The sequence below is a fragment of the Rosa chinensis genome, chromosome 1, assembly GCF_002994745.2.
Source record: "Rosa chinensis cultivar Old Blush chromosome 1, RchiOBHm-V2, whole genome shotgun sequence".
Classification (NCBI taxonomy): domain Eukaryota; kingdom Viridiplantae; phylum Streptophyta; class Magnoliopsida; order Rosales; family Rosaceae; genus Rosa; species Rosa chinensis.
In genome coordinates, this window is record NC_037088.1 from 26,995,059 (window position 1) to 27,056,865 (window position 61,807).

Consider the following 61,807-nt stretch of genomic DNA (forward strand, 5'->3'; position numbering starts at 1 on the left):
CAAATTCAACTTTGATATATTGGGGCTTATATTCACTTCTCAGCCTGCCAGGCTCTTAATTATATTTTTATTTACTGTTTGATATATTTCTTGCAGATTCACGATGGATACCTATCAAAAGTATTGGTACGGTAGAATTTATATCTTGTATTTCGAGTATTTCATATTATAAAGTCTTTCATTTTATTACTAATGTTTCAGAAATTCAGAAAAAATTAATCTAGACAATTTCGTAATATTTCTTGCAGTTAATAGATGGCTGTCTCTCATTTTCATTGGTATGTGCTCCATCCTACCTGTATACTAATATGCCAATATGTATGATAGTTTCCAAAATAAATAAATTAAAGAAAAAGAAAAAATTCTTAAATTTTGCCACAAGAGAAACATATCCAATCATATGATATCTAGAAAAGCATGCGAATTGATCCAACCATAGTCAGGACAAATCTACACAAATATTGAAAGCATTAGAATAATAAAATAGTATCCCATTAACATGTTTGTCATTTTTTTTTTCTTTTTTATTTGAGTAAAAATATTTGCTCTAAACAGTTTGGTAAGAACGTTTTCCTCTCTTGTTTATGAGGAAAACTTGTCCTTGTTTTTTGGAGATAATACATTTATTTCTATTATCTAATATTATTGAATTACCATTGTGTCCTCATATATAAATATTTTGTTTAATTGATTTTTGATTAAGAGGGGGCATTTTAGGTAGTTCAAAAATTTAGCCATTCCCCTATAGAATTGGCTTAGTTAATAAAAATTAGCGTTCCTCTACACATGCTCTGCATGCATCAAAATAAGTGTTTTTTTTTTAATGAAGAAGAATATATAATAGAAGAAAACAGTTATTACAGAGAAAATAGTGAGAAATAACAGTTTATTAATTCAGAGAAAAGATAATAGAGAGAGAAAAATGGGTTATTGGATCTTTTTTTTTTCTTAATAAAAATCTATTTTATGATTGTCATAATTGTCCTTATGATTTAATTAATCCTCAAAGTTTATTAATCTTTTAGGCTCATTTATGTCAAAAATTTTGATTTTAGCTAACAACACCTATTCTCTTAATAATAGTATAGATATACATATTTTCATATGATTTTTTTTGGTGATATACTCCTATATATCACGCAGGACTATTTTTCCCCGCAAGACTTATTATTGGAGCTCCCCTAATAATTGCTTTTTTGATCTATAAATGGCGAAGAAGACATTTGTCAATGTACACCAGCATTGAACATTTTTTGCATAATGACTACAACTTTGGGCCAATAAGGTATTCTTACTCGGACATTAAGAAGATGACTAATAGATTCAAGCAGAAGCTAGGCGAAGGAGGCTATGGTTGTGTATATAAAGGAAAACTACGCAGTGGTCACTTTGGAGCAATTAAGCTGTTGGGAAAGTCTAAAACTAACGGGCAAGAATTCATTAGTGAGGTAGCTACTATTGGGAGGATTCACCATACCAATGTGGTTCAACTTATTGGTTATTGTGTCGAGGGATCAAAAAGAGCTCTAGTATATGATTTCATGCCGAATGGGTCTCTTGATAAATACATTTATTCAAGAGAAGGAAGTATCCGGTTAAGTATTAAGCAGATGTATGCGATTTCTCTGGGTGTGGCTCAAGGTATCGAGTACCTACATCAAGGCTGTGATATGCAAATTCTTCATTTTGATATAAAGCCTCACAATATTCTTCTTGATCATAACTTTATTCCAAAGGTTTCTGATTTTGGTCTTGCAAAGTTATACCCAACGGATGATAGCATCGTATCTTTGACAGCAGCAAGGGGAACAATGGGATACATTGCTCCTGAGTTGTTCTACAAGAACATTGGTGGTGTTTCATTCAAATCTGATGTTTATAGTTTTGGAATGTTGTTGATGGAAATGGCAAGCAAGCGAAAGAATCTAAATGCAATGGTAGAGCACTCGAGCCAAATTTACTTTCCATTATGGGTGTACGATCAATATAGTCATGGAAAGGATCATTTAGAGATGGTTGACGTCACAGAGGAGGAAAAAGCGATAATTAAGAAGATGGTCATCACAGCCTTATGGTGCATACAATTGAAACCAAGCGATCGTCCTTCAATGAAAAAAGTTATAGAAATGCTTGAAGAAGATGTTGAAGGCCTACAGATTCCTCCCAAGCCACTTCTATACCCACAAGAGATGCCCATTGATGATTTGCAACAAATTAATTTGAATCCAACATGCTCCAATGTTGAGCTAACATGCACGTTGTCAGCTAGGTCATAGCTAGTCAAGATTCAACTAATTTGAATGCCTAATTGGATTAATGAACTTTTAAGGTTTATTTTTTATTGTTATTTTTATTTTATGACAATTGTAATTTCATCCCACCTATCAGATGATGCCGATGATAATAAAATCTGTGATCTCTAATGTGTGAGTTATTTCAAATAACTAATAACCTACAGCTCAATGAATTGTAGTAAATTATGTTATAGGTTTTGACGCACACGCTTGGTCAGTTTCATTGGAGACGTATGCCTAGTCCGACGGCACGTCCTAGTGGCGGAGTCATCGGACGGGCTATTATGGAGCAAGTGTTCGGCAGTAGATGGGTGTCTTGTTGGAATGAACGCTGCATGCTAGCTGCGCTATCCAGATCTTGCAGAGTTACTGTCGAGGGAGAGGAACACTAGCTAGTGTGGATCGCCCCAAGAGCTGAGTGCCCCGGACGGGGGAGATGAATTCACCTGGAGGTCACAAGTTGGTTGCGGCTAGTGCGGGATCTGAAGGGTTCAGATCGGATCGACATGCTCTGATCCGGTTTGGGCTATTTGGAGCTACGTATGTCCACGAGTGTCTCTTTGGTCGGATCAGGTCAGCTTCCAAGGACGACGATGCCGGCTTGTGTGATGGGGAGGACGGAGGGCTGGAGAAATGGGCTGAGTTTTCTTGGTGCGGCGGCGATGGTGGGACGGCAGGAGCTCTGTGGGCGAGATGGAGGCGCGGTGGAATATGTAGACTTCATTCTAGGCCTGGGCTTGGTGACTTTTGGGCTTGGGATTGGGCTCTAGTCCAATACTTTGGTTCTTTTATCTTTTATTATTTTGTTTTTTATATGTGTTATTGCACTTTATTTTTAGTACTATATGGCTTTATGCCGACAATAAGTCCCTATCACTATTTGGTAGGGCGACGTGGGCTTGGTCCCGGTATGCACTCTCAGTGTGCCTTGTCTGACCTAATGAGGCGGCGAACTATTTGCTTGATCAAATGAACGCAACCTCCTAGTGGCAGGATAAAATTGAGTGCCGCTGGATTTGTTTCCGTGCATCAACATAGTGAGAAAGCTGTGCTATTTGTAATGATGCTTCTTCGTTATAGAGTTATCTTTCCGGTATGTCACTGCTATGTCAAAGCAAATGGAGTAACCATTCGGGCACTCTTTGCTAATTGGTGCTTGTTCGAATACATAGATTTTGTGGAGAGTCCTGATATTATTTCAGGATGTTCTCTTTATACTTATTGTAATCTGGGGTTAAGGCTCTATGCCCCCCCTGTATTCTGCAATTTTATTAATCAAGGCTTGAGCACAGTAGCACCAGCCCATTTAAAAAAAAAAATGAATTGTAGAAAATTAGAAAATAAGTGATCGTGACGCCTATCATCTTATTAGGAATCAGTTTAGTTTGTTCAGTCTTTGCTCAAAACAATATTAATGATGACCATTTCTGTCACACCCCGATTTTTAAACAACATTAAAAATCAATATAATTCACACAATTATATAGACGTGATGGTCTGGCCATGGATCAATACAAATACTTGAAAAACTTTTTCCTTTTAAACCAAGTATATACTGCTGCCCTGATCCCACTATGTCAATACAGACTCGCTCCTTAGAGTCATACATGACACAAGTTTACAAATTAAATTGTCACAACAAATTAACCATAAATGCTCCTCAGAGCTTACTAAATAGCTAAAGTCTTATCAACAGTAAAGTCACAAAATTGGCTTCCTATCATAAAGCTGCCAACCCAATGTCTTAGCTTTAGCCATGATAATCCTGAATAGTGCACCGGGTTGCCACACAACAAATCCGGTGAGCTTATGAAAACTTATATGAGTAAAACTCAAATACAACAACCAAACAACTCACACTGATGATAAGGAAAACAACTCACACTTTGATTCCTGTCAAAACGAATTAAAGGAAAGCAACTCACACTTTGATTCCTTTCAAAGTGAAATAAAGGAAAACAACTCACTCTTTGATTCATTTCAAAATGAAATAAAGCAAAGCAACTCACTCTTTGAATCTTTTCAAAATGTACTCATGAATTGGAAATAACCTTGCTCTGTTATCCCATGAGATACCTTGGCAGACAGACTAGAGCTCTAACTGAATTGCAACCATAACCGGACCAAAAGCATGGTTACTCAATTTACTGCCTAAAGCCACCCAGCGACCTTACTTTTTCGGGCCTCTCTGTCTCTCGGAATAAAACATTTAAAGAAGTCGCACAAGACTAAAAATGCTACACAAATCTCAATGCTTTTCAGAACAATAGAAATCACCATTACCACGATCGTTTCTTTTTCGAAAAGCCACATCTCAAAACAATAAATGAACACAATCATGCATAATTCTTTCATCACCCAACCAATCCGCAATGATAATATATATATTTCAGGTAAATAAATAAATATATATACACACACACGTTGTTATTCATTCAGGAATGCCACAAATACCAACTATAGTTTGCTATTAAATAAATAACTCCCAAAACACCGTTCGTAAATGAACATTGTGAGATTACTCACCTCAAAATTCCAGCTGCATCTTCACATAATTTGTAACTTATAGAACACACTCTGTCAAGCACCTAAGGAAGGTACAGTCTTAATTCAGTGCATAAATCACAAAGCAATTAAAGTTCGAATCCCTCATTTAAACTAAAACCCATAAGTAATGCCAATCGAGGAGAAATGTCATTTGAGAACACCTAAAGTCTCCGAAACACTCTTAGAATCAATATGTCAACACGACAAGCCAATCCATTGGTCGGATCCTCGTGGATCGAAACTGATGAAAATCCTAACATGCTCATACTATCTCCAAATGCTACAAACCATATATCAAAACGCTCCTATCGACGAGTAGATGTATTTGGTGAAAGAACTTGCCCCAAACATGGTCGGACACGCCGCAAGTGGCTACAAGTGCACCGCACTCGCTGCTGTGCCAACCTCCAAACCAGCTCAATCCAACTATCCAACTAGGAGACCTCAACATAAGGATCAACTTTAATACTTGGAGTTTTGGCCGATTTGGCCTAGATAGGACGAAATCAAGCTAGAAAGCTGGAATCCACTGTTCACTATGAGTTGAAGCTTCTCTGGTAAAAAAAGATCAAAACCACCACCAAGGGTCAAAAGAGGAGGCTTCAACGAGTAAACAAGATTGTTTTGAAGCCTAGCCGTCGCTGGAGATCAGAGAACCGATCCAGCTCGTTAACATCAAACTTCACAGCCACGATCCGCCGTGATCAGTGCAAATCACCATAAGAGACCACCATAGGGAGGCCCGAGATGATGAGACGAAGCGATCTGGGTTGGCGCCGTCGTTGGAAATCATTGAAAAACGCGGGTTGAAAACTCGGGTCCAGGTCAGGTCGGCCGGAAGCTGAGAAAGTTTGGATTTCTAGAATTTTCCCAAAAAGGAAATTTTCGGATTTTGTGAAATATTTCCGAAAATTCTCTATTTATACTAAAATTTTCGAAAATAGAAATAACCTCCGCTGATCATAACTTTCTCGTACGCACTCCGATTCACGCGTTTCGCATGTCCATGAACACGTGTCAACACGCTCTACGATTTTATGAAGAAAGTTTTCGGGGAAACTCTACGTATAAAAAGTCAACCTTCATACCCACTAAAGCTATGTGTTTCGAATAATTATTCGTCCGAAAATAATTCCAAAACACGAATAACATAGAGCAAAGCAAAACAACAATAATTTATACAACTGGTCCATTATTAAATTCAAGAATTAAATAACGAAAAGCCAGGTCATCACAATTGCACTAGTAAATTCATAAAAAAAAAAAAAAAATTTAAAAAGTAACAAGACCTGCCTTGGATTTCACCCTGAAATCCAAAGTGGTCCTACGAGGCCTACCACTACTACAATAAGTTAATCAGACGACAGACATTTGGAGTTGTGTGATGACCAACCTCACTGTGGTCTAAATGAGTGTTGTGTGATTGAAAAATCACACAACGGTGATTTCACCGTTGTCCAATATTCATTTCCTCAACAGATAATTATTTCCGTTGTGCGAATTCTGCGCAGGCATGTGCCTGGCATGACATGCGCGGGGATGCCTCGGCATTGACATGGCCATTCAGACAACAGAAAATGAAATTTAGCTGTTGTCTGAGATTCATAACACACAACAGTTGTGATTTCTTTGTTGTGTGAGATTCATAACACACAACAACTATATTGTTTATTTGTTGTCTGAGATTCATAACACACAACAGATAGAATTTTTTCTTTGTTGTCTGAGATAAGTAACAGACAACTCAATGAAATGATATCTGTTGTCTGTTGATTGATTCAGACAACAGGGATAATTTTATTTCTGTTGTGTGTTATGAATCTCACACAATAAAATTTTGTTATTTTCTGTTGTTGGTTGTTGGTTCACACAACAGCTATATTTGATTAACTGTGGTGTGAATATTGTAATCGAATTGGCTAATATCCAGTAACTGTTGTAGGAGAATCCTTAATTTTGAACTCTTTTACAGTCATACAACATATTATTTTGCATTGTGTTGCATGACTTAACCTTGGACAACAAGAAGAATATCCGTATAAACATTTATCCAGAAATAATGCTTGATATATTACCATATAAACTAGGGGTGGGTTCGCGAAACCGAAAACCGAAAAAAACCGAGCCGAAAGCCGAACCGAAGCCGAAAAAACCGCACCGAAAAAAAAACCGAACTGAAACAAAAAAACCGAACTGAACCGAACCGGTTCGGTTCGGTTTTCGGTTTTACTGTGTCAAAAACCGGTTCGGACCGAACCGAACCGAACTTACTAAAAACGACGTCGTTTTTTCAGTTTTTGATCAGAAACCCTAGAGCCCCGCGATATAAATTGTCCTCACTCAGCCTCGCGAGTCGCGGCATTCATTTCAGCCTTTTCATTTTAGCGTCTCTTCTTTAGTCTCTCGTCTCCACCGCTCCTGCCATCAAGGCTCTGAAGGAACCAGATCGCGACCGCAAGAAGGTTATAAACATGAAGACCAGATCGATGGCCAAGACCTGAGCGGGACCGTGAAGCGGTGAAGGAGAATCTTTCGGTTGGATGCATGAGATTACGGACGGCGATGTTGAGGTGCTGGTATGAACCCAAGGTATTTCAATTTCAAATATCTCTGCTTTTGATGATTCGGGTTCAATATTGTTCTGAGTTTGTCTTGATTTTGTGCTGGTATGAATTTAATGGCATAGAATGGATGAGCTTGTTCATGATCTGGTAGAGAAAGCTTAACGGAGCAAGGATCAAATGCTTGATCATGATGTTTCCCAGCACCAGTACCCTCGCGGCCTCGCCTTGGTAAATTTTTTTTTTCTAGATCCACTACTTTTTAGTTCAAATCTAGTTAAAAATGAAAAAGCTAGAGGAAGTATATGTGAATTTCGAACCGATTTCGGAATTTTCAATGTAATTGTAATATTGGGTTTTGGAAATAGGCAGGTGGCTAGTGCTTTTGCATTCTCTCTTGGACTCGGCTATGGAAACATTAAGAATGCTCAGGGTCTTCAAGGTACCCACTTTTGCCTTCTTGTTAGAGTCATTGATAGACATTGGTGTTGTTTTAAGATGAATTAAGGACACAGATTTCATATGGAACTGAACTGGAAATCCCTAGAAAAAAGGTCTAAACTACTTCAATGTTACAAATGTTATCTATTGTATTGATGTTCTACTGTTCTAGTGATGGTTAATATGAAATTTGTATGGCTTTTGTTTTATTGTTTTGATTATGGGTATGTTGATGACAGTGTTTAGGTTTGTGGAACAACTTGACAGCAATGAGAAAATTCTGGATCAAAAGACCAAAGTCAAGTTCCAAATTATGAGTCTGAAGGTCAAAGCTGAAATAGACTATGCTCCTGAGCTGGTAAATATACTGCTCTTCCCTCTTTATGCTCTCTGTGGCTTGTTAAGTGTTCTGTGGATACACTTTTGGGAAATTGGAGTGCCAATTTCCAATTGGTTGTTTGGTGCCTACTTTATGTTCATTTAACTGACCCTTTGTTGATACAGTTCGATGAGCAAAAGGATCAAAGTAGCAGTTGAGCGAATTTTGTGGGTTGTATTTTTAGATGCAGAGCACCCTACTCCTGTAAGTTGAAATCTGACTTGTTTAATAGTGCTTGTGTTTTCTTTTTATTGAGAATATTCTAATGGTGATAGTGTTGTTTCAGGCTCATGTTGGAGAAGGCCTTGTAATTGATGAATGGGTATAACTATCACCTCTGATCTGTATATTTTCGTAGAATGAGCTAAACTTTTCATGTTCTTCTAATTTAGAACTTCTCCTACTAAAGTGCATGGTTTCTGCACATGGATTTCTTTAGTTACCAGACCAGATGACCTTCTAATTTTATCAGTCATGTTCTTGCACAGGATATGATGAAACACAAGGGATGCCTATTGGGGGCCACAAGAAATCTCTTTCCTTAATTACAAGTCAGGAGCTTGTCTTCCTTTCACAACTTGATTTTAGCCATTCCATGGTATGTTGATTACTGCTTTTGTATTTTTTGGTTGTTAAAATCTTAAATCATTTGATGGCTACTAATTCAGGCTCATGTTGCATTCCACTGTGCTGAACCATACTTGATTTGCAGGTCTTGAAAACTGTAGGTGTTGTGGATGTGAAGCAAGTAGATTTCAATGGTCTTGATAAGGCTCCAACGGCCTTGATTTTTTAATGTTAATGATTTGCTTTTTAAAATTTTTTTAATTGATGAGGCTCCAACGGCCTTGATTTCCAGTTTCCAGAGTGATTTGTTTTAAGAAGATGGACAATTGGACATGATTCAGGACTCAAAATAGACTAAATATATTAAAATATATGTAAATGGTTATATTTGGGGATCAACTGGACTAAATATATTTAAATGTATATAAATAATTAAAAAAATAAAATAAACCGAAAGTGAACCGAACTGGACCGAACCGAACTGGTCGGTTCGGTTGTCGGTTCTGAACTCTCAAAAATAAAAAACCGAACCGAACCGAACCGACTCTAACTTCGGTTCGGTTTTCGGTTTTGGCTCAAAACCGAACCGAATGAAACCGAACCCACCCCTAATATAAACAGTATTCTAATCCATATCATTCAAGTACCATTATTCAAGCATCCCTAAAATCAAGTAACTAGATAATGCACCAAACAAGAGCATTCCTAGCTAGCTACACATGAATAAAAAAACATTCATATTCTCGATAACTCTTAGCCTTCAGCTGCCATTGGCTTCAATAAAACCTCAAATGTCTCACTTGCAATTGGCCTGCAAGATTTACACTTCTTTAGTAATTTGATGAAATTTGGTCTGTGCAGAAGTAATAACAGCATTACACAATTGACACTAGATATGATATATACAAGTGATAAGTTTAGCTTAGAAATGATTACCCTTTAATCTCTATAGCTTCAGTTAGTGATAAACAACTAGAAATAGGTGTATTTGTCACCTGAAATGACAAGATTAATTGGTCATGTGAGTAGAAAAAGAAAATTGTACATCCTTATGAAGGAACAAATTTATTATCAACAGCCAATATGCATATTGAACAGATAATATGCATATTAAACAGATAAGACGGAAGCTACTTACCAAAATTCATCATACGTTGTGTCCCACTGAGAGAATCACCTCTTAATCGACCTTAGAAAACATTAGATATCATTTGAATAGTCCAAAAATGCAATTGAGGTTTGGAAAAGGGAGTAGGCTACCTCCAGCAAGGACTCAACTGGAGAATCCTCAAGTGTAGCTGCCTCTTGTCCCATTTTGCCGCCGGCACCTTAAAATAAAGAAGACAAATGACTGTAAAAGAAGTAGCTACCTTTCAGCTCAAACTTTAAAAAGGCCCAGTAACAGATACAAAAAATGTGATGAAAGAACAAGAATTTAAAAGGGAAGATCATAAGAGAAAGAAAAACCCAAAAATTGAGATACAATCACACTTGCATAGCTTGAAAAGCAATCTGAAACCTAAATCAGTTATATTAGCTTTAACCCAGAAGCTGAAATTGAATGAGACAGGAAAAACAAAAGCATTCAAAACTTGATACAAGAAAGTAAGAAAGAATTGGTCTTACTGCTAAGAGTGAGAGGGAGAGAAAGGGCAGTGGCTGCACCAATTAAGGTTGAGGTTGATCGATGGCTGCACGGACTCTGGAGGCTCCCGTTGTTTTGTTTTAAGGTAAAGTATTTGAAATAACAATTATATACAATTTGTACTGATTATCAACCACGTCCGAAACCAAAAGAATCGAAGAATCAAAAACCAAATGGAAATTGTCCCGGCTAGCAGGACCATGATGTAGATTTATTCAATGGGAATGTCCAAACAACCAACTATAAACTCATTGTTTCTTTTTCCATCATTCCTTAAAATTAAACCTCAAGACCTAACCTTTATCCTACTTAAATATCATTCAACCAAAAAGCCAAAAAAAATTAACATAAAAAATCCACATTCCGACAAAGAACTGATAATCATCATCAAAAACAGTATTGTTGAAGATAAGGCTTAGAACACCCAAAGCAAATCGTTCAAAATATGATAACAACAATTTCTCTTATCTTAATTTTCTCACTAACCAAACAGATCTCTCTATTTTCAACTATCAAATACCAGTAGGTGTACAGCTAAACATGTACGAACAAGCTTGGAATATATCAATGGCGAGAGAGAGAGAGAGAGAGAGAGAGAGAGAGAGTATGATCTTCATTTCACATGATAACTCGTGCTAGTTTGGATACCTGCAGTAAGAAAAGTATGCTGGAAGACAACTCTCTTAGGTGCAGCCGTGCTATATGGAAAGAACTGAGATGGCAGAGCCAAGTCTAGCACACTAGGATGCAACAAGACCTGCAAAATGGATGACCTGGCTAACCAGTGACCACAAATAGGTACCAGAGGGCCTACAAACCAACTCGTCATAACTCCAATTACTGCAGCCACCACAATGTCAAGAACGAAATAACCTGCAAGAAATTATATGAACCATGCTTTTTGAGAAATTTTGGATAAAGAGAATTCATAGAACTTTAGGAAATAATTCAAGGGTTAAGACTAGATGCCATAAACCATTTTGAGCCAGAATCTTCAAAACCATATATACTAAAGTAGTTTCACAATTCATCCCCTTGAGTGCTAAAGTACATTGTAAGAGAAAACTACCCAACTAAAGAAACTAATCACGCATTCACGCTACATACCACATTTATTGTAGCGTATAATCCAAAAGCTCCCCAAAACCTTGCTTCATCCGTTAAAGCCTGCAAGACTCAAGCTTATTAGAACTTATCTTAGATAATGGGATTAGTGAATATCTATAATTATTCTTAATATCTAGATTAGAATGGATTCATGATGCACCAAGATTAGATTTTTAAGACAAAGATAAAGTAGATGCAAAAAAACACTATGTCCGAATTGAAAAATCTTTACAATGCGTAAGTAAGATAGTTAACAAAACAGGGTATGTATGATTTGAAAGAAACCTGAAACTTCAACCACTGAATGCCCAAAAAAAAAAAAAAAAAAGGAGGATACATGAAAACAAATCAGCTAAATAGATTTGGGAAAAGAAAATACAAAGAAGATAAGCTGGGTAAATATCTGGTGCACGATAGTACCTCTTTTTCTTGACAAATGATGCCTCTTGAGTGAGGGGAAAGCTACTCCAAACAAATCTCGGAATTAACTTATCAAAATGCTCAATCCACAAGTTTATAATAATATTTTTATTATTGCTGCTCGTGCATAAAACTGCTACTAACTCTCAGTAGAGTTCCATTACTATGAAGGCTTGTACAACAATTTCGAAGAATAATAAAAGAAATTACTAACCTCTTGAAAAAATGGAACTTTTTCATGAGGTGCATAAGGCTCATAGATAAGTCCTGGACTTGTCATGGAAACTCTAAGTGCTCCCTACATATAACATAAGGTCAGCACACATGACATGATTGCTTCTCTGGAATATGAGACAGACTAGACAACTAGAAGTTCAATGGTCATGAATAATGGACAAGATGACGGTCACACCTCTAACCCTTTACAGTAAAGTTCACTAGTTCTTTCGGTAAAGTACTAATGGAAAATATATTAACAAGAAGAACTGAATCGGAGGATTTGCGGTATAAATTGAGCAAATCAATAAACATACCATTTGCCTTGCTTGGGCAGGTGCTTTTACTTGTGTGGATAGCAAGCTTTTATCATTCAAGAAGATTGGCAACCCGACAGCCTGAATACAAGATAAACACATAACAAAAAGAAATGATCAATGAATTATAACATTCATCTTTTCATAAATCATTTCAGATGCACCAACACATTTGTTATAGACACATAATCAAAAACTAGCTACCATTTTCAAACAAATTGTTCAAGTTATAAACTCTATAAATTTACCATTGCAGAACGCAAAGTCATATCATTTCTAGAAGTCCAAGGAAGTGCTCCATGGCTCTTATTTAAGCTTTAGTCCATGTTCCATCTATTAAGTTCAGCCACTAATCACAAAGTAAACTATGTTAACTTAACTTTCAAATGCCAAGCCAAAAATTTACAATAAGTAATCAATTCATGAACATCTCCAACATAAAATTACCATTTGAATTACCAGTTGCATAGCTTCTTCAGCAGGAGATATATGCAAATATAGCAACATGTCAGGAATTGACACAAGCTGGACATGCACTTCCAACAAAAACCATTCAAGCAAACCACAAGTTACATGCATTCTCATAGTGGTGAAAAGCAAGAAAGAGTGAATAAAACATGTATAAAGCAGACAATAAACAATTAATAGACATTATCTTATTTTGGATTCATGAGAGAAAATTATGACCTCGTTTCCAAAGCATCAACACATACCAAAAACAAAAAACAATTATTAGCAAAGCACAAGAACATACTCTTATCAACAGCCAATCTTGTTCTTCAGAATCTCAGCAATGATAACAACTAGCAATAACTGTCGATACAAACCACAATTTCTTGTCAATCCTTCAGTAACCAACATGGAAACAAAAGCTCCCAATCTCCTAATGGACCAAAAATTGAGGGGTAAAGGGAAAGAAAAAAAACTAAAAGGGAATGTAAATGACCCCTAAAACCCAAAAGACAATATATTACGAACAAAAAAAAAAAAAAAACAAAAGCAAAGGAATTTGTTCCTAAAGGACTTACCTTTTTGATAAAAGGAAGAAGTCCTGAGACAGCATAATGGATATAATCTCTGAGCTCAGGGTGCCGAGTTCTATGAACAACCAAATTCATGTACTTCCTTCTCTCAAAAGCACCTTCAACCTAAAAACCAAGCAATTTCAAACATTAAACCCCTCATACACATGGGATTTTATGGTTTTCCTTTCTAGGTTCCCCAAATAATGGAAGAAAAACAAACCCAATACCAAAAATTTTCCCAGAAACCACAAACAAGAACTGGACTTTGTGATTGAATGAGAATAAAGCAAACCTGTAGGATAAATTCCTTTGAGGAAAACGATTGATGTGATTGCCACCTCCAATAACTCAACCAGAATCTAAGCGGTTTCATTTGTGCAATATTCAATTTGAATTATAAGCACAAAGAAATAAACCCACTAATACAGAGAAGAAAGAGAATTACTTGTAAGAGCAAGAGGTGCAGAAACTAACCTTGACTGTGTTGCCGACGCCAAATCGAAGTAGCCCAGGCCCAGCTAAGCCGTCCATGGCATGGTGGAAGAATTGGGAGCACTAGGGTTTGGGAAGTTGGGCCCGGAATGTTCCCGCCGTCCATATTGGCAACGCCACCTGCAGGAGCAGAAAAGAATTGAAATTAGACCCAAAAAGCACTAATCTCAACAGCCAGAGTAGGCCTCATTCCCGCCGTCCTTCACCAGCGACGCCTTGTCGTTCAGCCTAAACTAGTGGAGCTCGGACGACGACTGGCATGGAATGAATCTATTGCTGCACATCGAGGTCTTCGATGGCGATGACGAGAGGCTCGAGATCCCCCGAAACGAGTCAAGTCACAGAGTTCAATCTTGCTGGCCATCGTTAAACGCTTGCAGATGGCTAGACTTGATGGAGAGAGAGGTTCACGAAAGAGAGAGCGAGGACTCTGAGAGAGAGAGAGAGAGAGAGAGAGAGAGAGAGAGAGAGAGATATGCTAGGTTTCGTGGAGGTTATTGTAAAACTGATGTCGACAGAGAGGGTTGAGAGGGTCGAGAAGCAGCTAGCTAGCTAGGTTTTGTTTTCTTTGTTTTTTTCTTTTGGAGACGATGTGGCATGGCAATAAAACTTAGCAAAAAATACGAAGTTACTCACACAACAGAAAGCTCACCAACTGTCGTATGAGTGCACTACATAAATTCAAAATGTAGAAACATGGAGGGAAACATGCCGCCTACAGCATTTTGGCTCAAAATTTTGCCGCCTAAGTTCTTACTTCACACAACAGAATAGCTTAAATCTGTTGTCTGATGACCACATCTTACACTAGGCCTATCTAGGGGAAGACATTCAAGCAAGCTTACTCAAACTTTGGTGCTTAGTTTTTCAATCACACAACTGAAATAATGAAACCCGTTATACCTAGTAGCCCAAATTTTAGTGTTTCAAGAGCCAACCAAGACTCCAAAGTGGAAGGAAATTTGCCGCTATATTTTTTAACACTCAGACGACGGACAATACTTAATTCTGTTGTGCAATGTAGTTTTGATAAAAAAGTTATCACTTTGTTGACATTCACACAACAGAATATCCCAAATACCGTTGTACAATCGGGCTTACTTAAACACACAACAGATGATTTCTATTCTGTTGTGTGATTAGTGTTGTGTGATTAAGTTTTTGTAGTAGTGTACCTTAGGAGAAATTCTACCAAAAATTTGGTAAACTTCCCCTAAAAATATACTACCCAAACCTGTAAAAGAAACTCAACTCTCCTATTACATATTTCCAACCTCCAACTCCTAGAGCCTACGTGCTCCCATAATAACAACCAATTCCAACCAAAAGTACATATGAACCACTATCCTTAAATCTCGATCATCAAATTTTCATACGAAACAAGTAACACTAATTAATGTTATCTATTCTAAGCCGGAAATCGATAATACGAAATAAATATCTAACACTTCATCCGTAGCTCTCACCAAGTGGTTACTACCCGAGTTACCTCACTCGTAGCACTCACTAGACAACTGCTAAGATCATGTCATCAGTTGCACTCATCAGATGGCCACTAGGATCATGTCACTAGTAAGGCTCATCAGAAGGTTACTAGGATCATGTCACTAGTAGGGATCATCAGAAGGTCACTAGGATCATGTCACAAGTAGCACTCATCAAACAGTCACTAGGATTATGTCACCAGTAGCACTCATTAGGTGGCTACTAAGATCAATTTGTAAATAGTACTCATTAGGCGGACATTAAATGAAAGATGTCAGATGAACGGCTTACACTAGAAAACTACTTTTTAGCTATACTACACTTTTTAGCTATGAAGAGTAATGCAGAACAGATAACGCATCGGAGGATACTGCCGACCAGAATAGTCTTCTCACTCTTTCTGAAATGTGGAATAACACATACAAAATGGATAATGACTAGAAGGCACCGCCGATTAGTCAATCATGCTATCTAGAGGGTATTGCCATCCGAAATACTAGGAGGCGATGGATAGAGAGTACTGTCGACTAACCATCTCATGTCATTTGCAGGGTACTGCTAACCAGATGACTCATTAGAGGGTACTGCTGATCGGATTACTTGCCAACTAAGGCTTTCTTTTCATCCGGAGGGTACTGCCGACCAGATGACACATCGCAGGGTACTGCCGACAGGATATATATTATGGAGGGTACTGCCGACCAAGTAAGCCCTCAATACATTTGATAATATAATTAACCCCATAATTTAACCTCTTTAATAACATAAATCATAAGCCTGATTGCCTGAATTATCGACTCTCCACATCTAATCACTTCCATCTCAAGGTGAGGAACATAATCATGATCACATCCCTTAACATCTCTCCACGTTACTCAAAATTCAAATTCGGGGTATTCATTGAAAATTCGTAACTCAAAGTAGATATTTCAAATCTAACACTCCTATTGGAAATAAAATAGCATTCCATCAATTCATATATCATAATATTCAACTAAAATTAAGCTCTTATCGGAAATAGACTATAAACCATAAATTCAAGCTCAAGACGAAACTTCAAAACCCTTTTAATTAATTCATCGTAAATTACTGAAAATCTAATCTCATATCGGAATTGGCTTAAACTTCAATAGTTTCGTTAACTTAATAATTCGATTAACCTACAGAAAGATCACAACGATCCAATAGTTGGATCATCATAAATCAAAATCCAAAATTCCTGAAATTTTGAAATTCAGATTACTCACCAATCGTTCACCAATTTCAACAAACATTATATTAGCATGTTCGTAATATCAAACTCTACCTAACAAGTCAAACCAAAAGGGCAAAAGCGGGTGCACACGCCCTTATGCGCTGCCAAAAGTGGCGGTGCATGGGGCCCTCTAGAAGGGGAAAATTGTAAAGCTAGCAAGTACTGAAGACATTCCTAACATGGCATGAAAACACGAGACTGTTTTATTCGAAACCTTCTGTTAGAATCATTAGTATTCAAATATTTCCTTGATGCCCTACTGACCCAGAATGTTGATGAAAATTCACATTTTTGACTGCTAGTATCATCTGTGGAGCAAAATTGTTTGCTATTGTATTAAAAGAATTCAATTCACCATGTCCTACTGAAGAGATTTCTGCTTAGGGCTAAATACTAGTTACTACCCTGTGGTTTGGGTCTAAAGTTAATTCAGTCCCTGAATTTCTTATTTAATCAAAAACGCCCTTCTGCTTTCAATTTTGATCTAATAGGTCCAATCCATTAGTCTTCCGTTATGTGAGTCCATGTTATGGTTAGGTTATTTGTTGAAAAACATTTTATAATAGTGGGACCCACTCGTAAGCTAACTATGCATGCCACCTCAACACCACATCATAAAATATATGCCCCAAATGAGCCACGTTAGCGAGTTAATGGATTGATCATTTAAACGAAGACTAACGGATTGGACCTATTAGATCAAAATTGAAAGCAGAAGGGCGTTTTTGATTAAATTAGGAGTTCAGGAACTGAATTGACTTTAGACCCAAACCACAGGGTAGTAACCAGTATTTAGCCCTTCTGATTAAGATGTTCATTTGGTAGAAGCAAAACTAGCATATCTAGAATGGGATTAGCCGAGTCCAATTATTTCAAACATGAGAAAAAATCACTAAATTAATATCAAATCCAATATCGCCTTCCAAAATACTAAAGAAATCATTTCAAGAATATTTATTTCTAAAAAAATTAGAATCGCATGCATTTTAATTCAAAATAAATTTCCACTCATAGTTTGTTTCTAAAACCGTCAAATGTAGGGATTCTTATCGAGCGATGGGTCAACACCTTGTCCTGTACAAAATTATAACTCGTAAATGATAATTCAAAATTAGTTACGATTCTAAAACAAAACTGGAAAACCCCTCGCCCATGTAATTCGTCAAATATCTAAAATCACATCGGAATCAATCCAAACTTCAAGGGTTTCGCCAACTTAATTAATTTAACATTCAAATGAAAATTGAAGACGATCCAACGATGGATCTCCTTGAAATCACAATTTAAAAATCCAAATTTTCAGAAATTTCGGCTGATACCAATCTTCCTTCGATTTTCACCAAAATCATATCTACAAGCTCTACAAGCTAATCACAACACAACCAACAAAATTTGGAGGCCAGAGTCGGCCCTGCACGCCCCCACGCTTCACCAACAGCGGCCTCGAGCCAACCCTTAGTTGGGGTCATAACACCTATGCCAAAATCTTCCTCTCATCAACCCCTTCTATTCCTAGAACCATAACAAAGTCCAGAAACTAACCAATTTACCAAAAATCACCTAAAAAGCCAGAGAAAAGCCCTAGAAATTCAATCGTTCGATTCGGCCTCCACACTTCAAATTGGATCAAGAGACTTGGAGGGATTGATGTGTGTTCAATGAGCTTAAAAGCCCAAGAAGAAACGCGAGTGCCAATCAAGTACCCGAAATGATGCCTCCACTACAACTCAAATCGAGCCACCAAACCACCACAAACTTGAAGAGGAAGGAGAGAGATTTCCAACAGCCCAAATTAGCCGCCAGATGACAGATATATTGCCAGAAAACTAAAACGTGTGGGGATAGCGGTTGAGAGAGAGAGAGAGTAAACTGGGTAATTGGGGTAAGTTTTTGAAAATAGTAACTTTCCAAAGTGAGATTTCCTATTTATAGTAAATTGTCTAAATAGTAATTTTAGTTTTCTAACCATAACTTCTGCATATAAACTACGATTTGAGCATGCCGCATGTCCACAAACTCGGTTTGACGTCCTCTACAACTTCTCGAAGGATAATTTTCCCAAATAAGGAACGAAATAAAAAGTTAACTTTTTGTGCCTCTAAAAGTATCAAAACGAAAGCAAAAAGTAATAATAATTGTTGTTTACCGTCCGAATAACTAGTAAACCGGTAAATTGGGATACCGGACATTAACAAGTAACACAGAAGCACATGTACCCTTTGCTACTTGGCTTTCTATCTTGCAATGATGTTTTTTTTTTTTTCACCTTGATACCATATGAAGTTCATGATTTGATGTGCAGGAAGCCATTGTTTGGGCCTTAAATGGGCAATAAAAACCCCGACTTGTTGCACTCCTTCTGCAACTCTTATATATATGTGACTACATTTTCACTTGTTGGATCACTTATTTAGATTGATGGCAATAAAAAGCTCTACTGGGTTGTACATATATGCTTCTGGTGATTGATCTTTCTGTTAGTTCTGTTACTAATGAGAACTTTTTTTGGCAGTTATAAGGTTTTCTTTGTTGATATTTTTGTGAGAGCATCAAACACACCAGCCATAAAGATATATGAGAAGATGATAATCTTTAGGACTAAATTCAGTTTTTCCCCTCCAACTTTGGGGCACACATCAGTTTGGTCCCTGACCTTTTTTTTAATCATGATGGTCCTTGCACTTTTATTTTTCATCACGCACGTCCAAAATTTAAATTTGGATTGAAAGATGACGTCACAAGCTAAGCTGGCCCCAACATGGGGGCCCACTTTTCAGATTTTAGAAGGGCAAAATGGACATTTCTTAATTAATCTAATTTCCAATTTTATTTTTCTCTCTAATTTTCTCTATTTTCCTCTCTCTCTCTCTCTCTCTCTCTCTCTCTCTCTCTCTCTCTCTCTCTCTCTCTCTCTCTCTCTCTCTCTCTCTCTGTGTTCTTCCTCTCTCACTCGGGTTCACACCTCACACGCTCCCACTTATCCACTGAAATTCTCCACCAAACTCCGGTCGACGATGGCGCTTGCAGATGTTTCACCAAAGGTGGAACCGCACCGCCTGCAACGATGACGTTCACTACGTCCTCTGCCACCGAACGTCTCGACTGGAGCTTCACCAGTAGCACTCCCAAACCGAAATGGCCGGCCCCCAAATATTCTCTCTACACCCAAAACCTCTTCTCTCTGGGCACATCCAAATCACAGGCCTCCCAAAAGAACAGACTTCCCAACAAATAACGAAACCAACAGAGCACGTCTATGTGATTGACTGATTGTTTACCTGAGGATGGATCAGAGATCTGCAGCGGCGATCGGAGGTCAGGAGTGCCCCACCTGCAGGCATAACCGCTGTTGTTAGGGCTTTCTGGCCCGTCGGCCTCCAGCTCCAATTTGGTCCTCACCCACCACCTCTATCACACCCCAAACCCTCGCTCGATTCCTTTACTTTGCAATCTTGTTGGGCTTCGGGTAGAAGTTTTCGTCGCCGGAGCTCAACTCGGAGGTCATGGAGAAACTAACTGGGGGTGACATTTGATGGAATTGAGTGAATGTGAGAAATTAGGCTTTAATCGGGTTTGGGAAGATAGAGAGAAGGTTGTGCGCCTACGCCACTGATTCTGATCGAGGAGGAGGACGAGGAGGAGGACGAGGAGAGAGACGGCGTGGTGTGGAGCTTCAAATCAAAGGGAGGTGGAGGTGGAGGTGGAAGTGGAAGTGGTAGAAGGGTTTTCGTGGTCGTCGATCTAGAGAGGAAGAAGAGAGAGAGAGAGAGAGAGAGAGAGAGAGAGAGAGAGAGAGAGAGAGAGAGAGAGAGAGAGAGAGAGAGAGAGAGAGAGAAGAAAATAGAGAAAATTAGAAATGAGATTAATTAAGAAATGTCCATTTTGCCCTTCTAAAATCTAAAAAGTGGGCCCCCATGTCAGCCCAGCTCAGCTTGTGACATCATCTTTCGATCCAAATTTAAATTTTGGACGTGAGTGCATGGACTATCATGATTAAAAAAAAAGGTCAGGGACCAAACTGATGTTTGCCCCAAAGTTGGAGGGGGCAAACTGAATCTAGTCCTAATCTTTAACTTAATTTTATGAACTGAATTTTAGCACGTGTACTGAAACTCCATTCAGTTAGTACTTCCTAGATAGAATAGATGCGTAAACCACCTTTTGATACTTGCAGAGTCCCATATTGAATCAATTAGCTCTGAAACTCGTCTGTGATCTTTATGCCTTGGAACAAATATGGAAAGACATTGGAGCCTATTGTATTGTTGATTTTTTTTTCTTTTTCTATTCAATTATGTAGCTGCTGCATAATATGTGGTGCAAGTATATATATATTTATTTACAACTCATGCAATATTTCTTTTGCAGTTAAATGATCTTTGTGGGGGAACAGATTTTGGGAAGCATGAAACTGCATCACTGGTGGCAGGGGATCAACTAATGTATCAATAGCATACTGAATAATGAATGATACTAATCACAGCTTCATATTACTGAAACTCCATTCAGTTGGTCTATCAATACTTCAATAGCACATTGACATATGAATTTTGGACTACGCAGATGGCTACCTTATCTCTAGTGTATAATTTGATCGTAAAAAGAATTTATTCAGCTTGCCCCGTTAATTTGTATTGATGCATTGGTGAATACACAAACACACAGTACACACCTGTGTGACTCATGGTGACAAATTTGCTTTCTTGCTGGCTCTATTGCGCCAGTATTTACTACTTATGAATTTCTGCAAGTCATATTGCATATATATTCAGGTGGATCTCTTTTGTAAGCAACTGCCCTATTTGGAAATTATGTTTGTCAAGGAATTTATTCTGAATAATTCTTCTCTTTGTCGTCTTGTCCTTTGTCAATGTAATCACTTTACTCGAACTAAAGTTCTTTCGGGAGTTTGTAAGTTGGTCCATTAAGAATGCACCATCTTTTAACAATAAACTAGGTAATACTCCTGCACGATGCTGTGAGTTTGTTTTTTTCTTTTCTCAAATTTCTTTGTAATAGTCACAATTGTAATCTGAGAAACTTAAACTGAGAATGTTATCACTCTAAATTTACAAAAGCTGGTGTTTTACTAGAAGAATGGAACTACTACTGATATTCTCTTTGGACTTGCAATAAGAAAGAATGCATCAATATTTGCCAACAGAAGAAGTCAAGCTATGGAGCACAAAGGAGGTGCATCAATCCCCACAGATTTCTTGCCTCCGATAGTGATCAGAGGAATCCTATTTCTGCCTAAAAGCGTAACATATCTGCTAGGGATCCATACACAGTTGTCTAAGAAATTGGAATTTGTGAGTTGCAGCAGAATATAATTTGTGATCTGTAGACTAATCCTGTAGAGTTTGGCCAAAAATTACAAATTGTTTCAGCTAACTAATTTTTCATGTTTTTTTTTTTTTTGAATAAAGGGCTGGTGCGGCTGCCCTCAAGCCTTGATTAATGAAATTGTCGAATACAAGGGGGGGGGACATTCAGCCTAAACCCCAGATTACCATAAGTATCTAGAATATTTTCCGAAATAATATCAGAAAACTCTACAGGAGACTTGTATTCTAACAAGCACCAATTTTTCATGTTTAGTTGTTCAGGGAAATGATTTGGGAAGTTATGCTAGTATAAGAGATGTACTCGATCATTCATTATGCTGGCATTATTGTAGTCTCTATTCATTATGTAATGCATTTGGTTCTTTGTGACTGCACAGACAGCTTTAATTTCTTGAAATTAGCAGTATCAAGCAAAGCATGCATTTAATTTCACAAAACTTCAGTATACTGATATGAAAAAATGACACATCTGGTTGAAGGTGAAATTACCTTGGGAGTTCATTACGCTTTCCCCAATGCTTATCAAAGACAAAGTTGATTGGCATGTAAAATTTACCAAGTCAAAGGACAGATCATTACTGCACTTAATTCTCTTTTTATCAGCTTCAAGACCTCAATTACCTGGAAAAACAAGAGAAAAGGCTGGATTAATACAGAGCTTTAACAGGGATACTATTATGTTTTTGTTAAGTCCATTTCCTTTTTTATCTACAGAAGCAAACAAAAAGGTCCATACTGAAAATACTGGATGGAACAGATCTTGATAAAAAAGCGTTGCTTGAACAAATTTAATCAAAAGTGCAACTCACAACACCAAGACTTGCTAACGCAGTGTAAACCTCACCACTGAGGAAACATCATTGCAAGGCTGTTTATGTAGCCCACACACAGAAAGCAATCAACTATGAAATCAGGTTTTTACAAGAAACAAGTTGTGGTATTTAACACAACCACATTACAAGCAAATCAGCTAACTTGTTTACACCTTGTACTGCCTATTCTACACAAGAATAAGCTAATCTATGGTAACAAAGCAATCTACCCTTTCTCGACTTCTTTTCTCACTGATCTCACGCAATATATCAAAGAATACACAAGCAAATGGAGAGTTTTTCATGAAAACGTTTTTGAAGACAATGCAACATGCACAACACCCTTTTTATCTCAAAAACTCTACACTTTAAAATGCAGTTTCAAAAACCTTTTATAGAGGAGCAAAACTCCCCCTTAATCAAATCTTTTCTTAATCACCGAATAAGAAAAATATAGAAGGGTTTTAAACTGTTTTGAGTATGCAATCAAAACACATGATCAAATCTCTATCGGATATGCATTTTAGAACAAATGAGATTTTTCAGATCAACTAAAGGCAATGCAAATCAAATTAGAATCATGCAAAAATGATATGAATTAAAGGACATCTTTATATCAAAATCAGTGAGCATGATTTCCTTAATTTCCTCTTGGTGATCCGATTTCTGCAATCTTCCTTTATGGCCTCGAAACACCGGAAAGGCAAGAGAGATATTCTCCTGATCCTTTGCATCTTCTGATCTCCTAGTAGCTTTGGGAGAGCATGTGTTGAATGGTAATAGCCCAATATACTTACAATCTCCCCCTTTGGGCATTCCCATTCAACACATGAACTTTTCATACCCTGCATATCATAGTTCACAGAAAACCACTAACCAACAAAAAGGTGCTACTTGGATTAAGGAATCAGTTTCCAGATCCAAGTTGCCAACATAGATATTAATTTTTAAAAAAAAGTAAGCATAGTAAGCATCCCAATTAATTTTTGCTTATGCACTTACAACCCCAAAAACTAAAATAAATATTGTCCAAGAGAAATTAAAATGCAGAAACAGAAAAAAATAAAAGATGAAGAATTGCTTTTACTTCTCCCCCTTTGAATGGGAAGGCACGTCAAACTTCTCCAGCAACTTGGTCACAGTGTCCTGATACTCCTCGCTGTCCATTGAGTCTGTGCTATCCTCCGGTGTGGCTGCCTCCTTGACCTCGGTGGATGGACCGGGAGCGTCAAACCCGAGAGGGTGGCGCTGCATGTTTCTGATTTCTGTGGTGAGGTTGGTCAGAGCATGATGAGTGTGAACAAGAAGAGAGTGCATGTCGTCCATGTCGGTAGTGAGGCATGCAATCCGCCAATCAGCCACCAGAATGAGATCGTGAAGACTGTCCAGAGAAACAGAAGAAGGTGCATCAGAAGGAGATGGACGAGGAGGAGGACTCCGGATTCGGTCACGATGTATGCCGGGATGGAGAACGCCGGCTCTGGCAGCAACCTGACGGCCCTCCTTTAGAGGAGGAAGTCGACAGTGTTCACCCAGGCGAGTAGTGATCTTTGTGCGAACCATGGTGAGAGAAACAGTTTGAGAAAAAAAAACCTACACTCTTAGACAAACTAGAGTGAAATTCGAAAGAGATAGCATAGGCTTTATATATTGAACCAGTAGGGTTAGTGTGACGTCCCATATCTCAATTACCTGTTTACTAGTCATTTGGACGGTAAACGACCTTTATTTTCACTTTTACTATCGTTTCAGTACGTTTAGTGGCCCTAAAAGTTGACTTTTTGTTCGGGTCAAAATTTGAGAAAATTTCCTTCATGAAAGTTGTAGACGACGTTAAACCGAGCACATGCATATGTGGTACGTAGGGATCGGAATTCGTATGCAAAAGTTATGAGCGAAATAAGGAAGTTACTGTTCATGGTAAATTTATATATATAGAAATTTTACTGTGGTAGGTTTCCAAAACCGGAAACCCACCCTTTCTCTCTCTTTCCCCCGATCTCTCCCTCTTTCCCTTTCGGCCTCTATCTTCCTCCTCTCAATTCTCCGCCGTCCGGTCACCTGAGGACGAGTCACCGATCATCACCGGCGCGCCTACTCCCCCTCTTCACGCTAGTACCCGTGGGTCACGCCAATTTGGCCGGAGAAGCGAGAATTGACGGCGAGAAGCAAACTGTAGCAGATTGGGGTTTTCCGGCAATTCCTTCGTTTCCGGCCGTCTCCGGCCACCAAACCGGGGTCAAAGGCTCGGTTTTCGACGAAGATCATTTCCCCTAAGGCCTTTTGCTCCGATTTGCATCGTGGAGGTCGAATCGACAACCTAGGGTTCTTGAATTTCTGGGTTTTCTTCACCGGTTGATTTCGACCATTTCAAGGTAAAATTAGATTGTGTTGTAGTTGAGAAAAAGATTGGGTGTGTTGAGTAGTTGTTGCTGCCAAAATTTGGTGGCCATCGGAGGTGGTGGCCATCGGCGCGTGGGCCCCAAGCGCCGTCACTGTGGGTCGCGCGTGGAGGCGCGTAGGGGTGCTTTTTAATTTCAATTTTTAGCCTATTAAATTCTATAATTGTTGTAGAGGTTGAATATGTGATTTTGGTTAATTTTGGGAGAAGTTTGTCATGGATTGTGAATTTCCGAAGTTTGAGAGTTTCGGTTGTTGATTTGTGGGAATCCGACCTTCGAATTTCCCTTATTCCGATATGGAATACATTAATCGATGGATGGATATGAATGGTGAAGTTTGGTAAGGATTGGTGGAGTTTTAAATCGGATATAATTTTCTAAAGATTTGAATTTTGGTTAATGTTAATCGTGAATCCGATTGTTGGAGTTCCTCCATAATTGTTATATAGTTGAAATCGTCGAGGGGGCAGTGTTGGTGAAGTTTGATTGGGTGTGGAAGAGGATTGGAGAAGTTGAGGTTATGGGTTTTGAGATTAATTATTGATTATCGTAAATATATCTGTCGAATTGTTGTTTACGGATTATATTTGTGTACAGGACGTGATACCGACCTATCGCTCGACGAGGACCCTTACGCTTGGATACCACGTTAGTCGTATATCGTGAGTGGACTTTTATTTTTCAAAGAATGATGCATGCATTTATTTAATAGGTTCCGAGATTATAATTTATTCCTCGTATTACTTTCCCGAGCATATGGTTATTCTCAGAAATGGTTTCGAATATTTGGTTATTTGAAGGTTTTATGGCGTGCGGGGTCACGTCATTGGTTTATGCCTATTTTTCCTTTATTTATTTATTTCCGATGTGATTTCGGATTTATACTATTTATATTATATTTATATTCGGTAATTTGAGATTTTTATGAGAGTTCGATGGATTATATCTTTATACTTATTTATCTCCTATTTATTTCAAACTTTAGATTATCTTGGCGTGTGGGACACGTCATGGGAAATTCTTTTACGAGATATGGGGAAGCTTTATGTATTTGTGGTTTTACTTGGTTTTCGGGTTTCTTTTGCCATACTTAGGGTGACTACTATCATTGCTAGCATTGATCTTCCGCCTTTGTGGCGAGGTGATGGGATCACCGAAGCCCTCCGCCTTTGTGGCGCTGATTACTATCTCTATGACAGTAATTCTGAAGCCCAGTATCCTATCGCTACACTTAGTGGCGTAAGGGTATATTACGGGAGTAATGGGAGTATTTTAGCCTGGGAGGCTATCACCCGAGCCTGGGTGGCTCACTCGTATGGCTATCGTCTTCCCCTACTCATTATACTATTTTCGACTAGCGGGGCTAGTCCGATTTATTTTAGCCAGCGGGGCTGGTTTTATTTCCATGAGTATCAGAGTTTTAACCTTTTCTTTTATTCGTTTGTGACTAGCGGGGCTAGTCGGCTTTCATCAGCGGAACTCCTCTTATTTTATTTTTGATAATTATTGCATGCATCGGGAATTTTAAAGAAATAAATGTGGGAAAGTATAAAATCCATTTGGTTTAAAATCATTTATTTTTGTCCACTCACGCTAACGTTTTTATGTACTTTCCCCTGGGCCCTTCGGTTTCAAATGCCCAGTTTTCAGTGTTGCTGCTCGGCGTTCAGGGGTGAGCCATAGTGACCACATCCGCTTCCGTCATCATATTTTGTAGGTTATCTGTTTAGCCTACTGTACTCTATGTTAATTTACGTTCCTAGATTAGATTGCTCTGATTACTATGGGATTTGTGACCCAGACTTGTATGGAACTATATTTGAGGTCTACGACCTAACTTTGTGAGTTGTAGTATCTTAAATCTTGGAGTTTCTTAGACTTGAAGTACTTGATACACTGTTATTATTTTTGGGCTTGAGTTGGTTGAATGATGGGAGCAGGGCGGCTCCAGAAGTTTGTGGTTGGATTATTAGAAGTGAAATTTGTTTTCCACAGGTTGTTGGGTTGTCCATTTTTAAGGGAGGTTATGCCGAAATTTTGGTAAACCTTCTTTAAAAGTGGGTCCCGCAGGGCCACTTCGGATTCCAGGGTGGAATTCGGGGCGGGTCCTGTCAGTTAGAGAAAAATCAAGAGACACATCGGTTAGAGATAGCGTCTCCAAGGGGGAGAGAAATTATTACGAGTTATAATTCCGAGATACATGCATGCAAGTAAGATCTCCCCCTTAAGTAATGCTTAATCAGTAAGGAAATAGAATGCAAACAAATGGCAGTCAATGAGAGAGAGACCAAGAGAAAAATAGATTCTCACAATCTGCAATTATATCACACAATCTTTTCATTTGCTAAGTATCAAGGCAATGAATGCAATTGTCATATCGAAAAGAGAAAAGATAGCATAGTTGAAACACAGAGAGCACACATCAAATAGTGAAAGGAACATATTTCAAAGCATCAACCATGATGTATTCTATCAACAAATGGAATCGGTACTCAATATTAGACCTTAAGGAGTAACTGGTGACAATTGTGAGCATAGGCAGAACATGGGGCTTAGAAACAGGTCTAGTGAAAAGAGAGGAGAAGTGAAGGAGAAGAACTTAACATATGAAGTGAGCTCAGGTAATCTCCTAGGAGAAGTAGGAAACATAGTTTCCAAGCACTTAGTTTAATGGAGTCATAGACTTCTTCTTGTGGTGACAACAAGAGCTCATGTAACAAGACCCTTCTCTGCAACTCCCAGACCAGACGATCTTAGGGTACCAAGCATAACAATGATGCTTCAAGGAGAGGGTCTCGAGTTGTTGTTTATGTTGTCACATTTTTTGTACACAGATCACCTAACAACTCGTTTCTTACAAACCTTGGAAAGTTCACCACAACCAAGGCCTGATTACTTTGAGAGGAGAGATACATTTATCCATTCTTGTTTCTTACAAATCCTAGAAAGTTCACCACAAATAGGACCTGATTACTTTGAGAAGAGGGAATGAAACATCTGAGCAATTTAGGTAGTTCTCAGACTTCACCGATTCTCTCTTGACAGTAAACATGGAACATGCCACCACGTAGGCTATAAGTGAGAGTGCATAAAGGATTTATCTGATTAAGAGACTAAACATGAGTACACAACTTTTTGTCCAGAATAAGGCATGGCAATAATGGATACATAACTGAATATATGTGTATTTCACTAGTGACAGTGGTCAAAGTATACTAAGATCACAATTTTCTCAATCAACAGTGGACAAACATTCTTGTGCCTTAATGCTTGGAACATATCCCTAGTGCATTTCTCAACATCTCAAACCTAGCAGTGTCAAGAGGCTTAGTGAACAGATCAGCAAGTTGACTCTCAGTGGGCACAAAGCTTAACTCAAGTATATTTTGTTCAACCAAATCCCGAATAAAGTGATATCGAAGATCAATGTGCTTTGTTCTAGAGTGTTGAACAGGATTCTTTGTGATGTTAATAGCACTTGTATTGTCACAGAAAATAGACAACTTACCTTGAGAGATGCCATAATCATGAAGCATTTGCTTCATCCAAAGCATTTGCGTGCAGCAACTCCCAGCTGCAACATACTCAGCTTCTGCAGTAGATAGAGAGATGCAGTTTTGTTTCTTGCTATGCCAGGCAACCAGATTGTTGCCAATGAAAAAGATCCCCCAGACATGCTTTTTCTATCCTTCAAGTTTCCTCCCCAATCAGCATCAGAATATCCTGCAATTTCCACATTAGTGTCAAAGGTCTAGTAAATACCATAGTTAACAGTACCAGCAACATATCGCACGATTCTTTTGACAGCTTCCAATGTGAATCTTTGGGATTTGCTTGAAATCGAGCACACACTCCCACACTGTAGGAAATATCAGGTCGACTGGCAATGAGATACAGCAAGCTTCCAATCATGCTTCTATAGAGAGTGGAATCGATTGATTTTCCATTTGGATATTCGCTCAGCTTTGTAGTGGTGCTCATGGGATTGTTAACCACTTTCTTGGATTCAAGACCAAATTTCTTGATGAGATTCTCAGCATATTTGGTTTGAGAGAGAAAGATACCTGCATCAAGTTGCTTTACTTGCAGTCCAAGGAAGAAGGTTAGCTCACCACACATGCTCATTTCAAATTCACTTTCCACGACAGATTGAAATTCATTTACAAGATATTTAGATGTAGAACCAAAGACAATGTCATCAACATACACCTGAGCAATGATAAGATCATTTTTCACCTATTTTACAAATAATGTTTTATCAATTGATCCTCTCTTGTACCCTTTTCCCACAAGATGAGTGGAAAGCCTTTCATACCAGGCTCATGGAGCCTGCTTCAATCCATACAAGGCTTTCTTGAGTCTGTAAACATGGTCCAGATTATGTGGATCTTTAAAACCTTGAGGTTGTTCCACATAAACTTCTTCCTGCAATATCTTATTCAAAAATGCAGTTTTGACATCCATTTGAAACAGTTTGAACCTAAGATGACAAGCCACAGACAGAAGTAATCTCACAGATTCCAAACGTGCAACAGGAGCAAAAGTTTCATCAAAATCAAGACCCTCAACCTGTGCATAACCTTGTGTCACTAACCTAGCTTTGTTTCTGATCACATTCCCTTTTTCATCACTTTTATTTATGAAGATCCACTTAGTGCCTATTACATTACAATTTCTAGGCCTTGGTACCAAGTACCACACATCGTTCCTTGTGAATTGATTTAATTATTCCTGCATAGCACTAATCCAGTCATCATCCAATAAGGCTTCCTTGATATTTTTTGGTTCAATTAGAGATACAAAACCAAAATGAGAAATGACTTCATACAGAGAAGATTTTCTGTGATAAAACATAATAATGCATTTCCTTTACTTACCTCGTCCTGACTTACCTGAGCTGTAGCTTGTCTTCTGGTAATCAGTCCATCTGATACATTCCCAATGATGTCCTGACTAGAGTGATCTTTTTGTACCTGCTTGTAGCCTCTTCTCATCATGGGAGCAGGTTCAAAGATGCTATCAGTTGTCTCCTCTTCCTCAGCTTGGATCTCCTTGCTTGTTGTTGTTGTGACCGAAGAGGATGATGTATCTACAAATGCTTCTTCCTGTTTCATACATTCATCAGCAATGGAGACATTAATAGACTCCATAACAACACGAGTTCGTTTGTTATAGACTTTATCGGCCCTACTATTCATAGAATACCCCATAAATACACCATCATCACTTCTAGCATCAAACTTCCTGAGATGCTCTATGTCTCGTAAAATGTTGCAGGGACTTCCAAAGACATGAAAATGTCCTACATTTGGCTTCTTTCCTTTCCATATTTCATATGCTGTGTGATCAGTACCTGGTCTCAAGAACACTCGATTAATTGTATAACATGCAGTGCTTATAGCCTCAGCCTAAAAGTTTGTACTTAATCCTGCAGCATGTAACATAACACGATCCATGTCCAGCAGAACTCTATTTTTCCTTTTCACAATGCCGTTTTGCTATGGTGTGATTGGAGCTGAGAACTCATGAGATACACCAAGCTCACAAAAATAGTTAGCAAAGGAAGTATTTTTAAATTCTGTACCATTATCTGATCTTACCCCGACTATGCTAGTATCAAAAGATTTCTTTTCAACTATCAATTTTTGACTTAGATTCTTAAATGACTCAAAAGTTTCAGTCTTGTCTTTTAAGAAATTAACTCATGTAAATCGTGAGAAATCATCCACAACAACTAGCATATAGCTCTTACCTCTAATGCTCTCAGATTGAGCTGGTCCCATCAGATCCATATGTAACAATTCCAGTACCTTTGTGGTCATTGCTGAGTTCACCACCTTGTGAGGTGCCTTAGTTTGCTTTCCAATTTTACAATCATAGCAGATCTTGTCTGTTTTACCATTTAGATTAGGTAAACCCCTAACACATTGCTTAGAGGATAGTTTCAGCAAATCTTGATAGTTCACGTGTCCCATTCTTCTGTGCCAAAGATCAAATGTCTCCTCTGTGGATCTTACAGAAAGACAGGACTGCAGGTTGAAAGTTTCATTAGCTAGAATATGATAGCAGTTATCAAAAGATCTCTTACCTCCCATGATACCTTCTCCTTTCTGATTCATCACCAAACACCTGTGTTTGTTGAACCACACATCTTCATAGTCATCAGCCAAATGGCTGACACTGATTAAATTTGCAGTTAAGCCTTCAACATATAGAACATTTTTGAGATTTGGTATACCTGGAGTGTTTACTGTGCCCCGAGCTAGGATACTTACTTTTCGTCCATCTCCAAAGGTAACCGAACCAGTCATGTTTTCATCCTCAAATGAGGTAAACCAGGCTTTGTCTCCAGTCATGTGTCTGGAACAACCACTGTCTACATACCAGAAATCTCATCGCTTGTCAGCCAAGGCTATTAGAGCTACCAAGCATGTGGCCTCAATATGAGTAGTTTTCTTACCTGAACTAGCACTAGTCAAAGAAGATGGATCATCAGTTTCTTTAGTAAGGGCTAAAAGACATTTACTTGTAACTTTCTTGGTCCAGATAGGCTTTCCTTTTCTAGTTTGAAATTCTTTCTGAGAGAACATTTCAGTTAGTTTATTAAGGAGTTTCTTCTGTTCTCTAAGTTCACATTGTAAAGATTCAACAGTACATTTCTCTTGAGAAACCTGTGAAGTTAACACTCTCTCTTTACACCTAGGTCTGATATGCCCTATCTTACCACAGTGATGACAAGTTGGAATAAAAGTTATAGAGTTAGGATACCTGTTTTGACAAATGGAAGATGCTTGGTCAACTTTTACCTGATGAGTGTATGTTGGCTGACCTTCCTTCACGTTTCTCAGTATTGTGACTTGATCATCATATGAGACTTCCTCCTTTTCAACGGGTGATCTTGATGCTCTTACGAACTTTGTATTTTTGGAATTCTCTCTAGTGTATCCTAGCCCAAAGGTGTCATGTGGTGCTCTTCCTGCCCCAAGTAATTTGGACATAGTGCTGGAGCTGACCTCAAACCTGGTGAATTTTTCTTGAGTCGATTTTAGCTCATTGTGCAGTGACTCATTTTTAGCCAATAACTCCAGGTTTAGGACTTGTTGTCCCCTTGCATCCAGTTCCAACATTTTGATTTTGTTGAGAAACTCAGTCTTTTCAGTCTTCCAGGTTGATGAGCCCTGATCACTTGACGAGTTAGCCATCTCATTTACAAGTTTGCTTCTTTCCTGTTCCCATGTAGATTGTGAAGTCTCCAACATGTGCTCCACCTTTTCTTTTTCAGTTCTTAGAAATTCAACTTCCTTTTCTAAGCTCAAGTTTCTTAGTAATGTGGCCTTTGAAGCTTTGTAGAGTTGTTTGTAGCGGATATTAGTTTCATCATCAGAAAATGCCTCGTCACTGTCAGAATCAAGTAGAAGTGATGATACAAGAGCTAAATTTTCCACTTCTTGAGACTCATCATCACTCCAAGTTGACAGAAGAGACTTGTTGTTGTTGTTTCCATGCTTCCTATTTCCACATTCAGTAGAGATATGACCATATGGCCACATTCATAGCATTTAGGTTATCCTGAGTGAGTTCCCTTGAAGCTTCCCTTTCCACTCTTGCTATTGTAGTCACTGCTGCTACTGCTTCCGCCATAAGTGTTTTTCCTAGAAGCATTGGGATTTCTAGAGGAGTTCTTGCTTTTGAGAAATCTTTTGAATTCCTTTGTCAGTAGAGCAAGCTCTAGAGTTTCTTCATCCTCTTCTACTCCTTTTACTGCCTTGAAGGCTACACCCTTATTTTTCTTCTCAGGTTTTAGCCTCATCTCATAAGTTTTGAGATTGCCAATGAGCTCATGGAGTGGATACTCATCAATATCAAATGAGTCTTCTATACTAGTGACTTTTGAATGAAACTTTTCTGGCAAGGCCCTGAGAATCTTTTTGACAATCTTATCTTCATCAAAAGGTGCTCCCAGACTCCAATACTGACCGGAAATTTTAAGAATTCTACCATGGAAGTCATCAACGGTTTCATCATCTCCCATAGTCATAGTTTCGAACTCAAAAATCAGTGCTTGTAATTTCTGTGCACGTACCTTTTTATTTCCTTCGTATGTAGTCTGTAGAAGATCCCATGCCTGCTTAGCAGTATCACAATGACTGATCCTCAGTTTTTCCCGTTCAGATAGGGCTGTGAAAATGCTGTTCTTAGCCTTGAAATCTGCTTGCAGATCACGAACTTCTTCCTCAGTCCAGTCCTTCCTTGGTTTGGGAGTGGCAATGGAAGAGCTTTCTCCTTTTGCTTTTATCACCTGTATAGTCCAGCCATTTTCAACAATGTTCCACACATGTTCATCTTGAGCATAGAGATATGATTTCATGTATATCTTCCACTGAGTATATTTTTCACATCCGCCATCGAACCATGGAGGACTATTTAAAGATCCACCAGCAGCCCTATCACGTGAGTGTTCCATCATTTCCGGGATCACTAGAAAGTTCTAGAACCCGCTTTGATACCAAATGAAAATACTGGATGGAACAGATCTTGATAAAAAAGCGTTGCTTGAACAGATTTAATCAAGTGCAACTCACAATACCAAGACTTGCTAACGCAGTGTAAACCTCACCACTGAGGAAACATCACTGCGAGACTGTTTATGTAGCCCACACACAGAAACCAATCCACTATGAAATCAGGTTTTTACAAGAAACAAGTTGTGGTATTTAACACAACCACATTACAAGCAAATCAGCTAACTTGTTTACACCTTATACTGCCTATTCTACACAAGAATAAGCTGATCTATGGTAACAAAGCAATCTACTCTTTCTCGACTTCTTTTCTCACTGATCTCATGCAATATATCAAAGAATACACAAGCAATAATTAATCATGGAGAGTTTTTCATGAAAACGTTTTTTGAAGACAATGCAACATGCACAACACCCTTTTTATCTCAAAAACTCTACACTTTAAAATGCAGTTTCAAAAACCTTTTATAGAGGAGCAAAACTCCCCCTTAATCAAATCTTTTCTTAATCACCGAATAAGAAAAATATAGAAAGGTTTTAAACTGTTTTGAGTATGCAATCAAAACACATGATCAAATCTCTATCGGATATGCATTTTAGAACAAATGAGATTTTTCAGATCAACTAAAGGCAATGCAAATCAAATTAGAATCATGCAAAAATGATATGAATTAAAGGACATCTTTATATCAAAATCAGTGAGCATGATTTCCTTAATTTCCTCGTGGTGATCTGATTTCTGCAATCTTCCTTTATGGCCTCGAAACACCGGAAAGGCAAGAGAGATATTCTCCTGATCCTTTGCATCTTCTGATCTCCTAGCAGCTTTGGGAGAGCATGTGTTGAATGGTAATAGCCCAATATACTTACACATACTCATACACTCAGTAAGGTAAACCAATAAGAATCACCAAAAACCAAATTGACCCAAACTATGCAGAGAAACTGAAGCATTATTTGCAGGTCAATTTAGTAACATTTCAATTATTCTCACTTCCATTTCAAGACCAAAAAATGTAGGGTGTTGTTTTATGAGGTAAACAATAAAGAAAGTTGATTGGTAATGACTACTTTTCAGGTTTCATACTTTGAGAACAAATCCCTGACTTTCAACTCTAATAAATCTTCAATAATAGTTCTTCCAAATTGTTGAACTGATCCAAAACGGTTTAATCTGATCATGACATCCATTGAACACCCCAAATTACATTAAAAAAGAACAACTTCAGTTCTGCATTATGAACCTTGTCTCAACTGCCCAGTTTTCGAAATTCTTAACTTTCATGCTGTATTTTCTAAAATCAAGTCATGATTTACAGTTTGATGAAAAACAGTAGTAGAACAGAAAATACCAACAGATGTAAGCCGACAGCTATCAGCCTGATAACGGATTGGGACAAAGGCAAGTTTTTTGCTTCATTGCTAAAGCATCACATGTTTATCATTGTAGAATGAAGGCTATCTATGGCTACATTAATTTCTACATATTCACTTCCCCTGCCATCAGATTGCACATCAGTCATCTAGTTTTCAGTTTTGGGTGAACAAGCAAGTATACCAAACATACAAACTAAACACGAATTTCCAAACAGCATGAATTCACTACTGAAGGAACACAACCAGACTAATTCAGCACTGCAAGTCTAGATATTTATCCATCAATCATCTCGGATCAACTTTGACACCCAAAAACAGATTAAGCATGCAAATAAATGAAGCTCCACCTTTGGAGAATTTATTCAAAGAGGTAATGTTTTTTTCTAACCTATTGCTTGATTCATAATCCCACAAATCCAGTAATCGAGCCATAAGCAGCAACTAAGACCCATCTGTCTGATTTTATATAAAGAAGAGAAAAGATGCATACCTATGATTTTGATTGCTGCTCGGAGCACACCCACCAAAAGATTCTGACTTAGCTCTCGAGTCCCTTATTTGGGTCTGAGAATCTAAATTCAATTTTCAGCAATGCACCATAAACAACCGATGATTCCCAACTGCAATATTTTTGATCTACTCGGTTTTGAGATCGATTGATGAACTTCCACTTGAGATTTAATCTTCTCAGACCCAAAAAAGAGCTTCAGACAACCTTCAGATTCAACAGCCTCTCTCCTCACCGCAATAGACAAATGCTGTGTGCTATAATCCCCAGTTGGATAGCCACCTCAGGTGGTCAACAGACGCTCTCTTAAAACAAAATGCTCTTAGAAATGAGGTGGAACAATACCAATGCAGACTTGTCAGCCAAAACAGAATCATCTACAGTTTTTTGGAGTCCATGTACTCTTGTCCGGTGATTTTATAATCTTCGAATTTGGAGGACCTATCTGAACCAAATGAAACTAGATTACAACCCTTCAATAAATAACCATAGAGGATTGCACTAAAAAAAAATAGTGATCTTATCAGGAGTTACCGAAATGGGAAAGATGAGATTATCATAGGATCAATGTTCAAAGACTTCATTATTCAATTCGTAAAGTTGACTTACGAGATATTGGTTCAGCTGATGAAAATCATTCTGGCTTTCTCGATTCCACCCTTAAATGAGATGAAAGTAGTCGGGTCCTGCACTATATGCCAGCAATAATGACAAGGCATTCAACTAGTTTGCTTTTGTTCTAACCACTTAATTTGCTTATATTACATTTAAGCACTAAATACCACAGCTAGATGTCTTTTATTCCAAACAAATCTGCAACACAAGACAGGACATTTAAAACAAGCTACATGAATCGAAGCATCCAGTTTAAACCATTTAAAATTCTCTAGATTCAATTAGTACACTTCAATAATTTGTATATACATGAAACATGCATCAAGTAATATCATAAGTGGATAACAATTGATAAAATTTGTGAGGCTCACCTCCCATCTATAAGAATCAGTATGGTCCTCCAATATGAGTTTGGTCAACAGGTTTGCACTGCTTCCAGCACAACCTTTTTAGCTCCTGTCATATTCAACAAGATCAATATTTGGATAAGCAATAGGAAAGACAGTAACTATAATACATAGCACATTCAGAAAAGAAGAGTTTCTGCTTTTGCTGAAGCCATATAATTTGGGAGCGCCAGCAAAACAACTTTCACAGATCCATCCATCTATGGAAGATTACTCATTTCAATGTTCTATTAGTAAATGGTTTCAACAAGTCCGAATTTTTAATCTCAATCATCATATGAACAAAAGAAAGTCCTCCATGCTATAATTCATGTCCACATGAAAACCGAGTTCTGAACTGATATTCTAACATGACTAAAGAAAAGAAATTAGCAAAAGCATTCTAATAGCAAAGTAACTGGCATTAAAAAGTCATTGAACTTTGTAAAATTGGCAGGACCTTTAATAAAAGTGGCAGGATGAGGAAAAGCATCACAGACCTGATTACAAGACGGAGCATAAAAATTCAAACAAAATTAATATTGTGTACAACTCAACTAAAAAGATCTACTAACCATCCAATTTGGTGAAAATTTGGTCCAAGCCTCAGATGCCTTGTCGTGGGATGTAGCTAAGAACATTGCTGAGTCTACTTAATTTGCTTGATAAATTAAATTTAAGTACTAAGTACCACAGCCCGACGTCTTTTATTCCAAAAAAATAATCTGCAACACAAAACAGGACCTTCAAAACAAGCTACATGAATCAAAGCAACCAGTTTAAACCATTTAAAGTTGTCAAGATTCAATTTAACAACTTACAGGCTGCCTCTTGGGAAAGAATATTGAGCTTCAAATTATAACAAACTCATTCTCCCTTCAAAAATTTTAAGACAGTACATTGTGTTAGCCACACAGAAGACAGAGCCGAAACATGGGAGCCAAGATGTAACAATACATTTGTTATTGAAATTGCTCTTTTGGGTATAACCATATACATAATATGAACAAGCAATGCCTTGATTTCCACAAAAATAAAATAGAATAATAGAAGAACCAATCTGACTGTAAACCAAACAACGATATATACTTGATACACTAGCATTACACAAACATACATGCAATAGCATATAAGATAAGACCACACCAATTGGTGAACCTAAGAGGGGATGCAAGACCTCAACATGCAATTTTGATTCGATTTTAAGAACTTAAAGCACTGAATATTGATTTCTTTCCCGAGTTTACTTATAAACCAATCTCGACATTATAATTGACCTCAATGTTTCACTTTGAACTTATGAGAACCAGTCTTACACAAATTACCATCATAAAAGTTGGGTTTGATCCAATTGCAAAAGATGTAGTAGTTAAACATAAAATCCGAACCTGTTTCCATCTCCTCCACCGTTTTCGACCCACCACCACCTTTAGATAAACTCTCATCGCTTGAAGAGTGCTGGTTATGTTTACCACAATGCTGGATCACTATTGAAGAACAATAATCCTTAAGAGCCCAATGGTCCAAAACGGTGCGTTTCCGAATGTCATAAATATCCTCCTAGACTGTTGGTCACTGCTGACTGCTAAAACGAATGGCTGTCCTCTTCCGCCACATTTTCCAGTCTCCACCACCATCCTCCTCCTCCTCCGCTTCTCTACCTTCAACCAAACCAAGGCCATTCTTCTGCTCCGCATCAGCGTCATCCTCCATGGAGCCGCACCCAACAAAGTTCATGGAGTTCCCTTACGTCTCAACCCCTCACAAGAACCTCATGGTTCATCTTGTATCCACCGTCGAGACGCGCCTCGCCTCCCACCTCCTTCCTTCAACTCTCCCGCCAGACGTACAATACTACCAGAACGACACCGCCACTAACCATGCGTCTCTTCACATCAGATCCGGCCTCCCCTCCTCCCCTGTAATTTCCTCTACTCGTCCTTTTTTTTTCACAACTGGGTTTTACATATAATCACACTTCTACTTAATAATGTCTAGTTACAAGAGCTCTCTTTGGTATCAATAGGAATAGAATGAATTTCTTTTTCACTATAATCATATACTCTGCAAATATATGCTTCTTTGTGCCTGGATCAAACTGGCTTCTACTCCATATGTAAGCTCTTCATATGCATGTCACATAAACAAACCAAAATCTGTTGCTTTGGTGAGTTTATGTGCTAATCCAAAGATGGGTCGCAAAATCTGTCGCATATCTGACTAGAGAACATTAATCTATAACATCTGTAGATTACGACTATAGAGAGATTTGTACACTCTCAAGCTGTTAGTCAAGTGTGTAGTCAATCTAGTGACATAACTATGTTACATTACTTGCAACAGAATTTCTCTACATTTATAATTTGTCTTTCTTGAGGATCAACATATACTACCATATCTAATGTGCATGATTACATACATGGTTTAATTTTCTCTATGTTTCAGATTGATTTCATACTAGGAAGTTGGCTGCACTGTCAGCTACCAACAGGTGGAGCATTGAACATTACAAGTTTTTCATCCTATCTCAACCCATCAACAGATGCACCTAATTTCCTACTCGAGTTGATCCAAAGCAGTCCGACTTCACTAGTCCTCATCCTGGACTTGCCTCCTCGAAAAGACCTTGTTCTTCACCCAGACTACCTCAAAACATTTTATGAGGATACAAAGCTGGACACCCCAAGGCAAAAGCTCCAGAAACTAGCTGAGGTGAAACCTTACTTCTCCTCATCGCTTTACATCCGCAGCGTTGTGTCTCCTACCGCAATTTTGGTTCGTGTAGAAGCAGTAGAGGGAGGGCTAAGCTTAGAGGAGATCATAGAGAACCATATCGGTCCGGTTGCAAGGGAAGTGTTGGGCATCTGGTTGGAACAATGCGCTCTTGGGAAGAGAGAAGTAGGGGAGAATGAGAAAGCTGAACTGAAGAAGAGGGATGATTTGGTTAAGAGAAAGACTATTGAGATTGATCTGGGCTCGAATTTTCCTAGATTGTTCGGACCTGATGCTGCAGATCGAGTATTGGGAGCCATTCGTGAAGCTTATAGGGTATGACATTATGAACATATGATGTACGTGTTAATTTGATCACTGTAACATTAGTACACTACTGATATCAGGAAATAATGATCAAATAAGTCAGTTGGAGTTGGAAAGTTGACTGGTTTGTTGGTTTCAATACATTTTAGAAGAGAGGAAGAACAAAGAGGATTATAGTTTGGTCTGCCTAGCCATTCGACATAGGAATATAGGATGATGATTCGTATCCTGATGATCAACCACATTTCCAACCAGGTATACAAAACTACATTGATAAAAATCATTTTAACTCAAAGTCGATCTCACCGTATCTTGACGATTAACCACCTTTCAAAATTCAAACCAAAGAGGATTATAGGATGATGTATGAATCAACTCTCTTTACGATAATTCTATTCAATAGATATGATGTTGTGTTTGGTAGCTGAGAAAAGTGAGAAGAACGATTACAGGGTTGGCTAGTGGATAATTGAAAAAGTTTATCAGTACACCAACTAAAGGCCACTAATAATTTCTATATATAAAGTTCTAAATTGAGCATTTTGGTACACGAAATCTGAAGCCCAACCTATTATATAGACACGACGGCATTTACACTGTTTTACTCTTAGGCCCCGTTTCGTTGGCCGAAATGTTACCATGGGAAAAAAAATTGTATTAATTTTCCATTAGACTAAATACTGTTTAGTCCTGGAGCTTTTGACCATAAAACACTTCAGTCCCTGACTTTCTAATTTCACACGTTTAGTTCCTGTACTTCAAAATTTCGGACCAATAGGTCCTTGCCGTTTAAAACCTCGGTTAAGTCATGATGAAATGTCTATTATGCCCTCAGTTCTTTTTTTTTTAATTAATTAATTATTTTATTTTTTGGAAAATGATTTTTTTTTTCCCTTCCTTTCTTTCTATTTGTTTCTTCATGTATTCGATTCCTCCTTCCTCGGATCCCTCTCTCTCTCTCTAAATAAAGAAAAAAGAATAAATAAAAAAGAGAAATGACTAAATATATTAAAAAAAAAAAAAAACTGAGGGCATAATAGACATCTCGCCGTGACTTAAATGAGATTTTAGACGGCAAAGACCTATTGGTCTAAAATTTTGAAGTACAGGAACTAAACGTGTGAAATTAGAAAGTCAGGGACTGAAGTGTTTTATGGTCAAAAGCTCAAGGACTAAACAGTATTTAGTTCTTTTCCATTCAAGGATGGAATGAAATTGATTTAGCATTTCATTTGTAGTGTTTGGAAGGATTCAAGACTTGAGATTAGAAAAGGAAAATGCTTTGGATCCCAAAATTCTATACAAAAAAACCATCCCAAATGACATGGCATTGACCACATCAGCCCTAATGAACCTCCAACAATTCAAGTTGTTATATTTTATTTTTTTATTTAGAATATATATTTAAATTAGTTTATTCATCTATATTAGAAAAACAGAAAAAGAAAAGTACGGTAAAGTTAATCAACCCAACAAAGCCCGCAAACTCATGTCTTGATAAACCCTAAAAAATCCAATACTCATCCTCCATATATCACAACCACCTATCCACCTCCCAATAAATTCTTTGTTCTATTGTTAAAAAAAAAAAAAAAGGTAAATTCTTTGTTCTCTCTTTTAATTTCTGGAACCAATCCAATGGATTCAAAACAAGTTGGCTAAATTAACTTCTAACACTAACAAAAATAGAAGTTGGCTAAACAAGTTGTATTTGCTGACAAAGATATGTTCTTTGGGATGATGAAAATGTAGCACTGACAAATATAAGATTATCATAGATTATCACAGTGCAGAGATAATCTTAATCTCTTAATAAGAGCTAACTCACATTTTTTTCATCACAATCCCTTGTGATTATGATTTGCAAAATCAATTTATGCCTTGTGGTTGCTATATTCATAATCATCTTCTTATTTTTGGATTTTCATATGCAACACCTTCATTTTTTTTATATTGAAATTAGAGATGAGTTTTTGTTTCTTGGGTTCTAGATTTTGCACCAAAGAGATGAGGATGGTGGTATATGAGAATATCTCGGGTGTTTGAAGATCAATTTTTGGGATTGCAGGGAAACATTATTTTTCTCATTTTTTTTCTTAGAAAATATAATATTAGTTAATTACATACATGGTGGAAACTATAAAATGAAAATTAATTGACATAATTACATGTTGTAAATTACTACGGATGAGGTGGCAAATGCCACATCATTTGGGATAAGAATTTAGTATAATATTTTGGTGTCTCTAGCACTACTCATTAGAAAATGGTTTGAGAGAATTGATTTGTTAATGATTTTCGAATAATGGCCAATCGAATTAAATATGGAAGATTAAAAATGAATGAGTGGAGATAAGAATTATGAATTGGATTCTGAATTTCTGACCTTTCTTTTGGAAGAACAATGAATGGCAAAGGGATGAAACAATGATATTTTATTTCTAAAGAGTAACAGTAGGCTTTTTCTCTCTGCTAGGGTTTCTTTCTGGCTGAGAAACTGATCGAGAACAGCTTCGTGATGGTGGCAGGGGAAGCGGCGTGGACGCTTGCCCTGGAGGAGGAGGCCGTGGTGAGCCTGATTGGGGGCAGAGAAGCACTCCAGGATCCCTACTTTTATCTCTGTGGCCAGTTGCTAGCTCCAAAACATCCCGTGGCCGTCCCATCATTTGCGGTGGCGATTTCAGGAGTGTGGCGGCTTAAGGAAAGGGTTTTGATTCATGAAGAGAAGGCAGGGGTCTTCGTATTTCAATTTAAGGCACTGGAGGAGAAGGACCGCGTTCTTCACGGTGGTCCTTGGTTCTTCAGTGGTTCCATGCTTGTCTTGGCTGACTACGACGGCATTGGATCGGTGGAGGCAGTCTCCCTTCAGTCCTTGGAACTCTGGATAGCCGTGACGGGGCTCCGGCTTGCTATGCGCAATGAGCGAGCTCTAACTCTAATCGGGAATGACCTGGGGGCCTTGGTGAAGGTAGATACAACGGCGTTGAAGCGAAAGGATCCCGTCCAACGGATCCGTGTTGTCCATGACATGCGTCGGAGGATTTGGGCACGACGTACGTACTGCTTCTTGCCTGAGGTTTCTGTTCTGCTGGAATTCAGGTATGAGAAATGTCATGGCATATGCCCGGATTGTGGGTTGTTTGGTCATGGTGGTGGTGCCTTTGACAAGGGGCTCCTGCCGATGCCTTTGTCGGTGTCGCTGGTGCCGGAGATGCTACAACGAGACCCGGGCTTGGGTTCCCTAGCCTCGGAACCAGCAGAGGAGGTGGTGATGGTTGGGCCGGAGAGGGCAGATAGATCGGAGGCGGAACTAGCGGCTGCTGCAAGTTTGGCAGCCCCGATTTTTTTCGGCGGGAAACCCCAACCTCAAATTAAGGTTGACTGCGCTAAGTGGTGTGTTGGGTAAGGTTGTTGGGCTCCAATATGGAGATGGGCTCGTTGACCGTGGGTCTGCTTTGACTTTGGATGGGAATGTAGGTGGGCCAGATGCATTTGGGCCAGTTGTACATGGGACTGATGCTATCTACCCAAAAACTTTGGGGATACGCAAATGGAACCATGGTGAATGGAGTATGGAGAAGCGACAAAAGCCAATCTTGGCGGAGATCCCTCATGAATTTCATCTTGGTGAACTTGTGGAGGTCCCGATTACTGTTAGGAAGACTCTGAAGAAAAAGGGTCGACCTAAGGGTCGTCGGAATAAGCCAAAGTCTCAAGATGGAGAGCTGGAGAGCAAAAAGACCAACCTGATACTGAGGTTGTTGGATGCTGAGGAGCCTGAGACAGGGACCAACTCCGACGTGCAGGGGAAGGAGAAGGTAGGTTAAGGTACAAAATTTCAAGACATTCTGAACTTCAAGCCTTCTCAAGTAGGAGTGATTTCTATATACTTTCTAAGATGTTTCTAGTTGATATGTGTACCACAATTGAGTGCTGGAAGATTAGACTAGATGAATGATTTTGCCGTAGGAAGTGAGATTATTCTTGCTTAGTTTGTTGGCTTGTTGTTTCAGTGAGCGACCATTTAAACTTTAATGAGTTCAGGTGTGACTTAGATAGGACATCGGTTTGTTCCGACTCTTCTTATATAAGTTCTGTTAGACTCTGGCCTGTTTGTTCATGGCTTTGATATCTAATAAAATCAAATCCTTTCAAAAAAAAAAATATGAATTGACCAGATTTTATGAAGGGCTAAACGAGGAAATTTTCAATTCCATTGAGTGAAGGAATTGAAATACCACACTCTAGATGATATTTCTATTCCGCCTTTTTTATGAAATTGAACTCCGGTCAACTCATTTATTGTACTTTCCTTTCCAGATTTATGACTCAACCAAACACGACAATCTAATGGAATGAGAAACTATTTCACATTCCAGATTTGATTTCTTGGCTAACAAACGGGGCCTTATGTCATTACTTATTTGTTAGAGGGTAATTTAGTACTTTCACAAGTTTCCCCTCTCCTTTCCTTTTTTTTTTTTTTTTAAAGCATTTCTCTCCTATTCTCTCTGGACTCTCTCTCTTTTTCCACAAACCCACCCCTTTCTCTTCCTCAATGGCCGCGATCGGAAGCTTACCAAGCTGGAGATAGGCCACCTGCAGAAGGCCGGCGCCATACCTCTCTATCACCTTCAGAAGACCATGACTCTCGCTCTCTCTCAAACCTCGAAATTTCCAGAATGGAAAAGGCCTGAAAAAAGAACCCTAACCCCAAATCGAAGAATTCCCAGAATTTCCATCGTCCAAATCTCCTCGTCGTTACTCGGCCTCCATTTCCTCATCTTCCTCCTCCTTTGGTTCTCGTTTGCTGGATCTGGAACAATTGGTGGCTGAGATGGGTTGAAACCTCTGAGATTGAAACCTTTGCCCTCTTCTTTTTTCTTACTCAGATGGGTTGCTTTTGATTTGATTGTGTTTGTCTTCTTCTCTCTTCCTGATTTGGTGGGTGTGTATGATTCTAACTATTTGGTTGAGCTTGAAGAGGAAGTGAGAGGGCTTTGATATTAGAGAAGAAGATTGCAACGTCATTTGGAGAATCGCCAGTAAATGTTGGAAGCCAAAACATGCCAAGAGTAATATAAATGAGATTTTGGGCGACCATGGTGGGCAAGTTCATGGAAAATTCGATGGCAAAGTTCTAGATTAAAAAACTGTTGTGAAAGATGGGATTTTGGGCGACAGAGGTGGGTTAGTTTGTGGTGGTGTTAGTGGCGGAGAAATTGGGTCTGAAGAAGATGGGTGCAAGCTACGAGCCGTCTGGCTATGCGCTCTATTGAGAGAGAGAGAGAGAGAGAGATGGGTGCCCAGAGTACAAATGTAAAGAGACCAAATCACACCTCAAATTATGCTAGGTGGCACATTGACTAATGACGTTAGTTACGACATGTACAAATAGTTGGTCCGGATTAGAAGTTCATGTACTAAAGTTTATAATTTGTAACTTTGTGTACAGAAATGCATAGTCACTTTAAGTTGATGTACCCTTCTCAAAATTTTCCCTTTGTTGTAACTCATTTTAAATTACCTTGTATATGAACCACACCATTCACTAGAACTAATGCATGCATATTTTGGAGAGCATTTTCTCTTAATTTTATGGTGAATTATGGTCTCTGTATTTGTTTTAGAGAGATTGTTAGTAACTAGCTTCGCACTTACCAAACTCAGCATCTATCTCCAAATAGTATTCTAGACCATGTGATCTTTGTTTAGTTTCCCGAATCCGATAACTTGGGCAATATTTGTACGCCGATTATACTATAATGGCATAACGACCAAACTTAAATCTCTTCTTATCTATTTCTTTATCGACCACGATCATCCGAATTTCAGTGTCTCAATTTTCTCAATGGTTGTGTGATGCCCCAAAATTCGAATCTGAAATGCGATAACTTAACAAGCGCAAGAAAACACTTAGAAAGTTTTTCATTTAAATTAAGCAACAAAACAAACCAAGTGACATCGCTAGAAGTGAGCGCATTGCGCGACCCTGAAAAATGTCATCATTAGTATATGATAAATAGGGATCGTTCTAACAGGGGATTGAGGGTACACCTGTAATTGTAAAAACAAATAAAGAATTAAAGTATAAAGTAAAAATTTACAAAAAGAATATATACAAATAACAAAATAAAAGGGGGGGTTTAAGAATTATGGTTTCGAAAATTAAACTAAACAAAATAAAATAAAGAAAATGTAAAAACACATGTACAAGAATGAAACGTAAGAAATAAAGATCAAAACCAATTCCATGTAATCAAATTCGATTCAAACCCTATAATTGATCATCTAAGTCATGAGAAAGAAGTTGATCATGTGAAACATTCGACGCAAACGATTTCTCATATTTTAGGGAAAAATTTGGTAAGTGGTCCTGAACTATGGACCCCTACGAATTTCAGTACATCAATTTCCAAAACATAAACTTTGGTACATGAGGTTTCAAAACTGACCAATAAGCATACACGACGTCATTGACGCCGTTAGTTTGGTGCCAACTGGTCGTATTTTAAGGGGTAAAACGGTCTCTTCAAATTTTCTACTATGAGCACTCAGCCCTCTCTCTTCTCTTACTGTGGGCACCGAGCTCTCCATCTCTCTTACTCTGGGCAACTAGCTTTCCATCTCTCTTTCTCTGGGCACAATCTCTCTCGCTCACTTGCTTGCACAGTGTAGCGTGCAAGCAGCACCACCACCCTTTCAACACAGCGTCCTACCATCACAGCTGATGACAACCGCTGGTCCTCCCAGAACTAATCTAAAAGAGTGGGCTCTTACGCTATTCTTCACGCATAGTAAATCGAATCCAAATACCACCACAGCTTACCAAGAGGTGTAGACCAGAAATACCTATTCGAAGGAAGTCAAAACTAAAGAATTAGACCCGAAGGATGTGATGTTGTCGCGGGAAAGCGATGAAAATACTCGATGACAGAGAAGTTTTAGGCTGGGTAAATGAGGTTGTGAGAAGCGGCCACCATTGCCACTATCGAATTTCTCGACACCAAGCTTGGAGGTGTTTGGGTGTTAGGGCGATTGCCAATTTGGTCTCGAAGAAGACGAACACCCCCAGATTTTATCCTCCTGGCGCTGACACAACAACTCGAAGAACGCCGCCGAGTCCGACATGTTGCGAGAGTCCGAGTCGAACTCGGACCTCCGATTGTAGTTGGTGATGCCAATGGTCCAAAGCAAGCAGAGAGAAGAAAAGAGATGGAAGACCTGAGAGAAAGAAGATAGAAGGAAGAGATTGAAACTTGAAAGCTTAGAGATAATACAGAGAAAGTCAACATGAGATCGAGGAGCGAGAAACATGTGGTAGAGGAACAACGCGAACAGGCCAGGCCTTGGGGCTCTTGTAGCAGCGGTGGTGGACACGAAGGAGAGGTCGTCGGAGGCCATTGGTGAGCTGTGGAGGTACTTGGATTCAGTGAGCGAGGTTGGGAGAAAGGGAGAGTCAGAGAGACAGAGAGTGTGAGAGAGAGGAAACCCATTGACAAATGAAAAATCAATTCTGCCCTTCATTATGTGAGTAATGGCATGCGGACTGACGGAGTTACTGACGCCGTGTACGTATATGAAATACATTTCATATTTGATGTACCAAAATTTATGTTTTGGAACTTGCTGTACTGAAATTCGTAGTGACCCTTACTTCGGGTACTATTTATGAATTTTTCCCCATATTTTACTTTCCTTTACTAAGAAACCTAAGTGAAAGCACCTAGATCAATCCTATTAAACATGCAGTCATAGTCTAGAAAGTTAGCTAATCAAAACATGTTCAACGCAAGAAGCATAGAGAAAGGTTATCAACTTAAGTGCACAACCTAGTTATGAATAAGTTCACCTATTTGCAATCCTCTTCAATTGAACTCGACCTTTGTCCAAAACCTTTACTACTTGTGATTTAGGTTCACAAAACTATTAGGTGAATCATTTACCTAAATCTAGCACCAATTACATGCAAATCCTATAAGTGTCGACCCAAATAAGATAAACATATAAAAGTTTTCTGTCAAGCAAATTCAATCGAACAAACTCACATAAGCAACTTAGAATCACAATTATAGAATTCGAAAACTTTATTTAAACATAGAAATTGGGCTTAAACTTTGCCCTAAACATTATTGTTAACTAGAAACAAATTCCTACGAAATCAAACAAGGAAATCAAAAGATTACAAGGAAAAAGAATGAATTACACCGTGAGTTGGAGATGGAGATGGAGAGCTTGAACGTTGGATCTTGAATCTTGGAAGCAAGTCTTCAAGGTGGATGATGGAGGTTATGATCTTCACGGCTCCTTCTTCTTCTTCCTCTCCTTGCTTGAAAACGCAGAATTTTGCAACTAGAGAATGGAGAGGGAGGGAGAGCTTATGATGTTATGGAGGATTTTTTGAATGAAAGTGTGTGTTTAAACGTCAAGCATAGGGGGGTTTATATAGGGGGATGGCCAATCTTCATGATCCTTCTTTTAATTTCCCAAGGAATTAATCTGATAATGCCACACAGCTTTGACCAATCACGTAGCGCCACGTCAGCTCTGTTGTGTCATCCAACCAATCAAAAAGCTCCAAAATCAATCCCTAATATATTGTTGCCGAATTTCCCATGATTTAATCTGATTTTATTCACAATTTTCGACCAAATATCTAGCCATGAACCTAGACAATCTATCCGGACGCATTTTGAACCTTTTCTCCCTTAAATCTCTCCATGGCTTTATCCTTAACATCCTCTCCTTGATTTTCTCTTGATTTTCACATTAAAACTGCATATTTTAATTCCTTAATTTTGGCCAACATATCTTGAGGAAATTGAGGAATAAATCTGGACTTGTTTTGAACCTTATCTTGTTGCACAATCCCATGAAACTCTCCCTTGATATTCTCAACGTAATCTCTTTGATCTTCTCTTGATAATTCACAACAATTAAAGATTTATTCTCCAAAAATCCCTCTTTGACGTTCACAAAACCCTAAATCCAATGGGCTTTCTCCATTTGCCAAAAATCCAAATTAATCCAGATGATTCTTGGGCCTCCATGCGTAATCTTCAAGCCATGTGTTCTCCTAGTGCCTCCAGGACTCTTCTCTCAACGTCATTTTTCTTCATTATTTCGATCATGCTTCCTGGCTAGCTTAAGAGTCTTGCTTGACAAAGTTTCCTCTTCTGAACATGGTTTCCTGGCTGGACCAAGAAAACTTCATTTCTTCTTTTTAGCTCATTTCAGCTTCGTTTGCTCCATAGGACCTGAAAATAGAAACTAATACTAAAAGTAGAAACTTCCTAAAAATATAAAATTTCCTAAAGAAGAAGGATCTATTAAAGGAAATAACTAAGTAACTATGAGGAAATAACAGTTAAAACGTCGCAATAAAATGCTCCTATCACCGAGCTCACAAACGCAATATAGACTCGTTCTTTAGAATCACATATTACTTTACAGAGAATTTACAAATTAAACTTAACAACAATTTAATAAGTAAACACACTTACTATAGCAACAAAACCTCAACTTTGATGACTGTTACTTTGACCTGCATAATAACTCTTACATCATGAAATAGTGCACCGGGTTGAAATAATAAATCCAGTAAACTTTTGCAAGCTCGTATGAGTAAACTTAAATAACCGCAAAACACATTTCCGATTCAAGGACTGTTAATCAACATAATGATTAATTCCAACATCAAAATCCTTTTCTTTTTAAGGAAAACACAAGTCACCACCGTGACAACCAAATCATTTGAAATATTAACAACAAATCCAAGAACTCACTTTTCTTTCCTCTTAATATGAAGCATTTATCACCACAATGACATGATAAAGTATTTCCCAACTCACTACGAGTCTCAACCACAATTGTACTCACAATTTAAACTAAAAACAAACAGTAACCCCTGCATAGAAAATTAATTTAGGACATCACCAAAAAGCACACAATCCAAAACCATAGTAATCCCTGCATATAGTTTAGTTCAGGAGATTACATTAAAATCAAACAAAAGAAATCATAGTAATCCCTACATAGAAAATTAGTTCAGAAGATTACATAAAGCCAAACAATTCAAATAAAAAAAGGAAATTAAATAAGAAAATCAAACAACTCACGCTAAAGCCAAGAAATCACCCTTTCTACTCAAGTGAAAACTCCCACAATTTATTAAAAACCCAAGTCCCTCGTGGACAATAAAAGAAACAAACCACACGAAACTCTTTTTTAAAAAGTGTACTCATGAATTGCAAGTAACCTACGTGTTACCCCCATGACATACAATGACAGACATACTAGTGCTCTAACTGAATCGTAACTCATCACTGGCCAAAGGCATGGTATCCGATATATTTTCCTCTGTCACTACTGTGACACTAGATCCGTAGACCGAAAACATTTAAAAAGTCTCACATGACTCAAAATGTTGCACCAAAACTCAAGTACTCGTTGAATACAATATAAATCAACAATTACATGATATATTGCATTCCTGAAAAGAGTAATTGCTCAAAACAATAACCTGAATAAAATCACCATTATTATGCTTATCGCAATACCACACCATCAAGATATATTTCACACACACACACACACATATATGTAGGATTAAATACTCGTTACTCCTCATACTTTTCCCTGAAAAACAGTTTGGTCCCTTGCCTTTTAAATTAAACTGAATAGTCCTTATTCTCTCTAATTCTCATATAACAAGTCCAATATAATCTGAAATGACTATTATGCCCCTCATTTTCTATTATTATTATTTTTATCTATTTTTATAATTTTTCTCCCCTTTTTTTTATACTCTCTCCCTCTCTCCTGGCCGCACGGTCTCTCTCTCTCCCTCGACCTCTCTTTTTCTTCTCTCCCTCTGCCATCACCGGAGACTATCACTTCAGGCCACCATCTCACAGCGCCACCATCACCAGTCGAATCCAGACCAAAACCCGAGTACACACAATATACGGCAAAAACATATCCAAATACCCAGACCCATACCATTCTTCTTTTCCAAATTAGAAGCCGAATCGTCGAAGCTGCACTCTACCACCATTAATCCTTCAGATTCCCTAGTATGCAAAAATAGGATCAATAATCCATTCTCAACCAATCCATATCCAAAACAAAGTCTCTAGTTTCTTACCATTCCTTCACATTCCTTCACATCAACATAACTGATAAGGTTGGTCTCCTCCTCCCTCAAAACTTCCAAAAACGCAGAAATCCATAGCCCTCTCACAATCCAAAATTAAACAACACAATTAGGGATTCCATTTCTCGTCAACCCAGAAGCTCCAATCAAAGGAAAAACACGAAGATTACTAATAGAGGCAGTCTGAAGCTACAGCAGCCATGAGCGGCGGAGCTAGCTTCTCCCACACACTAGCGGTGGCACGTGAAGCACGTGCGGGGGCTCTGGTCGGAATCGGAGGTCAGGAGTTTGGGGTTTCGAAAGATAGTGTAGCTCCGACTTTGTTTATGAAGGTGTTGAAGCTCGATTCGAACTGGAGACTAGAAATAGAAGGCATGCAGAGTCGAGAGCTCCGGTGATGCTCAAACGGCATCGTCAGGAGTCGGTGAGCAGAGTGGTTTCTGGGTTTTGCTCTCTAAGGCTTGCTGAGTCTGACGGTGGTGTCGATATGGCGAGGTGATGGTCGGAAATAGATGGAGGTTGAGAGGCGGCAGCATTGCAGCCTTGGGTGGTCACTGGTGGAGGCCGGAGGCAGTGCATGTCGATGGTGAGGCTTGGGCTTGGGTCAGATTTGGGTGCTGGATCGATTGGAGGTGGCGGCGTGATGAAATGGTGGCCGAAGATGGTGTTCTCCGGTGGTTGCAGAGGGAACAAGAAGAAAAATGGAGCGAGAGGTCAGGGGAGAAAGAGAAGGACGCGCGGCTGAGAAGAGAGAAAGGGAGAGTTTAGGTTTTTGGTGAGATGGTGGCCGGAAGTGGTGGTCTCTGGTGATGGCTGAGGAAGAGAAGAAGAAGAGAGGTTGAGGGAGGGAGAGAGAGAGACCGTGCGGCCAGGAGAGAGGGAGAGAGTATAAAAAAAGGGGAGAAAAATTTTTAAAATAGAGAAAAAATAAAAATAATAATAATAATAGAAAATGAGGGGCAAAATGGTCATTTCGGATCATTTTGGACTTGTTATATGAGAATTAGAGAGAATAAGGACTATTCAGTTTAATTTAAAAGGTGAGGGACCAAACTGTTTTTCAGGGAAAAGTATGAGGAGTAACGAGTATTTAATCCTATATATATATATATATATATACACACACACACACACACACAGACGTAGTCATCCACTCACGAATTCCACTAATACCAATTATAGTCCACAATCGTAAAACTTGAGAAAATCATTTTTATAATTAAAATATCATTTTACTTGCCTATGAACCGTAGCCGATCAAGTTCATATATATAATTTGAAACAAATATTTATTTCCAGAAAACTATTTCACAATTTAGCAATTAAACCGAAACGATAAATGAACTCTGTTCATAAATGAACCTCATAAGATTTACTCACCTCTAAATCCCACTGCGTCTTCTCTTATAGCCGAGATAAAGTACAGAATAAGCTCCACCAATCACATAAGTAAAACTTAGTACACGATTAAAACGAAAGCAATTACAGTTTGAACCAAGCATTTGAACCAAAAACCGGAGATTTTGTTAATCAAGAAAAAACATCCTCCGAGACCTCCCAAAGTCTTAGAAACAATTCTAGGATCAATTTCTCAAAATTATATGACGATCCATTGATCGGATGGATCCTCACGGATTGCAACCCGAGAAAACCGAAACTACATTAAATCTAGCATGCATCAAATGATCACAACATGACCCCATAATATATCAACATGCTTGCATGGATGAGTAGATGACAACATGAAAACAGAACTCTAAAAACTGGTGGGAAGAGCCACCATGCACCACCGACAGTGGGCGTGGTCTCCACGCTTCGCCGACAAACCCAAATTGGGTCATGAAACTTATGCCAAAGTGTTCATCTCAACATGTACAACAACTTTCACAACTAGCACAAAGTCAGAATCAAAGTCATTTAGCCAGAATTTATCTCAAAAATTCAAGAACTCGGTGAAACCCTAGAATTTCAAATCTTCAATTCGACCTCCACACTTCAAATCGCTTCAAGCCACTTGGAGGGGATAATGCACGTCTCCTAGGCTTGAAAAGGCCTCAAGAATTGGCACTGGAGGTGGCCGAAATCGTGAGTTCCAACGATGACCCTGAAGTAGCGCCGCCACCCATTTCTCCGCCTTACTGCACCTTCCACGGCGAACAAGGCTACCACAGACTTAACGAGGGAAGAGGGGCGAATCGAACGGGACTGGTAGCGCAACCAACGGTGGCCGGATGGAGGAGAACTGGCCAGAAAACTAAGACGGGGTATGGTCGGCTCGGGGAGAGAGAAAGAGAGGTAGGAGTTTCCAAATTTTGGAAACCTAGGGTTTTTTTGTGATTTTTGTTATCTTTTTTTTCTATTTATCCAATATTGGAAACTTTTTTCGTTGGTTATAACTACTTCATACGAACTTTGATTTTCGCGTTCCACATGTCCACGAACTCGTATCGACGCGATTTACAACTTTCGTGAAGGAAGTTTTCAGAGAAACTCAATGAATAAAAAATCAACCTCTTGACCCCTTGAAAATAAAATGTTTTGCGTAATTATTAGTCCGAAACACTTTTGCACTGCCCTCAAATCACAAAATTGTACTAGCAACCAACTCAATAATTTCTCAAAACTCATTAGAAATTAATAACGAATTTTCGGAGTATTACAGGTTGGTTATTTTCTTTTTAACTCACTTTTCGTAATAGGAAAATTTTTGCAAACAGTATATGAAATAAGGCCCACTATGAATTCATATACCTAAAGTTACAAATCATTGACTTTAGTACACGAACTTAGAACTCCGATCCACTATATGTACACGACATCAATGACGTTGTTAGTAAATGTGCCACAAGGCATAATTTGAAGGGTAATTTGGTCTCTTTAGATTTTACTTTAAGCACCCGACTTTCTCTCTCTTACTCTGGGCACCTAGCTCTCTCTCTCTCTCTCTCTCTCTCTCTCTCTCTCTCTCTCTCTCTCTCTCTCTCTCTCTCTCTCTCTCTCTCTCGGAGCCGCTCTTCCAATCTACAGAGAGAAATTAGAGAGAGAAAATTGAGAGAGAAGAAGATTTCTCAAGTTCGGAGCTATCGAGAGACGAAAAAGACCAGAGCTACTCCTTCGATACATAATCCAATTTGGTCCAGACGGATTCCATTGAGGCTTGATACCCAACAGAAACAGAGGAGGTGGTCGACATAGGAAGCTTCGAATCAAAGGAGGATTTACCTATTGAACTCTCTGTCAAGCTCTTTCATCACCACCAGTTCTTGTGTTTTTCCTTTGCTTCGATATAGTGTTGGTTGTAAATGAACCCATTTGATCAGATGCCACCTGGAAGCTTTATGATAGTGTATTAGGAGGAATATCCAACAACGCCCACATTCATAGATTGGGAATAGGGGATATAATCAGAGATGAAGAAAGCGTGTAAGGGTTGTAGTGGGATCGATGGTGGAGATAGGGTTGGAATTAGAATTACAGTTTTGGTGGGATTATAATTGGGGTTTAGTTTGGTGGGTGTGGATTTAAAAGGTGGAGGAGATGGGTGGTCGAGACCATGGAGAGAGAGGAAGGGGTTGGATCTCTGGAGAGAGAGAGAGAGAGAGGGTACTAAATTACCCTTTGACAAATGAATAATGACATAAGAGTTAACAGCGTCACTTACGTCGTGTACAGATAGTATAGGTCGGGCTTCTAAGTTCGTGTACTAAAATTTATGATTAGTAACTTTAGGTATATAAATTCATAGTAGACCTTATTTCATGTACTGTTTGTGAAATTTTTCCTTAGTAATAAGTCCTATTCTACCCTTCGGTCATTTCGAACTTTGGTTTTCACCAATGTTGGTTTACCCTTCATTGTAGATTGAAAATTTACCATGACATAGATATTATTTGAGCTCCATGCACTACTTGTATCCCAGTTGCCTTTTTCTCCACTATTAGGTAAGTTAGAAAGTAGAAAATGTTCTTGTTGTACGTGATTTGCCATAAACCTGGTTCATAGCAGAGTCTTCGAAATATTGAAAAAGAAAAGAAAAAGAAACGAAAAGGGGCAGTGGAATGACACTCTTTCTTTTCATTGCATAAAGGCCACACTTTATTTTGTTTTGGTCTGAGCATAAAGAATAGACTCCAAGAAGATAAAAATGGCCTATGGAGGGATGTTTTTCTCAAAAACATAACGAGACTCTTCTGTCAAAAATCCTAGCAACCTCCCGTTGATAGTGCATGCCCAGTCCAACGGCACACCCTCGCGGTGGCATCTTCGGACGGATGAAAAAGGACTTGGTGTTCGGTGGTGAGCCCAGTCAGAGTGGCGAAGGCATGGTGGTGGATTTGCTGTTTAGTTTGCTTGGTGGCCTTGTTGGGGAAGGGCATCGGCTATTCGGAGGAAGGCAGATGGCACTGAGATCGATCCAGTCGGAGTGTGGATGATCGCCTAGTATTGAAGAGCGGGCAGTGGTGAGAACAGGTTCTGGTATATGCGAATGGGATTGGGTCTCTGACTTGATACACATTTACGCAAGTGTACGTATCATTGTCAAGATAGGGAAGTATTATGCCCAAAGTTATCGTACCACGGGGATTAGTGGCTAACCCACAATCCTTGGAAAATCGGAAATAAAAACAATTAGCAAACAAAGAAAAAGAAAAAGAAAATAAATAAAAATGTTACTCTAAGGCACCAAGTTTTAGCAATGCTCGGCTTTGGTTTGCATCAAAGCCTAATCAAAACTAAGACCTAGTGATGACGTACTATTTACAATGAGATAGAAATTGTCACTAAAAATAGTAATTTGAATTTCTAATAACTAAAGTGCAAGAATTTAAATAGAAACTTTAATTAACAACTAAATTAAATAAAGGAAAGAAAACTGAAAAATGAATATAAATATGGGATTGGTAGCTAGGGGTGAATCCTAACCCTAATTCAATGCTCTAGATGCTCATTTGATTTACGTGCAATTTATTAAGGATTGTAGAAGCCGTACCCAATGCTTTTCAAGGCTCAAGGGCAGAAATTTCCTTTCATGGTATTCATACTCTGGTTCAAGGGCCGTAGGAACTCACTTGACATGAATTAGAGCCGGTTCAAGGGTCATTAATTCACATCAAGAGGCCTAGAGTTCGAGGAATTAGGCAACCAAGCTTTCCATAATTGCGATCAAGCTAATCATGTAGTGAACCATGCTTGTACTACCCACGAATATTAAATCGGGGTTCAGCTCTAAAATCTAAGGATGCCATCCCCTAAATTTTAATCTAGACTTATTAAAACACATACCCAAGAGTTGACAATTCATAAGCATGCATTCTAATCAATTATTACAAAACACAAGCATCCAATAATTAACAAATTCCATATATAAATTAAATTAAGCATCCATTACATCAAATTTGGGTTAGGGCACACAACTCTAACTCCCAATAAAGAAATTACTCAAAACTCATAATCATAGACATCAAAGTTACAAAATTCAAAGAGAAAGAGAAGGAAGGGGAAAAAATGGAGAAAGAAGGGAAATAAAGCAGCCCAAAGGGTTACCTCTGTTTTGGTGGTGCGGCTAACCTCCCCAAAAGGAAGAAAGGGAAGGATTTTTATTACGGGTGAGTGGCTAGTCCTAGAGGAAGGGAAGAGGAGATAAGGACATGTGTCACCGTGTGAGAGGAAGAGAAAAGCAAAAAGAAAGAAACAGGTCGTGTGCCACAATTATGCTTAATTGGGGGTGACGTCATCATGATGTTAAAAACTCAAAATGCTTTTTTTTTTTCTTTCTTTCTTTCTTTTCTTTTTCTTTGTCTTCCCTTGTCTCCATTTTTTCCTTTCTTCTTCTTTTCCGAATGCACTCCCGCAAATACTATCAGAGATAATTGGATTCCGCTCCCTTGATGGCGTTGACCACAGTTGACCCACATTGACAATTTCGTCCTTTTGTCGGAAATTCCAATTTGTTCTAATTTTACACCATTTTCTCTCGTTTCCGCAATTCCCAATAAAAATGAATTAATTACATAATAATAAAAATGAATTAATTACATAATAATTGACAAGGGGATTGGCTTATTTCTAGTGTTTTAGATACAATTAAACGCATATAAATGCGTATAATCAGTCTCGGTCTGGTTTGGCTTACGTGGTGCTGCTCCGAGGAGGGGGCTAGTTGGGCGAGGCAGCGCTCATTGTAGGCGGAAAGGGGATGGTGGGCAGAGGGTGGACAGTTGGTGGCGCCGGAGCTGTTTGGCCTTGGTAATTGTTGGGCTTGGGCTTTGGCCCATGACCCATACTATATTTTTGTTATGTCTTATTGTTTTTTAGTATTAGTTAAATGTGGCTTTATGCCAGAAATAAGTCCCTATCATAGATTGGCACGGCGACATGGGCGTTGTCTCGGCATGCACACTTTGTGTGCCTTGTCTGGCCTAACGAGGCGGCGAGCTATTTGTTTGATCAAATGGACGCAACCTCCTAGTGGCAGGATAAAATTGAGCATCGCCGGAATTATTTCCAATGTAGCAACATAGTGGGAAAATTGTGCTATTTGTAATGATACTTCTTCGTTATAGAGTTATCTTTCCAATATGTTACTGCTATGTCAAAGCAAATGGACTAGCCATTCGTGCACTCTTTACTAATTGGTGGTTGTTAGAATACATAGATTTTGTGGAGAAACCTGATATTATTTCTAAGTGTTCTTTTTACGCTTATTGTAATTTGGGGTTTAGGCTCTACGTCTCCCTCTATGTATTCTGCAGTTTCATTAATCAATGCTTGAGAGTAGCCACACCAGCTTCTTCTTTTTTTATTTTTAAAAAGGCCTCTTGAGGCTAAGACCTCTACATAGTTCTTACGTTTTTGGATTTAGGGCCTTGACCAAATGCCCAAATTTGGACAAACATGCCCACTTACTCCAGTAAGAGATTAGTGTGCCCACTTACACCATTTAAAAGTAAAAAGACTGTTTTGGACAAGCTTCATTATAAAATTAAAAGCATGGCTCTTTCTCCTCTCCTATCTTTCACGTTGACGACGACCTCTCTCCTTTTCCACTACTTCCCAAGCCCGTCGCCGAAGGCCTACATACTCGCCATCGTCTTGCTCATCATAGAACTTCTGCTGTTGGTCCTTCTCACCGTCCCAGTCAGTGACAACTATCTATCACTTGGCCTCATCATAAACTTCGAGGATGCATCTCTGTCTACGCTAGTGCCGAAGTAATTGAGGGAGTTGAGGCCCCCCAAGTACTTGGGGAGGCTTTTGAGGAGCGGAGGGAGGGAGGAGTCGTCGCTGTCATTGTCATCGTCTTCATCGTGAGCATTGTTCTTGTATACGAATGTGGTGTACGGGTTGGGTTAGGCCTCATCATTTAGCCCTTCGGCCCTAAACCCGCTCGGCCCGTAGGGCCGAAGCCCGACCCGACCCTTGCATTAGGGCAGGCTGGCCCTACCCTTTCTCAAATAGGGTAGGGTAAGGGTCACGTAAATGAAGCCCAGCCCTACCCTACGGCCTGGCCCGATTAAGCCCTTAAGGGCCAACACCGGCCGGGCCCTAAAGGCCCTACCCAGCACAACCCTAAAATTTATATATTATTCTTATTATTTTCTACTACATAGAAATAAAAATATATAATCTGTATATGTTATAAGTTATATTAGAAAATCTGAAAATGGGTATAAACCCAATGGCCGAATGGCCCATTTTTGCTCGTCAGTCCAAGCCCAGAGCTCCTTGCCTAAGCGTCTACTCGTCTAGGGCATCACTCATCAGACTTCGAAGACTTCGTCAATCTCTTCGATAGTTCGACCTAAAGTCCTAAGCTCCCACCTCCAAATCTTAGCCACCTGCAGCCTTCTTCTCTATTCTACTTCCCCATTCTCCTCCAATCCGACTTGGACGACCTAACAACCGCTCTCTTCTTCTCTAATCCCCAATGTTGATGTCGTCTCCACCTCCTCCAGCATCTACGCCACCTCCGCTTCCTCCAGCATCGATGCTGCCTCAATCTTCGCTAGCGTCAATGCGGCCTCCGCCTCTAGCATCTATGTCGTCTCCGCCTCCGCCCTTTCTAATCCTCGGATAGTGGGTTCGAATCCTTGCTTCCTTAACTGTCTAGGTCGACGGCGTGTCCAGATCGCTGCCATCTCTTAGCCTCACAGCCAAAAACTTAGCCTCTGCCTCTAGTTGACTAGTCTGAACCCTTCGCCGACATTTACTTCTTCGATACATGGTACGCTAATGCTGGTAGTCTGGTACTGCTGCTTTTACATAGTTACGGTTGAAAATTTGAGTTTTTGAGTGATGTTTGTGGTTTTCTGATTGGGTTGAGAGAGAAAAGGAAGAAGAATAGTCCCAAATTTCATGAAAATGCGACAATGATTTATAACTGTATATGACTAATCTGGTGAGTGTAGGACTGTAGGCTCTTCTGGTTTATTTCTTTTCCTGGCATAGTTCTTTCATACTTGCTGCAATTGATCGACCAATAATTATCAAACTATCCAGTTGGGTTGAAGCTATATATATATATATGTTGCCTATATATATATATATATATATATATATGTTGCCGAACTAAAGTCAGGTATATTTCTAATTGTATTTGTATGCTTATGTTATTGAAATGAAATATATGTCCAGTTGCTAAATTATTTATATGGTTTTGTGCAGGTTCTTTGTTTGGTTGCCATGAATCTTGATATTAGTAAGAGATGAAGGAAAGATTACAACTTTTTGTGAATTGATGAAGACTTGATCAGTTCATCAGTTTTTGTATCAAACACTGCTCCACTTTTTGTAGCCTCAGTGAGTCAGTGGCTTAGTGCCAATGCAATTTCAATTTCAATTTCAATTAGAAAACTTTATTAATGAGAATGTCAGTTTATGTGGGATTTGTAATTATTTCTAAATTGTAATCAACTCAACCACTCAGGTTCTGAAATCTCAACTTCTCAAGTATTTAGTTTGATTTTTTTTATTTTTACTCAGCAAAATTTGGTTTTATGTGAGTTAAACAAAAGCCCGCCTAGACCCTATTCGGAAATGCTGACCCGGTCCAGCCCTGTTGGCCCTTGTGGAATGGGCCTTAAGGGCGGGTAAGGGCTTGCATTTTGAAGCCTCGGTCTGGCCATAAGCTTCGTTGACTTGGTCAAAGCACAGCTTGGCCCTACCCTAAGCCCTAAAATTCATGGTAGGGCTGGCCTTAGCCCGACCCATGATGAGGCCTAGGTTGAGTTCTTGGTCCGCGGAGCTCTTGGGGTTCTCACACCGGTTGTCTCGGTCGGATTCGAAGTTGGAATTATCATCGCCGTGGACAACTATGGTGTAGGAGAGGTCGGGTTTTGGAGGGATATTTCAGGTCCGGCAAGGCTGTCGGTCAGATCCATTTTCTAAGTGTGGGTAAAACCGTAAAAGTGCGAGTGTTGGTGTTTGATGTTAAAGCCTAGGGGTCGTCCCGGCCCGGCCCATTCATAGCGGGCTTGGGCTTGGGCCGGGCCGGGCTTTATTAAAAATCAAAGGATCCAAGCCCGTCCATATAAAGCGGGCCTTGCGGGCTTTTTCGGGCAGGGCCGGGCTTGGCCTTGCGGACTTTTTTGGGCCCGGCCTTGCGGGCTTTATTTATAAATAAATATTTAAAGACACAAGTATTTTTTTTTTTTTAATCAAGCTTTGGAAATTCAATGGATAATGATCAAATACAACCAAAGATAACAGATCTATATAACTATATTGTACCAAAAAAAATCTATATTTATATATAGATACTAATTTATTGATAAATAAATTTTTAAAGACACTAATTTTTTATAAATCTATATTTATATACCATACACTTCAAAGAGCAACCCCTATCAATTCAAAGAAAATGTAAAAACCAACCGTTGGATTAGTTTATTACAATAAATTATGAGTGTGGTAAAAAATTTAGTCAATTTTACCATATTTTCGAATCCAATCGGATTGGTCAACCGTAGTCACTTATATGTTTTATTGGTTGACCGATGGCGTGGCAACCGCGAAACGTGCTTATTTTTTCACATCACGTTTGTATATATTCAATCGATGGATGTGCGTGGACACAAGATAAAAAATTAATTAATTTTAATTACAAACACATTGGACTATACCAATTTTATTCCTAAAGTTGTATTGACTTATACATTGCATTTAAATTGTTTAAGTTCATTCTAAAGCAACCATGAAGTGGAAAATGAATTCGGAGAAACCAACCGCTCGATGGAGAGATTGTAATGTTTTATGGTGGTTGTAGAAAATCCAGCCAATTTGGTTCTCATTTCGAATTCGATCAACTAGGTCAAACGTAGTTACTCTTATAAACCTATATTTATATATTATACACTCCAAAGAGCAACCCCTATCAAATCAAAGAAAATGGAAAAACCGACTGTTGGATGAGTTTATTACAATAAATTATGAGTGTGGTAAAAAATTTAGCCAATTTCACCATATTTTCGAATCCGATCGGATTGGTCAACCGTAGCCACTTATATGTTTTATTGGTTGACCGATGGCGTGACAACCGCAAAAAGTGCTTATTTTTTCACATCACGTTTGTATATATTCCATCGATGGATGTGCGTGGACATAAGATAAAAAAAATTAATTTTTGTTACAAACACATTGGTCTATACCAATTTTATTCCTAAAGTTGTATGACTTATATATTGCATTTAAATTGTTTAGGTTCATTCTAAAGCAACCATGAAGTGGAAAATGAATTCGGAGAAACCAACCACTCGATGGAGATATTGTAATGTTTTATGGTGGTTGTAGAAAATCCAGCCAATTTGGTTCTCGTTTCGAATTCGATCAAGTAGGTCAAACGTAGTTACTCTTATAAACCTATATTTATATATCATACACTCCAAAGAGCAACC

At 38.7% G+C, this 61,807-nt stretch overlaps 2 protein-coding genes and 1 long non-coding RNA gene across 4 annotated transcripts in view; 2 read left to right on the forward strand and 1 right to left on the reverse strand.

Annotated features, from left to right (window-relative positions):
• LOC112192160 (LEAF RUST 10 DISEASE-RESISTANCE LOCUS RECEPTOR-LIKE PROTEIN KINASE-like 2.1) overlaps window positions 1-2,423 on the forward strand; it is a 12,646-nt gene extending 10,223 nt beyond the window's left edge. Inside the window, exons 4-6 of the mRNA XM_024331747.2 lie at window positions 97-126; window positions 249-278; window positions 1,144-2,423. Coding sequence (XP_024187515.1) covers window positions 97-126; window positions 249-278; window positions 1,144-2,276 — 1,193 coding nt within the window. The 3' untranslated portion in view covers window positions 2,277-2,423. The remainder of the gene's footprint in view (window positions 1-96; window positions 127-248; window positions 279-1,143) is intronic.
• A 31,962-nt stretch (window positions 2,424-34,385) lies between these two features.
• Window positions 34,386-38,217, reverse strand: LOC112185953. 2 transcript variants are annotated; one of them, XR_005801615.1, is made up of 7 exons: window positions 38,110-38,217; window positions 37,543-37,597; window positions 37,297-37,446; window positions 36,707-36,791; window positions 36,486-36,533; window positions 36,330-36,406; window positions 34,386-36,165 (listed from the first exon to the last, which is right to left on the reverse strand). It is a non-coding gene; the product is annotated as an uncharacterized LOC112185953 (long non-coding RNA). The 2 variants fall into 2 exon arrangements; XR_002930558.2 differs by lacking the exon at window positions 36,486-36,533.
• Window positions 38,218-38,272: 55 nt separating this feature from the next.
• On the forward strand, window positions 38,273-39,887 carry LOC112185943 (red chlorophyll catabolite reductase, chloroplastic). Its single transcript, XM_024324275.2, has 2 exons — window positions 38,273-38,642; window positions 39,167-39,887. Exons 1-2 carry the CDS (start codon window positions 38,316-38,318, stop codon window positions 39,773-39,775), a joined length of 936 nt encoding a protein of 311 aa, XP_024180043.1. The 5' UTR covers window positions 38,273-38,315; the 3' UTR covers window positions 39,776-39,887.
• The last annotated feature ends 21,920 nt before the right edge of the window (window positions 39,888-61,807 follow it).

Excerpts from the sequence above, each read along its gene's own strand:
- LOC112185943 (XM_024324275.2), top strand. The coding sequence starts at position 38,316 with ATGGCTGTCCTCTTCCGCCACATTTTCCAGTCTCCACCACCATCCTCC. Across the intron at positions 38,643-39,166 it reads CCGGCCTCCCCTCCTCCCCT|ATTGATTTCATACTAGGAAG; the intron begins GTAATTTCCTCT and ends TCTATGTTTCAG.